Source organism: Coccinella septempunctata, chromosome 8 (genome assembly GCF_907165205.1).
Source record: "Coccinella septempunctata chromosome 8, icCocSept1.1, whole genome shotgun sequence".
NCBI classification, from domain to species: Eukaryota; Metazoa; Arthropoda; class Insecta; order Coleoptera; family Coccinellidae; genus Coccinella; species Coccinella septempunctata.
In genome coordinates this window covers 12267834-12339922 of record NC_058196.1, presented here as the reverse complement: position 1 = coordinate 12339922, position 72089 = coordinate 12267834, and the positions used below count along the sequence as shown (strand labels likewise).

The 72089-nt window shown below is 36.9% G+C and overlaps 1 protein-coding gene and 1 long non-coding RNA gene across 2 annotated transcripts; one reads left to right on the top strand and one right to left on the bottom strand.

Moving 5' to 3' along the window:
• The first annotated feature begins 22039 nt into the window (after positions 1–22039).
• LOC123319435 lies at positions 22040–22764 on the top strand. The gene is made up of 2 exons (XR_006538483.1): positions 22040–22423; positions 22724–22764. It is a non-coding gene; the product is annotated as an uncharacterized LOC123319435 (long non-coding RNA).
• Positions 22765–25262: 2498 nt separating this feature from the next.
• On the bottom strand, positions 25263–56741 carry LOC123318299 (uncharacterized protein K02A2.6-like). Its single transcript, XM_044904918.1, has 4 exons — positions 56712–56741; positions 55451–55579; positions 53593–54810; positions 25263–25691 (listed from the first exon to the last, which is right to left on the bottom strand). The coding sequence occupies exons 1-4, from the start codon at positions 56739–56741 to the stop codon at positions 25263–25265; spliced, it is 1806 nt and encodes a 601-aa protein (XP_044760853.1).
• Positions 56742–72089: the final 15348 nt, after the last annotated feature.

Sequence of the window (72089 nt, the reverse complement as noted above, 5' to 3'; positions counted from 1 at the left end):
TGGAGCCCACGTGTCCTGTCAGACGATCTTCATCGACTTATGTGGCGGAGCGGAGTTGGATAAACGATGAAGTGAGGCGAGCTAGCCATGACTTAAAAAACCTCCACTGGATATTCAAAAATTTGAAATCTGAAAAATCTAGACACAATTATTTAGTGGCTATAAAAAATTATTGCGGACCACCAGATATGACTTCTATAATAGTATTATTAATCAATCGAATAACAAAAACAAAACTTTGTGAAATTCAGTCAGAGAGAGAACAGTTGATCCTAACTCGAAGCGAATATTTTCCATCAATGCAAATGGAAGAGCTGTCTCGGACAGACGTAAATTGGCGGTTATGTTCGGGGAGTATTTTTCAAGTATAGGCTCGGTGGCTATTGATGAGCATTTCGGTGAGCATTGGTCCTGTTGCTGCACAGCCCAGTCAATAACAGATAATAATTTCTTCTTCTTCCCGGTTGTTGCTGAAGAAGTGGGCAGTATAATAAAGAATTTCAAAAATAATAACTCCAGTGGTTGGGATATGATTTCAATCAAAGTCTTGAAGGCTTTTTCTTCCCATATTTCTGAACATTTGGCCTACATCATTAACATGTCTATTTCCTCTAGTAGATTTCAGACTATTCTGAAGATTGCGAAGGTAATACCGGTGCACTAAAAAAATGAAAGGGAAAACATTGAGAACTATCAGCCAATATCCCCGCTAAGTTCGCTATCAAAAATAATAGAGAAGCTTGTTCATAGTAGGATGATAAATTTTCTAAACAAATCTTCGGCTATCACTAATTCTCAGCATGGCTTTCGAATGGGCAGGTCAACTGAAACCGCAACATGTGAAATGATTAACTTCGTGCATGGGTGCTTGGACGATGGAATCTGTGTTGCTGGTTTGCTCTTTGATGAATCTCGGGCATTTGATTTCCTCGAGTTTGATTTTATTATTGATAAGTTGTAGAGTCTTGGTTTCAGGGGTATGTTTCTGGAGTGGGTCCATAGTTTCCTTAACGGTCGATGCCTTTATGCAAGTGTGGATCAACATGATTCCAATAAATATCCTATAGTAATGGGCGTACCTCAGGGGTCTGTTCTTGGGCCCTTGTTATTTATTATTTTTGGGAGTGATCTACCCAATTATATAAATAAGTATTTTCCATCATTATATACTTTTATTAAAATTTTGCTCTTTGCGGATGACAACTAATTTCTCATCACAGCACTGAATCTGACGGAACTCAACATGTGGCGTAAGCTGTTGGTAAAAATCTTTTCTGATTGGTGCAACAGAAACTCTCTCATATTGAATGTTGAAAAGATGGACTTTATTTCACCAGAGATTAAGTGAACTGAATACAATAGATCACTCAGCTTGGAAAATGCAAAAACGCTTACGACGAGAACGGACAGTTATACCTCCAATGCATGGAGCAAACGGAATGGTATATACGAGACTTGAAAAAGCCTACTCAATTGAGAGAGAAGCCAGAATAAACTACAGAAATGATGATGACAATGAATATCTAGAGGAAGAAGTGGAGGCAAACGAAGAACTGATGATGGAACCACCGGAAACCGAAATCATTCCAAAACCTGCTTCACCAACAGAGATCAAAGAGATCATAATGAAATTGAAAAACAGGAAAGCACCGGGAGAAGATAGGATAACGAATTATATGTTGAAGAAATTGCCTAGAAAAGGAATAGCAGCCTTGACGAATATTACAAACGGAGTGATGAGGACAGAATACTACCCAAAGAGATGGAAAACTGCACAAATGATAGTTTTCAACAAGCCTGGAAAGGAACGGAAATTTCCTCAAAATTATAGACCAATCAGCCTACTATCAGCACTAGGGAAAATCGTCGAGAGGGTTATCGCTAAAAGGCTGAATGAGGAAACAGAAATGTTGAAGATAATTCCACCCGAACAATTTGGATTTCGACGAGAACATTCGACTGAACTCCAATTGCTACGGGTCATAGAATACGTCACCGAAGGAATGTAGACCAAACAGGCCACAGGATTAGTTCTGATGGATATCGAGAGAGCTTTTGATAGAGTATGGCACGAAGGCCTAATCTATAAGATGAAAAAAGCAGGATATTCGACCAAGCTATGCAAGATTATAAGGAACTATCTGAGGAATAGAAACTTTTATGTGAAGATAGGATCGGTACTTGGACCTCTGCTTTACGTAATATACGTTTATGATATCCCGAAGAATGCTAGAAATATGCTCACCTTGTACGCAGATGACACGGAAATAGCGTTCAGACATCGACGCCCAGAGATCATACACCAGACTGCAGGAAGCCATAGGCAGAAAAAGTCATATGAATAAGAACATCAAGTTGACGATGATTAAAACTATCGCGCGGCACACTTATGGATCGGCGGCATGGGGCTTCGCAGCCAACACCCACATCAAGAGAATACAGGCCACTGAGAATAAACTCCTTAGAATGGCGATGGATGTACCCTGGTTTGGAACAAACAAATCTACAAGGACTTGGAATGGGAACCAGTTACAGAATTTATGAAGAGAAAGGCGGAAAGGATATTCGACAAAGCCAAACAACATCTAAATGAGGAACTACAAAGATTAGTCGACTACGATCCAACGGAAGAAGCTAGAAGGTCAAGAACCTACCACCGAAGACCGAGAGATCAGTTAAGGATTTAAATGTCACCAAAGAAGAGCTTAACCTATAAATGCTATGGGCAGCATACAAATATCAACACGACCATGATCTTGTGAGAGTCCAGAAACCATAAGGGTCAAGAGCTCAGAGACTGAGAATCCCCACACTGTTCCCCCTCAGGAAAGGGTGTGTTCGTCTGTCTTGCAGATTTTCCCCCTGCTACACCAACAACAACAAAAAATGACTTGATTTATTTTCAAACTCTCAATTCGGGAAGTTGATTGATTTTGAATATTCCTTCTGGTGACTTGAAATCATCGTTGTGTAATTTCTTGGCCTGCACGTCGATAGCACACTGAATTGGAAGAATCATGTTGATCATGTTTGCAGAAAATTATTTAGTTCCTATTATGCCATCAGAATCTTAAAAGATATATTGCCATTGAATTCCTTGTTGCGAGTGTACTATTCCCTAGTGTACTCTCACTTGAATTACAATGTGATTCTGTGGGGTGAATCACCTGATATCAATGCCGTGTTTGTGGCTAAGAAAAAAATAATTAGACTTATTTTCAATCTTGAACCAAGGGAGTCCTGTAGACCCGTATTCATGAATTATAAAATTCCTACTGTTCCCTGCATACATATCTTCAATTCACTGTTGTATATAAACAAAAATTATAATAACATGTTAAGATGTTCTGAATATCACGAATACCATACTAGGCATAAAGAAACTCTCTGTTATCCAAAACACCGCACAAGTAAGTTCCAGCAGTCTCCATCATACAGCGGAGCAAAATTGTTCAATCACCTTCCTGTTAGGCTGACGGCTTTGGATCATAGGAGTTTCAAAAAACAAGTAAAATCTCTCCTAGTTGAAGGGTGTTTTCATAATAGGAATGAATATTTCAGTTCAAAAATTGTTTGATTCGGTTTTTCATTTGGGTAATGTCTTTTTTTAAGCTCAAGATCTTTACTGTTTTCGTTCTGACATTGATGTGTCCTATAAAAACTTGATTTGCCTAAAGGGATTGATGAATTATTATGACTTTAGCCTTGCGGCTTTCACACTCCTCTCCAGAGGAAAATTCACTTATCCCAGATATCTCATATATCAAAAGGATTTAGCTCTGTTGGAGCCCTTTCCAGGTTTTCGGGCTCGTGGTGGTGGTCGGGTCCGGGTCGCTCCTCGGCTCCCTGCTGTAGGTTGGATTCCTGCTCCACTCGCACTTCCTGTCGGCGCAGATGGTGTTGCTCTGCATTCCCCATGTACTTTCGTACAGTTCTTGCCGTTCCGAGCAGTACCGCCTTCTGCATGACTCTATAGATAGTTTCGTCCAACTGAAGTTTCCTCAAGTTCTCCAGTAGTTTCTTCGGTATCAGGCCTGTAGATGAAATGACAATAGGGATGGTCTTGATATCTTTCAGCTTTCACTGTCTTCTGGTTTGTTCCTCGAGATCTCTGTATTTTGAAATTTTTTCAGTGTGCCTATCTAGAAGATTGTTATTATTTGGAATCGCCACATCGATGAATGATTATTATTATTATTATTATCATACTCAACATGCTTGGACCACTAAAGATCCTCTGTCACTATCACTCCCAAGTCATTATGGCTGTCTGTTGTTCTCAAAACAATATTCTCCAGAGTATAGGTATGTCTTGGGATATTTTTGCCGACATGCAAGACTACGCATTTTTTAACATTCAGGGGGAGCAACCATTCAATACACCATTGCAAAATCGTCTCGAGATCTTTCTGTAGGATGTCATGATGAAGAAGCGGATTGGCATACAATTTAAGATCGTCAGCATATTGGGAGCATATTGAAGTCAGAAGAGAAGGTAAGTCGGATACATATAAGAGAAAAAGTAGAGGCCCCAAGACAGATCCCTGCGGCACACCACTATTGATACATCTGTAAAAGTACAACTGACCACGAATACGAACCTGAAATTCTCTGTCACCAAGGAACGACACAATAAAATGCAAAAAATCACCACGTACACCAAAGTGTTCAAGTTTGTGAGTGAGACGTGAGAAGTGGTACTCTATCCTCCTCCCTGATATGGATCTTCTGGGTTTCTACCGTGATAGTGAAAATCGTGTGAATAATGATGACTTCAGCTTTACAACTGAAGACGAGATGGAGGTGCTTTCGATAATAAGATCTATAAAGAGTAAAGCAGTGGGTAATGATGGTATCAATATACTAACTCTACACTTGTGTGTTCCTCATATTCTTCCTCACATTACTCATATAGTGAACACCTGTATAAAAAATTCAATTTTTCCAAATCAATGGAAAAGAGCTCTTGTCCATCCAGTCCCGAAAAATACGAATCCGAAGGGCTTTAATGATTTGCGACCTATCAGCATATTACCTACTCTATCTGAGATTTTAGAGAGGATAATGAGTAGACAGCTATGGGTACATTTAACAGGAACAGTATTATTCCATCAGTCCAGTCCGGATATAGAGAGAATCACAGTTGTGTTACTGCTCTCTTGCACATCACTGATGATATAATAAGAGCGACAGATCAGGGTAAACTCACTATTTTAACATTATTGGATTACTCTAAGGCTTTTGATAGTCTTAATCACGAAATTTTTGATGCTGTTTCATATCACATTGGACTCTCACCTGATGCAGTACTGTTTCTCCACTCTTTTCTCGCTGAACGTTTTCAGGCAGTTTGTTATGGCCATAAATTGTCCACATTTTTGGAGGTTCTGAGGGGTGTGCCACAGGGTTCGATTTTGGGACCAGTTTTGTTCATTGTTTTCATCTCCCAGTTCACGAAGTACCTTGTTTCCTGCTCGTCACACTACTATGCAGATGACGGCAAGCTCTATTTGTCTTTCTATCCTGATGAGGCCGCTCAGGCCGTTGCTGCGTTGAACTTCGATTTGAGTATAATACTCGAAATCTCTAGAAGGCACTGTCTGCATCTCAATGCGACTAAAACGGTAGCAATACTGTTCGGAAGGAGTAATGATAGACTGCGGTTTGAGGCTGTTGGCGATTCGGTGGTGATGGACGGAGAGAATATAAGCTTGTCACCGAGAGTCAAGAGTTTGGGAGTTTGGATAGATCAAGACCTGAGATTTACTGATCATGTTTCTGCCTGCTTGCAGAAAGCGTATGGGATGTTAAGGTTGGTTTATCAGAATCGAGAATTTTTGAACACGAAATTGAGAAGATTAGTTTGTGACTCAGTTGTCCTCTCACATTTGAATTATGCAGATGTCGTCTACAATCCCTGCTTGAGCGCCTTAGATAAAAATAGAATACAAAAGCTACAGAATTCTTGCCTACGACTCATTTTCGGGATAAGGAAATATGAAAGAATCAGTCACACTCTTGGTGTTGTCAACTGGCTGAATATGAGTAATAGAAGACATCTCCATTCCACAATCTTATTCATGAAAATAATCAACACTAGAACCCCTCCATACCTGTACAATAAGATTACTTTTCGTTCTGATGTCCATAATTTGAACATTCGTTTTAAGGGCACCTTGACGCCACCTGTTTTCTCTACTGAGTTCGTTTTCCTATAGAGTGGCGCAAGTTGTTAACGGTCTGCCTGTGAACATCAGAACTATAACCAACGATAATCGCTTTAAGATCTCACTTTTCAGGAAACTATTTGATGAACAATCAGGAATATTGAAATAGTAAATATATGTAGGGTTAGATTTATGGATTTTTAGATTTAGAGGAAGAAGTAAATATTTTTGTTGTTGTATATTTGTTATTGCTTGCACATATGATTTTTTTTTATAACGGCTCTTGTACGAATCTAAGGTTAGATAGAACAGTGCACTTATTGAGTTCACTGAATCTCGCCTTTACCTTCTTTTTAGATTTAATGTATTTTCCTGTGTATGGATTTATTTTGAAGGAATAAAGACCTTTATTATTATTATTATTATTATTATCGAAGGCTCTAGAGAAATCAAGATAGATTATGTCAATTGGTACACCAGAATCGACAGGTTTACTCCATCGACGCACTTCATTAGTCATGTCAACATGGATCTTCACGGTAAAAACCGATCCTGACAGGGAGGAAAAATGTTGTTAGTAAGGAGAAAATTCTGCAGTTGATCTACCACCATTCTGTCACACACCTTGAAGGCAACTCATGTCAGACTAATAGGACGGTAATTACTTGCAGAAAACTTGTCACCCTTCTTGAAGATTGTTGTGATTATTGCCTTTGCCATGCAGTAGATACTCTCCTCGATTCGAGAGAACGCGTGTAAATAATACTCAATATGTTTAAAGGGTGGGGGGGGTCTACTGAGCCTCTTGAAGCTCTCATCGACAACATCAACAGGAAAAGAAACGCCGCTGAGTGAAACAGATCGCCTGGCTATTGCAGGTCTTAGCTAGAGGGATAGATCAGATGATCTTTCCCTCTCATCAAGTAATATTCTAGTAGTTGGTGATTTTAATTTACCCCATTCACCCTGGCCTCACATATTTGGACAGCAAGCTGGATCCTCAAATTGCATTATTTCCAGTTAGTTGATAAGCCGACGAGATACCGCTCAGATCAAACTCCATCATTACTGGATTTAATAATGGTAAATTATCGCGATCATTTAACTGATATTGAATATCTTCCACCGTTTTGGAAATCTGACCACGTGACGCTTCGATCTTCTATTCAGTTTCATTCTCAAATACCTAAAGTAACTCGAAAAAAATATGTTACTGTGACTGATGAAGTTACTCTCAATGAAGATCTGGCTGCTCAGGACTGGAATCATCTCTTGCAGGATTTGAATATTCACGAGATGTGGAATAGGTTTGTCGATGTTCTCAACGAGTATATTTCATCCAACTCTATTCGTAGAGAAGTTCTCAATATCGCTTCTAAACCATGGATCACTCGACATATTTTCACCATGATTCGTCAAAGGAGGAGCCGCTGGAGGAGGTATAAGGCCAGTCGTAGATAGGAAGATTATATAGTCCACCGCAAGTTCTCCATCATGCTTTCTACTACCATTGATGACGCTAAGAAACGACACGAGCTCAATATTGCATCGTCTAATGACCCAAAAAAAAATTTATAAGTATACTCCATTCACATTTATTTTAGCAGTCGGTTGGCCATGAAATAATTTTCTCAAGTTTTTGTAACTAGAACGGAGTAAGATTGGCACTCATGAAATGTCGTTAATGTCATAATGCCGTTGCCACAACTAATATCAATTTTTATAACGAAAACGCCGAAAGTGATTGAAAAAAGAGACAGGTTTTCAGGAAGTGCTATTTGGAATTCAGGTCCGCTCATTTAAATAGTTATACCCTGATATTCTAAAATCCACAATACGTCAGACGGTAGCGAACATTCAATGTAAGAGAATTTATATAATGTTTCATCTGAATCTAAACGACTTATATTTCAGCTGAATTTTTCCACAATCAGAAAAATTGTGAATGAAGAGGATGACAAGAATTTCCTTCTATTGGGAGACCCAAAAAAGTGGTGGCATTTGAGAATTCTATGTTTCAGTGAATTAATACGAAAAATTTACTACAGGATTTACGATGAATGTCATCGTAGAATAAGTTCCCGAAAATTGATTTTTCTATTTTTCATTTGACTTGTCCTATACATTGTAAATAGATAGATAAACACTATAGATGGAAAACTCTTGGATAAAATTTTGTTACGAAGAACAGCGCCATCTCTTAAAAGTCAGCAAATTTAATCTCGATTAATTTGTCGAGAGCGGTCTTGACGCTTTGATGGTAATTTTATATCATTTTATTCGGAGACCACTATGTTACAAATAATACTCTGAGTTCATACATACAATTTATTAGATGAAATGTTTACATATTATGATAATCGAGAAACAATAGAATATATGATTGACAAACAAACAAAAATCTGTGAAATGAAACTTATCCATCTTTTATGAGCTGAAATACCTGAAGCTTGGAAAAGCTTTCGAGCACCTCATGAGAAAATCATCCCTCTTCTTTGGTATTACATCCTACGTGATCAGAAAGGATTTATTCTTCGAATTCCTAATAGTCCGGTTTCTGAAGAATTATGCCAACCATAACTCTATAAGGAACCATAAGAACGTGCTATTTTTTCTCCCTTCTTTCACTTTTTTTCGTTGCTCTTGAATTTAGATACACAACAATATTTCCTCACAACGAAAACTTATAATAAAATGAACAAACAAATTTGGAATCGAATGTTGATCATTTGACATAGAAATTTCACACGCAAGCGCAGAATCAAAGATTAACTTAGTCTATGCTACAAAGTCACTCTAGTTTATGCGCAGAATTATCAGCGTAGGAAACTAACATTTTTCATATTAATTTGCTCGCCTTTCATAGATGGCAGCAGTTCACTCGGTTCACGTTATTACTGAGGGAGTTTCACCCCCCTGATTGTAAGTGTCTTAAGGTACCCATAAAAACCTTATTATTATTAGTATATCGATGTATTAAGATGAACAGCCACAAATACGCCCTAATTGTCCTGTTAATTGTTTATTGTTATATCTCTGTCGATATACTTTACTTGATTTATATAAGTTGATATAAATCTGCTTCATTCAATTTAGGATAAACGCAATGATACACATTTGAACTTAACTCGTTTATTTCTTAATTTCAACTGATTGACCCGACGCACATCTGTACAATACCTGCGCAACTACCGTTGCTATGGATACAATATGTAACATTTCCCCACAGAAAATTTCAAATATAATGGTACACAATCAACCTTTATATACATTTTTTTTTAGATAAGCTCACAAATTCCAATATACATAATATATAGACGTGGAAAATATTTACACTCCCAATCTTTCAGGAGGTTTAACAATTCCTTTAGGTTTCCTAACAACGTGTTTTTTCAGTACACTGTTTCTACTCGGAACCCATACTTCAAAAACTGATTTACCGATTCTTCTTTTAATTGTACCTTTTTCCCAATATTCTTCATTAACACAAAATTGTCTGACAAGAACTCTCTCCCCTGGGACAAAAGATACCATTCTTTTTCTCTTAAAATGTTTTTTTTGTTTGAACTGTGAAGTTTGAACTTTTCCTTTCACTGTAGGCGAACAAGGTGGTAGTATTAAACTGAATTCGCTTCGAATTTTGTGTCGAAACATCAATTCTGAAGGTGTAACTCCAGTTGTGGAATGAACCGAATTGCGGTAATCAAACAAAAATCCAGATAGAGCATAGTCTGCGTCATTGAAATTATTTTGAAGTAATTTTTTTAAGGCATTTTTGACAATTTTAACTAAGGACTCTGCTTGACCATTTGACTGGGCATGCCAAGCAGGGCCGTCGATATAAGCAATACCGTTTCTTGCCAAATATGTCTGGAATTGATTGGATTTGAATTGAGTACCCTGATCAGAGACAAGAACTTCCGGCAACCCGAATCTGGCAAAAGTTTCTCTCAAAACTTTGATAGTCATCTCTGAAGTGGTACTTTTCATAGCGAAAACTTCCAACCATTTTGAATGAGCATCCACATTAATTAAATACATTGTATTCCTGAGTGGTCCTGCGAAATCTGAATGAATGGTTGCCAGGGTTTTTCTGGCCACGGCCATGGACGAAATATTGATTTCGGTGGATTAGGTTGACTCATTTTACAAGATTCGCAAGTTTTGATGAAATTTTCAATGTCCCTATCAATTTTTGGCCACCAAAAATAGGACCTCGCGATTGATTTTATTTTAACTACCCCTAAGTGACTTTCATGTAACTCATTTAACAATTTTGACCTCAGTTTTGTAGGAACAACAACCCTATGATTCCATAAAAGAGCATTACTTTCAATCGATAATTCAAATCGCTTAGAAACAAAATATTTGAAATCGTATTCCTTATACGTGTAACTTGGCCACCGACCGTTTTTCACAAAATTCTATATTTTTGACGAAATTTTATCATGCTTGGTTGCCTGAAGGATATCTGAAAATTCAATTCTTTCCTCGAAAAAAGAAAAATAATAAATGTAGTTCGGATCGACATCCGTCCAATTTTCATCAGGGTTATCGGCGGGTAGTCTAGACAAAGGATCAGCTTTATTCAAAGATGACTTAACATAAGAGATTTGATAATTATAGTTAGCAAGTATAGTAGCCCATCGTCTAACTCTGTTTGCTGAAAACTCTGGAATACCCTTAGAAGGGTTGAATACATAAGTTAAGGCTTTATTATCAGTTTCTAAGTAAAAATGATTTTTCTACAAGCGTGCGCGTTCAACCTTTTTCCCGCACGCATTCCAAGTTGCAAAGAGTCACTTTCCCAAAGAGTGCGGGAAAAACGCCTGCTATTTCTTTCCCGCACGCATCTGCGTGCGGGAATGGATTAGCAGGGGTTTTTCCCGCACGCAAATATTATAGAGTAAATTAAATTCTATCATGTTTCTATGCATAGAACGTCAACGATGAGAAACCCATAGTAATGACATGCAGAATTACGTCTGTCATTATATATGAATTAATCAAATGAGTTATGATCTGTTTCGTGAAATGGATATATTTATATATTTCAAGCGCTTGTAGAAAAAATATTGTTTCTAACTCTTGCGTAAAGTGTCTTGCCCGCACTCAACTGCTTACCCGAACTCTGCTTCGCATCGTTCGGGCAACGGCAGTTTCGTGCGGGCAAGTATCATTTTCCGCACTTGATAGGAAAATAACTATTCCATACAAATATTGATTGAATTTACTCAATCCAAAGATTATGGCCAAACCTTCTCTTTCGATTTGAGCATAACCCTTTTCTGCCACCTTCAGAACTCTAGAAGCATAAGCTAAAGGCCTGTCTGATCCATCATGCATTATGTGGCTCAATCAATAATCAGATGCATCAACGGTTAATTTTAAAGGTAAATTAGGATCAAACGACACGAGAAGCTTATTACTGGTTGAACTCTTTTTGACTTGCTCAAAGGAATTCTCGCATTCATTGGACCAATTCCATCGCCTTCCCTTCTGTAATAGATCATACAGGGGGTAAAGAGATGGTGACAAATTTTTAATAAATTTACCATAATAATTGATTAAACCAAGAAATGATTGTAACTGTTTAACATTAGTTGGTCTGGGAGCTCTCAAAATGGCATCAATTTTGCTTTCACAGGGATGAATTCCCTCTGAATCAATTTTATAACCTAAATATTTAATAGATTTTTAGAAAAAGAGACATTTTTCCGATGAAATCTTCAAACCTGAACTTTCAAGAAGTTTTAAAACTTTTTTTAACCGAGATAAATGTTCAACGCGATTTCTACCCGTGACACAAATGTCATCGATAAAAACTACAACACCTTCTAGGCCTGCTAATAATTTTTCCATAAATTTTTGAAAAATGAAAGGAGCACTGTTAACACCAAATGGTAATCTTTTATATTTGAATAAGCCTAGGTGAGTGGAGATAACTTAAAATTTTTCAGAATTTGCTGGTAAGCATTGGTCAAAGCTATTTTTGAAAACTCAACTCCACCACCTAACTTATCAAATAATTCTTGTGCTTTGGGGAGAGGGTGTTTGTCAAGTAAAAGATGCTGGTTGATTGTGACCTTAAAATCTCCGCACAATCTGATATCCCCATTTTTCTTAATGACCGGTACCACCGGAGTACCCCATTCAGCATAATCAATTGGAGAAATAATATTCAATTTCAGCAATCTATCAATTTCTTTTTCTACCTTACCTAGTAAAGCATAAGGCACTGTGCGAGCCTTGAAGAATTTTGGCTGTACTGAATCTGGGTTCTTGAGTAATAGTTTTGCTTTACCCTTATTGAAGGTTCCCAAGCCAGAAGAAAATAATGCTGGAAATTCAACAAAAAGCTGTGCAACTTCTAGAGCAGGTTCAGTGCTGCAATGAAATAAATCATCAAATACTATATCAAATGCATTCAAGAAATTCCTTCCTAAAATTGGTGGGCCACCATACTTAATCATATAAATTTTCATTTTAGAATGTACTCCTCTAAAGTTTACAGAAAGAATGGTGAAGCCCATAGGCTTGAATTTTTGACCATTATAAAGAGAAAGAATAGTATTCGTTTCAGTAAATTCAAAATTACGAAAATTTTCAAAATAAAATTTGTCAGAAACTGCGGAAATGGCAGCTCCAGTATAATAATAATAATAATAATAATTTATTCACCCAAGCATACAATACAATTCAGAATTTGAGAGAGCTAAGAAAAGTCATCTAAGGCTTGTGTATGAACTCTCTCCAATCAGAGTAGTGAATTAGTAGCATCTCTTCATAAACTTTTTAGGGTTTTCTCTCCCAATCTCTGAAACAAAATCAATTAAAAATGAAGTTTATGAAGAGATGCAAAATCCTCCCAAAATAAATTTCAATCGATATCTAATTAGTAGCATGACTATGAAATTACAAACACAATGCAAATAATATAATTAACCATCAGAAAAGTTCTTGAACGTTTTGTCTCGAGAAACAGCCAAGTAACCAGCTATTTGTTCTACGCTTCAGAGAATGGTAACTTTGTGGGCTTTTCAGATAGGTGGGAACAATATTGTAGATCTGTGGCAATCTATAAAGAGCAGAAGATCTGATCTTCTCCCTGGTAACCCTGAATCCTTTAACCATCACATTTTGTGTCTGCCTTGTGTTATAAGTAGAACACAAGAGATCCAACTCGTGACGTTTTTTGGGAATCGATAATACCAAACTTTTTATGTATAGCTGCCTCGGGTCCATCATTCTCAATTCCTTATACAATTTGTCACTAGAGTACAGCCGAGGTTTCTTGAATAGGATTTTTATAAGTCGCTTCTGTGCTCTCTCTACAGTGTTATAATATTTTTTCCTCAAACCGCCCCAAGCACGAATTCCATACTGTAAAACCGACTGCACCAATGCGAAGTAAACAGTGAAACATAAATCCCTAGGTAGAAAATTCCTGGCCAAACGAATTCTGTAAGTTATTTTTCTCAATCTCTTATGTAATTCCATGCTGTGCACTATGGAGAGTAGAGAGAAGGAGAACGATCGCTGCTTTGAGACCACAGATTTTTTGTCCCCTAAAATATGTACCAATAGTAGTAGTTCATGTTTTTGCCAACAGTCGCGCTGGCCATCACGAGAGTGCGAAATTTTGTTTACACAAATCAAATTGTAGTTGGCTCGTTGGCTGAGTGAACTGTTTCCCTGGTGACAGATGATAGGAATATTATTATTGTCGATTTTTGATAAGAGAACAACATATGACCATGGTGAAATGTTGAAGCGTGCGCTAGTATAAGAGTGTTTTGGCATCGGAAAGAAAAGGAGAAGAGATAAAATTTCCGAGAGCATTTTTGAGAGAAAATTGGAAAAAACCTTATCTCAAGAATCAACTCCCAATCAATTTGTGTGTCAAGAGCACTTTTGCGATGAAGATATCAAAAAGATGATGGATTCATTATAAACGAAATCGAAATTGTCATCCCTCGTGAGAAGTTGACTCTTCTGAATAAGAATATTTAACCAATAAAACTACATGGTTCAGAAGTAAATATTCTTGAAGAATTTTGTTGGCATAACATAATATATGGTTTATATCGGTTCTCAGCTGAGTATTGGCAAAAGAATCTACTCTAATACCTAAGTGATAAATCTGAGACTGCTACCTTTTGTTGTCTTGATGTGTACTGCTCCTCACTACGGATTTATATAATTTTGAAGATTAGTAAACCAACTAACATAGCTGCTTTCAATAAACAATGATAAACAAAAGTAGGTACAATTTTTTTGATCAGTGATTTCTTTTGAATTTCATTGATTTCGACTTGCATTTTATTGCATATAATTCAGAGAACTCATATTCAATATAGATTTGAAGAAAGGTATTTGAAAAATCATCAGAAAAACCACGATGACAAATAACCTTAAATAAAATGAAGGCTGTTCATTTCAAATTGACGCTTGAATCCCCACTCCTTATCGATACCCGCTGTAATCGCAGCGACACCTATTTTCCCCGTTTTTGGAGACACATTTTTAGTACGGCGATCGTTCTCCTTCTCTCTACTCTCCATACTGTGCACATCCCATCTCAGATGACGATCAATATAAACTCCTAAGTATTTGACAGATCTCACTGCTTTTATTACTATATTGTCGAAAAGGGGCGCTTCAAAGTTCGGCTGTTGTGAACTATTTGATGAAATCGGCAGGAAGTGTGATTTGGATTCGTTGACTGAGAGTAGATTTAGATCAAACCACTTCTTTACAATCTTCAGCTCAGCTTGCGCCAATTCTCCAACCTCCATCCAAGAGTTTTGCTCAAAGAGAATACATGTGTCATCAGCATAAGAAATTATTTTGCCCTTCATACTTAACTTCAGCAGATCATTCATATATATAAGGAACAATAGTGGACCCAAAACAGTTCCTTGGGGAACGCCACAACGAATAACCTCCGGTTCACTCACAACATCATAGATCTTAGTTCTTTGGGTTCTATTATCCAGATAACTCTTAAGCAAGTCAAAAGCACTACCTCTCACTCCAATATGAAACAACTTTTTAAGCAGGATCTCATGATTGACGGTGTCGAACGCCTTCGATAAGTCGACAAACACACAGAGAACTTTCCTATTTATGTTAATTGCCTTGTAAATATTTTCCATCAAAGCATCCAAGGCATCTGAGGTTGACCTACCTTGTCTAAAACCAAATTGACTCTCAGAAATGATCTTGAATTTAGCTAGGTATTTGGTCAATCTGATGAAGATGACCTTTTCAAATATTTTTGCAAAGACAGTAATGACTGACAGGGGTCTGTAATTGCCAATTGAAATGAAAATTTTGTGAATCCATCAAATCGTATTGTGTCGCTGTAAGTTGCTGTCACATTGCCGTCACCAGTGGCGACGATAATTGTATAATTTATACTCATTGCAGGCACGTAGGAGCTGCTGTAAAAAATCGTTGCTACGGACAATGAAAAATTTTTTAGTAAACGACGCATTAAAAAAAACCCATTGTCAAATTTTCTGAGTGCAATGTCGCGATTTGGAAACGCTTCTGCTGTAGATATTGATAAGAATATAGACAATCTTACGCCAAAGAATACAAAAAAGTCAAAAACGTCAGTATGGAGACAATTGTCTCCATACATACAAGAGTTTTGTGGCGAAAGAAATCACTTATTAAAACGAGGAACTTCGGTGGAAGAAATTGCCTTCATTCTAAAGGACTGGGCAAGCAACATGCGCAAGAAGGATGGATCCTTTTATAAAGAAAGTGTGGTGAAAATAATGTGGAACGTGACAGCAAAACTTGTTCAGGAAAAATATTGTGAAGATTTCGGCATTGCAATGGATCCATTTAATGATGTAAGATTTAAATCGGCTAGGGGTGCACGAGATGCTGCGCGCGAAATATTACAAATTAACACGGAAAAGAGAAAAGAAAGCTCATCGGCTTTTACTTAAAAAGAATTGCTGCAAATTTCGAAGCTTTACGATGAAAACAAACCGAGGGTCTGCAGAAAAAAAAATTTTCATCTCATATCTTATGAGCTAGCATTTCGAGGAGGTGAGGCAGCCAACTGTTTGACGGATTTCTTTCAAGAAGAGAAGTTTAATGAGGGAACTAGCACAAATAGAATAGAATATAATCCAGATTAACAGACAGTGAATGGTTAATCAAAAACACTACTAATGAAGACATGTGCCCCGTTAGGTAGGTCAAATTAACAGTTTCTTATTTAATTTTTCCTATCAAAGCTTTTTTTTTAAGATTATACAAAAAACTTTTGTCAAAACGAGGATCTAACGTGAAGACGAACCGTCTGTTTCTCACACCGAATCGAGAATGGCAAAATAATAATATATGGTTCAAGAATATCCCAGTTGGCAGAAACGAGATCGCAAAATGAACAAAGCTGTCTGTCCAAAAAGCAGGTCTCGATAGCGAAAAGTTCAAATTTACAAACTATTCTCCCGAGCAACTGCCGTAAGCCATCTAGCCAAGGTTGGGGTAAACGAAAACCAGCTAACAAAAAAAACAGGACATGGAAATGTCAGTTCAATAAAACCTTATTTACAACTCGATAAAGAGTTTCACGAGGAAATAATAAGGAAAATGAGAAACAGTGAAAACAACGACTTTAGTGTTTCTTCAGTTTCAACTTCTGCTTCAAGTAACGTTGTTTCTGACCAACAACAAGCTTCGTCTGGTTAAATCATAAATTTCAATAATTGCGTTTTTAATTGTAAAAATTTCAATAACTAGGTTCAACAGTTTTCATGTTATTCTAATAAGAAATAAACGTTTATAATTACGTCTGCATTTATTTCAAAGGACCTGATAATTTTGCACAAGTGCAAATTATCGATAATTTGCACTAATGCAAAATTATCGCCTTATTGTATGCTCATTGGCTAACAAAACAATCAAAAATTAGTCGGAACATTGTTGTCTGTCAAATTTGACAGATGAATAAAATTTCCTTATTAAATTTAACCTAATCTATGATGGTTCACTTCCTTCAGGTATTATAACTACTATTGGTTAACAGGAACTAGGAATTCGTGGGTTGATTAACAAACCATAGCTAAGTGCCAACGTTTCGCAAAGTATATTTGCTTCTTCAGGGCTATAAAAAGATCGAAAAAACTTAATTAGAACACAAACAAATTGACAAGAGCTTTACAAACAACAACATGATCACAAACACGATGTAAAAGGCAAAAGACATAAATTTCTTCAATAATCTATCAATGACTCAGGTATTCATTACTTTCGGTCAATTTTCATTAAGTACAAACATTCTTCTTCATTCTCTTCTTTTATATGTTGATTTTGAAATTCGAGAAACGTCAAGAAACAATAACAAAAAAGTATCAGTTATCATGATGGTACAGTGAACAGAGCGCAATATAACAAAGAAACCTACCAGAGCCATAATCATGTTTTCCACAAGATATTGATATTTTTCACGAACAGCCAGTGATGCATTGGAAATTCGAGAGTTCAGCTCAGACAATTCTTAGATTGAAGACACCTTGTTTCACATATTATGACGACCTCGGAATGAAAATAAATTTCCACATGGGACCAGCGCAAGAACTATGACAACCTGTCGTAGATAAACGGATTACAAAATATCGTCAGGTAATCACGACATTAGTCGACACAACAGATGGAGCACTCAAAAAATATATAAAGTTCCCCTGTTTGCCCGGTCTCAACAAAAAGATTTCTGGAGCTATGTGAAGCTAGCACCCCCAAATGCGAATTTTGAAACAAAAATTTCAGGGTCGTTTGTCCATCGTAGGTCCACGTTTGTCCACCCTTTTTTTTCATTTGTCCAAGCACCGTTTGGGAGATATGGGAAAAAAACTTTTTTCGGTGCATTTTCTGAGCAGCACCCCCAAATTGCAAAAACAAGTTTTTGATGGTATAGATCGTTTGTCCAACGAAAGTCCACTTTTGTCCACCCAATTTTTTCATTTGTCCACCCTCAGAACCGTAGAAATCCACCTTTTAAAATTTTGGAAAGTGTGAAGTTAGCACCCCCAAATGAAAATTTTTGAACCAAAATTTCAGAATCGTTTGTCCACCGTAGGTCCATGTTTGTCCACCTTTTTTTTTTCATTTGTCCAGGCACCGTTTGAGAGATATGGAAAAAAACTTTTTTCGGTGCATTTTCTGAGCAGCACCCGCAAATTGCAAAAACGTTTTTTAGATGGTACAGATCGTTCGTCCAACGTAAGTCCACTTTTGTCCACCCAATTTTTTCATTTGTCCACCCACAGAACCGTAGAAATCAACCTTTTAAAATTTTGGAAAAGGTGAAGTTGGCACCCCCAAATGAAAATTTTTGAACCAAAATTTCAGGGTCGTTTGTCCATCGTAGGTCCATGTTTGTCCACCCAATTTTTTCATTTGTCCACCCACAGAACCGTAGAAATAAACCTTTTAAAATTTGGGAAAGTGTGAAGTTGGCACCCCCAAATGAAAATTTTTGAACCAAAATTTCAGGGTCGTTTGTCCATCGTAGGTCCATGTTTATCCACCCAATTTTTTCATTTGTCCACCCACAGAACCGTAGAAATAAACCTTTTAAAATTTCGGAAAGTGTGAAGTTGGCACCCCCAAATGAAAATTTTTGAACCAAAATTTCAGGATCGTTTGTCCATGTTTGTCCACCTCTTTTTTCATTTGTCCAGGCACCGTTTGAGAGATATGGAAAAAGAAGTTGTTGCGGTGCAATTTCTGAGCAGCTCACCCAAATTGCGAAAACGTGTTTTTTATGGTAGGGATCGTTTGTCCAACGTTAGTCCACTTTTGTCTGCCAAATTTTTCCATTTGTCCGCCCACAAACCATAGAAATCAATCTTTGAAAATTTTGGAAAGTGTGAAGTTGGCACCCTCAAATGGAATTTTTGAACCAAAATTTCAGGGTCGTTTGTCCATCGTAGGTCCATGTTTGTCCAATTTTTTCTTCATTTGTCCAGGCACCGTTTGAGAGATATGGAAAAAGAAGTTGTTGCGGCGCATTTTCTGAGCAGCTCACCCAAATTGCGAAAACGTGTTTTTTATGGTAGGGATCGTTTGTCCAACGTTAGTCCACTTTTGTCTGCCAAATTTTTCCATTTGTCCGCCCACAAACCATAGAAATCAATCTTTGAAAATTTTGGAAAGTGTGAAGTTGGCACCCTCAAATGAAATTTTTGAACCAAAATTTCAAGGTCGTTTGTCCATCGTAGGTACATGTTTATCCACTTTTTTTTTCATTTGTCCAGGCACCGTTTGAGAGATATGGAAAAAAAAGTTGTTGCGGCGCATTTTCTGAGCAGCTCACCCAAATTGCGAAAACCTGTTTTTTATGTTAAAGATCTTTTGTCCAACGTTATTCCACTTTTGTCCACCAAATTTTGTCATTTGTCCACCCAGAGAACCATAGAAATCAATCTTTGAAACTTTTGATTGAAAGTGTGAAGCTGAAACCTCAAATGCGAATTTTGAAACCAAAATTTTAGGGTTTTTTGTCCATCGTACGTCTGTTTGTCCACATTTTTTTCATTCATCCAGGGAGCGTATGAGAGATATAAAAAAGTGAATTTTTCCATTGCATTTTCTGAGCAGTTCCACCCTATTGAGGGAAAGCGTTTTCCGCAATTCCACTACAATCTAGGCAATTATTTGATTCGTTCACTCGCAGAACCATAAAAAACAATTTAAAAAAAGTGTTATATTGGCATCACAAAATGCAAATAAGGATTTCTTCATAAACTTTTTAGGGTTTTCACTCCCAATCTCTGAAACAAAATCAATTAAAAATGAAATAAATTTCAATCGATATCTGAAATAAGGATTTGTTGATGTTCTTCAATTTATGGGGAATATATGGGTAAATAATTTGATCATCTGTTTTCCTTTCTATTATTTATTTGAAACGAAAAATATAGAAAAAGACTTCGAGTACCTACATTAATTTATCAGTTTCCTCATTTGATGTAAATGGCGATGACTGGCTATACAAAAATATTGTCCTTGACTGATTGCACTTTTCGTGACATATCATCGCATTTTGTCCTGTTTCCGTCTTGTAAATGCGACAAAGTGTTGGGGATAATGGACAATCACCCCGCCACCCCGCCTAGCATATATTTTTCATGTATTACCTCAATATCCACAGGAATTTCGTTCAATTTTATTCCATCAGGAAATAGATCTTTCTCAATTTCAAATACAAGATCCAAATCGAAACATAATAAATCCGAACACACTTTGGCGAGTTTAGATTCAGAACTGCAGGTTCTTTTTCCATATCTTTCAAACGGTGCCTGGACAAATGAAAAAAAAGTGGACAAACATGAACCTACGATGGACAAACGACCTTGAAATTTTGGTTCAAAAATTTCATTTGAGGGTGCCAACTTCACACTTTCCAAAATTTTCAAATATTGATTTCTATGGTTTGTGGGTGGACAAATGAAAAAATTTGGTGGACAAAAGTGGACTAACGTTGGACAAACGATCTCTACCATAAAAAAACACGTTTTCGCAATTTGGGTGAGCTGCTCAAAAAATTCACCGCAACAACTTCTTTTTCCATATCTCTCAAACGGTGCCTGGACAAATGAAAAAAAAAAAAGGTGGACAAACATGGACCTACGATGGACAAACGACCCTGAAATTTTGATTCAAAAATTTTCATTTGGGGGTGCCAACTTCACACTTTCCCAAATTTTAAAAGGTTTATTTCTACGGTTCTGTGGGTGGACAAATGAAAAAATTGGGTGGACAAACATGGACCTACGATGGACAAACGACCCTGAAATTTTGGTTCAAAAATTTTCATTTGGGGGTGCCAACTTCACACTTTCCAAAATTTTAAAACGTTGATTTTTACGGTTCTGTTGGTGGACAAATGAAAAAATTGGGTGGACAAAAGTGGACCTACGTTGAACAAACGATCTATACCATGAAAAAAATGTTTTTGCAATTTAGGGGTGCTGCTCAGAAAATGCACCGAAAAAAGTTTTTTTCCCATATCTCTCAAACGGTGCTTGGACAAATGAAAAAAAAGGGTGGACAAACGTGGACCTACGATGGACAAACGACCCTGAAATTTTTGTTTCAAAATTCGCATTTGGGGGTGCCAGCTTCACATAGCTGATTTCTGGACTTGTTAGACAGTGTGCGGAGGATGTCAGACTGGTTTTCTACAGTTTGTTTTCCTGTAAGTCTCTTTTCACCAAGTTAAAGTGTAAGGAATCAATTTTACAGAGCAGCAACCTCGTATATAAGGGTACGTTCATACCGAAGATGCATGGATGTGCGCGGTGGAGGTCGCGGTCGCGGTCGAGGTTTACATCGATGCCTGGCCGTACATGTCGAAGATGCTTTCCTTTCAGTCAAAGCTCATAAACGAACTGAAAAATAAATACGTTACCCTGGTGAATGTCACGTGATTTGAAGAGCGCCAATAAGCGTGCAAGGTACCTCGCGGCAATAGCTCGATCGCCATATAAAATCAAACTATTTTGTTCTGCGATCGACATCGCTGTAAACCGCGATGATAAGCGGCGAGGGTGAACGGGTGAAACATCCTTGGTATGTACGGTCTCATTAGAATATGAAGGTTTGTTTTGATATCGATGTAAAGATCGCGACCGCGACCTCCACCGCGCTCATCCAGGCTTCTTCGGTATGAACGTACCCTAAGATCCCATGCATTGATTGCCCAAAGTGCTATGTGGGCCAGACGAGACAACTCTTGGAGAAAATGATAAAACAGCACAAATACAATTGTAATGGTAATTTTAAATTTGATGACAACAAGACAGCCCTGGCACATCATCACTTTCAAAGTGATCATAATTTCGATTTTGACAATGTGTCCGTCCTAGATTATAAATGTAATCAACTCAAAAGAAATATCAGCGAAATGATATATATAAAATTGAATAATACAGTGAACAATAGGACGGACACACAAAATTTGAGTTTGGTTTATAATAATATTTTAGAACTTTATAAAACCGTGATTACCTGACGATATTTTGTAATCCGTTTATCTACGACAGGTTGTCATAGTTCTTGCGCTGGTCCCATGTGGAAATTTATTTTCATTCCGAGGTCGTCATAATATGTGAAACAAGGTGTCTTCAATCTAAGAATTGTCTGAGCTGAACTCTCGAATTTCCAATGCATCACTGGCTGTTCGTGAAAAATATCAATATCTTGTGGAAAACATGATTATGGCTCTGGTAGGTTTCTTTGTTATATTTCGCTCTGTTCACTGTACCATCATGATAACTGATACTTTTTTGTTATTGTTTCTTGACGTTTCTCAAATTTCAAAATCAACATATAAAAGAAGAGAATGAAGAAGAATGTTTGCACTTAATGAAAATTGACCGAAAGTAATGAATACCTGAGTCATTGATAGATTATTGAAGAAATTTATGTCTTTTGCCTTTTACATCGTGTTTGTGATCATGTTGTTGTTTGTAAAGCTCTTGTCAATTTGTTTGTGTTCTAATTAAGTTTTTTCGATCTTTTTATAGCCCTGAAGAAGCAAATATATTTTGCGAAACGTTGGCACTTAGCTATGGTTTGTTAATCAACCCACGAATTCCTAGTTCCTGTTAACCAATAGTAATTAAATTTAACTCTTGCAATGAAAATGAATCGATAATTTTTGACAAATCTGCTCTCATGCAAGTTAAACTGTAAAAGGCACTCGAGCGCTTCGCGCACTCGTGCTCTTTTTCAACTCAACTTGCATTTGAGCATATTTCCCAAGAATTTTCGAAAATTTTCATTGCACTTGTTAAATTACAACTGAAAATGTTTTACCCAAAATTTGAAGCTGAACTGAAATAGGATTTGCCCTTTCATTTTCTTTAAAGTGATTCATGGAGTACAATTCCTCAGAATCAAATTTTTCAATGTAATTGTTACAGTTTTCAAATTTGTTTCCATTAATTTTTTTCTTATTTTTCCAAAAATTGGAATTAGCACTGGAAGAAAAATTGTTTTTCTTTTTAGAATAGCACATTGGTGCCAAGTGTCCTTTTTTACCACAGATATGGTACAAACACTCGCGAAATTGACATTTGTTTGTTTCGTGATTTTTGCGACCACAAACAGCGCAACTAACCGCACGTGACCCACTGGCTTCACCCTGATTTGCTGGCTTCACCTGACTGCGGCTGCGTACTTGATACAACTCCTAAGGTTCCTTTTTGGGCGAAAATGGCGGTGATTTTCCGAATTTTTCTACTGCCGCTTCTCTGCTTTCAGCTATCTTGACTGCTTCAGCGAATGTCAACGAATTATCTGCCTCGAACAGACGATCTCTAATCTGTCCACTAGGTAGGCCCGTTATAAATCGATCACGGAGACAGATTTGAAGTTCTTCTCCAAAATCACAATGGATGGCCAATGATCTAACTCTCGCTGCCCAATACTTAATAGTTTCTTGAGGTTCACTGTGTGCTTCATAAAAATTTCTTCTTTCGACGAATATACTTCGCTGCCCCCCGGAATGAACATTGAAAAGCTTCACTAGTTCTTCATATTCTAGTTTTTTCGGCGACTTCGGGATGCATAGGTTGAAGATTAATCTATAAGAATCCTCTGACAGGCATTTAAGAATATCGCTCTTCTTTTTGCACTGTCTTGAATATTATTAGCTTCGAAATAATTCGTCAATCTGGGACGGAAAATTGTCCAGTCGTTTGAATTAACATCAAACTCACGTAAATGTCCGACCACATGTTCCGATGATAACTTATCTGAAGTCGACATTCTTGATTAGTTTGTCGAGAATCTCGCCAAATTTTAATTTCCAAAATCCTCGTCGCCACTTTGTTATATCTCTGTCGATATACTTTACTTGATTTATATAATTTGATATAAATCTGCTTCATTCAATTTGGGATGAACGCAATGATACACATTTGAACTTAACTCGTTTATTTCTTAATTTCAACTGATTGACCCGACGCACATCTGTACAATACCTGCGCAACTACCGTTGCTATGGATACAATATGTAACATTCATTCATATGAAATTTTTGTTCAAAGGTGAAGTTCATCAAGACTTGAAAATTCCTTTAAGTTTTTTTTATTTATATTGATGCAAGATGATTCTGTTGAAGAATTGAACATTCTTGTAATTATCTGTTAATTCCTTCGGGAGATACCTATTTCCAACCACTGCATCATATGCAGTTATCTTCGGATTAATATTTTTGAAATCTACTGATATAATGTATTCAAACTTTAGCCAGAAAAGATAACGAACATAAACTCTCCTCGAGCTAGTGCATATTAAACTGATCTCTTGTATTTTCCATGCAAATAACTTGATTTGGTATGACTTCGATCAATTTGTATAAACTTCAATTATGTTCACATATTTTCCGAAGAGATTCGACATTATGATAAAATACGTAATAACAGAAACTTTTACGTAGAACGGGCAACATAGCGTTGATTTAAAACCCAAAAATGTTTTGACAAGCGTCATAGCCCCACATTTTCGTAGTATACAGAGTGAAATTTGTCAAATTTCCATGGCCAACCGACTGCTAAAATAAAAGTGAATGGAGTATATATAATATTTGCGTGCGGGAAAAACCCCTGTGCGTTTTTCCCGCACCTTTTGGGAAAGTGAATCTTTGCGACTTGAAATGCGTGCGGGAAAAAGGTTGAAATCGCACGCTTGTAGAAAATATTATCTATACCTATACCTTTGCATCAACCTGATCGGACACGCAAGTAGATCTATCCGAGATGTCAAGTCTAATGTACACACAAACACCACCATAGCCTTTCGTAGTTATACTATCCTCCCTAAATAATTGGTAATTCGGAATGTGGATCGAAGAATCAGAAATATCAGTTTACAACCAAGATTCAGGAATGAAAATAAGCGATGGATTATGTACTCCAGCAAATGAGAGGAACACAGCATATTTCGAATGGATGATCGTGTAACTAAAGCTCCATTCGTGAATGGTACCACTAAATTTTTTGGAATCTGGGTTACAATATTTGGCTTTTCCTAAATGTAATTTATTGTCAGGTCCCTCTTTCAGGACGTCTCGCGGTCCTTCACTTTAAGTTGGAGTTGACTCCGAGCTGACAACTGCTGAGGAGTCTTGTCGACCGAAACTAGTACGCTCCTAAAATCTCCAGAATTGAGAAGTTTCTTCTTATTCCTAAGTAACGTTTCGACTACTCCGTTGTTCCAAAAGGAAACCATAAGCAGACGTAGGTGGGGTGGATTACGCCTTTCTTTCTTTATTGACTTATCAATACACTCACTTTCCTCTGTGTCAGATTCAGATACATTTCTGAGCAATATGTTGTAAGAACGTTTGACTCGCTCAAAGATCTCAGCAGAATCCAGAGAATACGGAGATGGCGCACCATCAGGAGCAGCGAATAAAGTAGATTTAATTTGTACTATATCGTTCGTCCTCTCAGCAACTATCGAAACCACAGCGCGTGTGTGATGTCCCTATAAGAGACAATTTATTTTGACACTCGTCGATAATAGAGCTACGGATATTCAACTGCGAGGTATGTTTGTCGAGAGCTGATCTGATTTGATTGATTTCATGTTCTCCGATAATGAATTCATTTTGCTCATTAGGAGAGAAAAATGTTCGATTGTTACAGGCTGATCAGATTGAGAGTTACTGCGTAGCAATCGTTTGCTACCGTGGACAGTTCCATTTACCCTTCGACTCCTTCAAAAACTGGAAGTCGACGGGCGAAATATCAACACACGAAGAATGAAAAGTATGCGGCAGGAAGAGCACAGTAACATATTTTTATCAGACTCGCAAACTTTTTTAGAGCATTTAAAGCAATTCGAGGGCATGATTAGCAGAAAAATATTAGTTTTAATAGAAAAGGAAGGGTTAAAAAACTTTTCACTCTTGTGGGTGAGACTATTACAGAGAGGGAAGACCACGGAATGATAGGAAATGTTGATCAGGCCGCGAAATAATTCGCTACGATTATCGACTGCTTAATTTAAATATTATAATCCAGTGCGCTTTGTTCGATTACTATGACAGCAGTGAGAGCTGCAAAAATGAGATGCGTGAGGAACGCGTAGATTGTGAAATGTGGAGAATCGAAAACAGCAAACCAGTACAAGCGTTCCACGAGGAGGAGGATAGGAACGCCACTTTCAACAATTTTCTGCGCGGGTGGGATACGCCAATATAGACCTTTTAGAGATGAGAATATCTCTAAACGACGTCCCAAGATCGCATAAGACTACCATCCTCCGTTCGGAGGATTCAGTGCTATACCGTACTGACGAGGGAAAATGATCCCGAAACCGGTATACAGTTGCACTTGAATGTTTCGACTTCTCTGGGATCTCCTATGGTAGTTCATGACTAACTCGCATTATTGGAGCGAACAATTCCGAAGGAATTGTTGTTTCCAATTATATTTTATATTTAATTCTTCCTATGCGCCCGTTAGGCGCTTAAACCGAAGTGCTGTACACAGAGTACTCCTTCTTTTTGTTTTTGTTTTTAAATCAGACGAAGGTCAATTTCTGAAAATCTTTTGAATTGTAACTTTATTTATTTGATACTAATCGTCAATACAAGGAAACGTGGATTCATTTGAAAATACAGTATAGCTCTTTTTTCAGTAAATCAATCAAAATATGATATATTCTTATTGAACAATTGGCCAAATTATTATTTTGATCCAACAAAATACACCTGGACTCTGTTTCGTTTATAAGGATCCGGTTCTGTCATTTAAATTTTAGTGTTATTCCAATCCATCATGTGGTCTCCTGTATTGGAACAAATATGATCTGTGATCTGTAGTCTATTGATTTCTCTATTCTTAATATTATTTTTATCCTTGCGTTTTCTTATTTCTAGAGGTCTGGATGTTAAATCTACCACAAATACAGGGAATGTTGTGAATTTTAAATTTTTGTTTTTCATTGAAAGGTTTAGTTTTTGTTATTATATGTGAATATCAAATAATTCTGCGTTTTAAAAACATTGGAATTTGGAACCGATTCTCCTCATTTTTTCTGAAAGGCCATTAACATATAGTATCGAGTTCAATAAATTTCGTTTTTCTCTACTCATTATTATGATTTTGGTAAGACGTTTTACTTTTTAATATTTTTTTTTTTCAATAAAATTTAGTCTGAAACTAAATTAGCTCTATCATGAAGTGTTTCAATAATACCTCTTTTGGCACTTACATTCATTATTGAAGCATCCAGAAATGAAATCTTATTATACTGCTATTATTCCAGTTTGAATTTTTATTGTAGGATTTTTGATATTCATATGAGTTTTTCAGTTCGTTTTCACCATGTTGCCAAATAACAAAATTATCATCTACATATCGCCACCAAGTCCATAGTTTTAGTGAATATGTATCTATATATTTTTGTTTGAACGACTTCTTTCAGGTTTTCATGTTTTTTCATGCTTCCGTCTTTTTCAGTCCACCACCATGGCATTCAGTATTGCTGCCTGTATTGTTATAAGGATTTGTGGTGCCATATTAACTTATTGACTTTGATGAGCGTATAATACATAACAATAGCTGTATTCGATTTTCCAGCCAAATGAAACTCAATCACAATATTATGTTTGACATCAATTACAAATAACTTTTTTTTCGATTGGAGTGAACTGAAATCGTTTTTTTTTCGAGTGTGCGTGTTTCTTTTTTCCGCACGCATTTTGTGTCGCAATGAGGCACTATTCCGCATAACAAATTTTATAGAGTGATTTCAATTATGTCATGGGTCTATGCACCTAACGCCAACGATGAGAGAACCATTATATCATTACATCATTATATATGAATTAATCAAATCAATTTTGATCTGTTTCGTAACTGGATATATTTATACATTTCAAGAGCCTGTGAAAACTTTTGCTTCTAACTCTTGCGGAAAGTACTCAACTCCTTGCCCGAACGATGCGAAACAGTCTCGTGAGGCCAAGTACCACTTTCCGCACTTGTTAGGAAAATTACTTTTTTTATAAGGGTTCGGTGCGTGTTCTGCCCTTTTCCCGCCCAACATTTCAAGTTGCAAAGAGTCACTTTCCAAAAGTTGCGGGAAAAGCCTCTGCTTATTCTTAACCGCACTAACAACTGTCTGCCTGAACTATTCTAAACGTTCGGACAACGGCACTTTGGTGCGGGCAAGTACCACTTTCAGCACTTGTTAGGAAAATAACTATTAATATGATGAGTTGTCATTGTTTGGAATTTGACCAAGCTGCCAGGAGGCCTTCGACAGATATAGCAGTCTGAAGTTGGTAACACTTCTATATCTTGTCAATCAGATGAGGTCAGATGAGGTCAGCAGAGGTTACGGCATTACAACTATATAAAGATTACGAAAATTCAACGACGAACATAGTAGACGGAAAGCCAGAGCTAGAAAAAGTCTCTGAATTTCTTAAGCCTGGTTTTTTCTCAGGTGATTACAATCATAATATACAATAAAATGCTGCGGTCAGTCAAATGGATGTTAGAACATGTGCCTCTGGTGCGCGATCAAACATGTCGTGATCACCGACATAATAAAATCAATTTTTTAAGGCTGAAACTTTATTAACTTTTGTTTTTTGGTATGTAAATCAAAATTATGATAGTCAGTAAACGTCCAATCGGGACACAGCTGGTCAGTCAGCTTTAATGTGCGTACCGCGAAGCGTAGCGTCATTTATTAGGCGTGAAAAATTTTTGTAACTACTACTGACTATATTATCAATGAATAAAAGGGTCAGTCAGCCATTCCGTAGAACAACGCCCGTCAGTCAGTGGATAAAAAATTAATTTTTTTTCGCTCTCTATAGATATTACATGATAATCATTCAAAGTAACACATTTATTTTAATAAAGCACTTCCATGTCGCAATTGTGCCTTAAAATCTCAGAAATAAAATTCGTTCGAAATCAACAGTGTACTCAACTAACGCAGGTATACGCACAGGTAAGAACTCCTTGATTTTCAAACATTTTTAACTAATATTTATTTCATTCATTAGGGATAACGAGCTATAAAAAATAATCATCACATAATTCATCATCTGAATCTTTCATATCATTATTCTCACTATCGTGATCTGACACGTCAAGATCAGGTGTTGCAGAATCTAAAAAATAAATAAATTTGTGATTGTTCAATTCAGATAAAGATATTTCTATACCTGTATTTTCTTGTAAAGGTTGAATAATATCATCCTGTACAAGTTCTGGTAATTGATCGCCTTTGAACCAAGCACACTCATATTTCTCATCCACCAATTTCCAGCCGTAGTCAGTAGGAGATAGCTCCGTTGGAATTTGACGGTGAGCATTACGGCAAATATTTGTAATGAATTTCGTTCTTAAGAACTGCTGCATCAATTCTGATTGGCATGGTGGCATACTCGACCCATCTACATTGATTTTATTTTAATTTTAAAATGATCGTTTGTGGTATTAAGGCCCGGTACTTTCACCTTCGAATAAATTTTATTCAACCAATAATGACGTACCGTCATTCGATCTATGACAAATAAACTCTTCCAATTAAGTTTCAATGACAGATTTATTCGATGAATAACACTATCTGAAAGTGAAAAGACTGCATTTTTACTAATCTTACGAATAAGACTTAATAAATGCGAATAAATTTATTTATTCGCACGTGAAAGTACCGGGCCTAAGACATTTATACGTCTTCGAAAATAAAACAAATCTTGCCTCGTCAATTGATTTAATTTTTTTTCAAGACATAAATGGGAAACAAATCCTTGAACCCTATTGAACATATTATTCTGGTTGCGTTGCTTTCATCTGCAAGTCCAAGGTCAGCGAATGTTTTTTGAAAATCTTTCCTCTGCTTCATTATCTGCAGAGGTTTTTTTTTGCCTTTCTCATAAAAATCTGGGTTAAAATCACTTCCAATTAGAGCATGCAGTCCAGGAAGAGCATTGCAAACAGAATTTCACAATTTTTGATGCATTCTAAGGACATTAATCATCCTTTGATGATACCTATCTACGCGCATTGATGCTGACTGACCAGCTGTGTCCCGATTGGACGTTGACTGACTATCATAATTTTAATTTAGATACCAAAATACAACAGTTTATAAGTTTCAGCCTTAAGAAATTGATTTTATTATGTCGGTAATCACGACATGTTTGACCGCGCACCAGAGGCACATGTTCTAACATCCACTTGACTGAACGCAGCATTTTATTGTATATTATGATTGTAATCACCTGAGAAAAAACCAGGTTTAAGAAATTCAGAGACTTTTTTTGGCTCTGGCTCTTGGACTATAGGGATTGCCATCGATAAGAAAACATATCCTACTTGAAACATGAATCATTCAAGCAGTTCTTCACAAAGTTGATAACGATAATAATAATACTCATTACACTAGGGACTGTTGCTACAAATCCTAAGAGTATGTTGACAATAGCAATGAAATAGTTCCCCTCTACCAAAACGTGAACAACTCGCTCTATTGTAATTTCCAGTTTTCTCAACCCAGATATGAATCTATTAGGGGGGTGAGAATGGGGATCAGTCATAATTTCAATTTAATTGGTGCATAATCCTGGAATACATAACTTCTAGGATCCTGGGGGTTGTAGGAAATCCGCAGTGATTCGGATAATATTCGGAAGCTCTTAAAACCCTCCGAATCGCATAATGAAATTGGATAGTTCAGGATCATTAGCTTATCAATTGTTGAATTATTCATTAATCGTACGCCACTGAAATATAGAGATTCAACGAAGCGAAATATCTTCGTCACTAGCTGCCATTCGCGACTTCATTCGGCAGAAATTGGCTCGCCATAGTCGCAATGGCCAAAAAACGTTCTTCTTACTATATATTTACTGGGTTGCTCGACCCATTATCTGCAAAATCTCATCTTCGATAGGAATTTGACAGCATCATTATGAGCTCAACTCGGCGGAAAACTGCGGCAATAAATGTATTGTTCGAAGAAAATCGCATAGATTTTGCCACAGTTCATCGATAAAGCAACAAAAATTATATTTTCATATTGCATCACCTACTAGTGAATACCGAATTAAATATTCCAAAGACAAAAACAGTTATGTCACGGAAGAGAAATTTTGAATGAATGCAAGAAAAATAAATTTATTTCGACCTTTCGACCGATATCACAATGGTCTTTTTCAGTACGTTTTCACATCTTCTTCATTATCTAGTAAATGTGAACTTTTCACTATAAGTCAATGGGGAATGCGAAATGCGAAAAAATGCGAACAATGCGAAGTTTAATTGAAGCTGCGGGTTCTTGATGCGAATTGATTACTATGTGTGAATATATTCCGTGCCGCTACTTTTTATAAGCCGAAAAGTGGTTGTCGTTGTTATCACATATGAGGGCGCATTTGCAAATTTCAGGAAGACCTCTAAACTTCAGTAACACACATTACAGGTATCCGCAAATGCGTGCTGCGGACACAAGGTCCTCCGGGAGCCAAAGTGGAAAATTGAAATGAAAGTAAATGAACAAGAAAAGGAACGAAAATAACGAAAAACAAAATTATGATTGCTTACTTCATAAATTATACACATATAGACCTCTGAGATGGCAGAGGACATAATTTGACTAAACACTATCTGTGCCAGGGTGGAATGCAATATTTCTGCCATAGAGCAACGGCAAGGAAGGATATTATCAACTTTAATTAGCTACTTTTTTTTTAGTATAGCAGGGGGAAAATCTGCAAATCAGACGAACCACTCTCTCCTGAGGGGAAACAAGTGTGGAGTTTCTCACTCTCCTGAGCTCGAGACCCACAACAAACCCTTGACTGCTTCTTGAATATTGGTTCCGGGCATTTGCCTATAAACCGTTCATCTCTTAGTCGGTTTTCTTCTCGCACACTATCGTGCTGGGATTTATGTGTTTATCCATTAACGGATAAATTGATCTCTTGGTCTCCTTCGGTAAATTTGCATTCTCCTCTTGTCTTCCTCTGGGTCGTAGTCCACTAGTCTCCTGAGTTCTTGATTCGGATGGTTTTTCGCTGTTTCGAATAATTTCTCTGCTTTACTGTTCATGAATTCCGTTATGGTTTCCCATTTTAGGTCCCTATAAATCTTTCTATTCCTGACAAACCAAGGTGCATCTATTGTGCAGTATTTCAGTATTTCACATACCAGATGGTATGTGAAATTTTCCTTTTCAAGTTGGTCGAAGAATTTAGTTATTTTTCTGTAATCATCTACAGTTGTGACTATAATCTTGATTCCGTCTTTCACTACAGTAGCTCGGTTATAGCTGAATTTCTTGGTATAGAAAGCTTTTGAGATCTCTACCCAGTCTGATGTACCCATCATCGTGATGGGTGGGATTTTATCCCTTTCAGGCACTTCCGTTGTCTTCTTGACGGTCTCCTCATCAGAAGAGGAGCTCTCTTTTCGCGCGCGTTCAGTTGGCGCCTTCGCAACCAACGTTGTATCATTTCTCCTTGTTTCGGGTTGTGAAACAATTCCTTTAAGGGAATTATTTTTGGAACCCGCTACTGGTTTTGTAATTGTGGCGTAAGTGGGGGATTTTGGCATATTATTTCGGGTCATTTCCTCTCTGAAGAGGCGCATCTCACCGACCAACTGTGACACAGTTTGGGTCAGTTTGACAATTTGAGCTTTCAACTGCCCATTATCTTCTCTGAGCTTCACAAGCTCCTCGTGTTCGCCGTCGCTGAATCCTTCAGAATCGGTCGCTTCCATACAGAAACCCTCATTATCTGAGGTTCTCGACATGGTTTTATACTCAGATTTCTCAAAATATCAAAAAATTTGAAAATAATAAAATATTCAGGAATCTTCACCGAAATAGTTTGATATCAAACTATAGTATGAAGCTAAAAGTTTACTACGCTATGAGAAAAATCAGAAAAAAGATACGGAAAATAAGCTCACCTGATGTTTTCTGCAGTACCAACGATTCAAGATCTGGACACTGATAGATGAACACCAACTTTGAAAATTTTAACGAATTAAAATTCCGATAACAAATATAGAACCTACACAAACTTCACATACGGAATCAAATATTCCGTAGCTTCGCTAGTGTACACTTTCACTTCGACTTTCTCTTCCACTTTCTCTTTTACAACACGTCCGCTCTTGTGGAGTTCTCACACAACAATGTTTTAATTAGCAGTGGTATCTCCACTTCTAGAGGAGCAGTAGAATTCAACCACTTGTAACGCTGTTGCGAAATATGAAGGTATTCCTTGCACCAACGAGTCCAAAAACTTTGGTGCAGCCTCTGTAATAATTTCCAACTACTTAAGCGATCTATTGGCAAATCCGTTAGGTCAGGTACGTATTTAGAACATAAATACTTGGAATGAACATTGACGTGCTGTGAATGTATTTGTTGTGGTACAAACATTCAGCTTCAACTAGCTCAATTGTGATTGGCGATACTAATCAAATATCTCACTCCACTCTTTAGACAACAACAAATGTTTATTTTCCATTCTTTGTATCTATGTTCTAAGAGTACGGACAGACCGGAGAGGCTCCAGCGTAAGGAAATGTCCTGGCGCAAAGAGTTCACATCTTCAGGATCAGATGAGAGTGAACCTAGATTGCGACTCGAAACAACCATGACTGTGGCTTCCTTCCTTCAATCCACTGACATAGAAATCTTCATTCAAGATGTCGAACAAACAAAGCGTATTGCGAAGGAGCTCAATCTTGCTGCAACTCAATCTAAATTATCTTCGATATAATTTGCAGTATTTCCAATAACCTGCGGTAACACTTGATCGATAGAAATCTCCAAAAAGTCCAAATACGTACATATCTCTTTTCGGAGATTTCTATCGATCAAGTGTTACCGCATGTTATTGGGAATACTGCAAATTATATCGAAGAAAATTTAGATTGAGTTTCAGCAAGATTGAGCTCCTTCGCAATACGCTTTGTTTGTTCGACATCTTGATTAAAGATTTCTATGTCAGTGGATTGAAGAAAGGAAGCCACAGTCATGGTTGTTTTGAAGCTCGAAATGTCGATTTTTCACAAAAAAACACTACACGTGCCATGAAAACACCACTTCATTTTCAAATACTTGGTTGAAAATATTTCGAGAACTAATGCATAAAATGAAAAAACATTTACTGTGCTGAAATAAGTATAAAAATACCTTCCAAATGAGGTATCACTCACCCCATCTTCCCTATTCAAAAATTGGGGGTGAGGGTTGTAGTAGCAAGAGTTGAAGCGCTATGCGTCCGTAACCTACATCTTAAGTTGTCCCCCTCGAAACAGAAATTGACCTGTCCGAGCATTTCTATCGAAAAAATTTATTTCGTCTGTAATCTCGTCTGTTTCGTTTTCAAATGGCCACCCTGTATAATATCAATTTATAGATCATCTCACCCGACAAGATCCGACCTGGAAGTGTTTTTTGAGGAGTTCACAATTTTACTACAGAAGTTGACCGACATGAATGCTTTTTATTTCATTGCAGGCGACTTTAACATTCATCTAGAGTCCACCAATAACGATCGTAATAAACAAAAGTTTCTTAATATCATCAGCTCTTTTGCTGCAAAATTGGTGATTACTGAGCACACAAGAATTGATTCGTAACAAATTATGAGACATTCACTGCACATAATGAACAACCTCATCTTTCAGATCATTCAGCCCAGATTCCCGAGTGCAGTTGTTTTTCCTCACAGGGGAAGAGTTTAACATTTGAAACACGTATGATTTGTGAAACGAATATGAATAAGTTCGCTGACATTCTGTCCAGACAAGATGGGAGTTTCATTTATGAGGTTCCTTCGAGCGACGTCAATGAACAAATGTCCTTGTTTCATGATAAATTCAAGAGTATTTACGATAAATGCTTCCCTATCAAAAAGATTAAAAAAACACCAGGCAAATTTAAATCTAGTTTCAAACATCCTAATGATAGTATTGCTCATATCAAAAAATTGCTTGAAATTCTGTATAAAATTTCATCAAAAAACTCAGAATTAAAACCAGTTTATTCTCAGGATAACACATTGTATGATAACCATTTGAGAAAAGAAAAGAAAAAATTAAACATGAACAGATTTGATAGTTTTACCAATAAGTCAAAAACCTTATGGTCAATCGCTAACGAAAATATTGTTAAAATAAAAATCAATCAGACATTCGCATGAAGGAATCTCCTGATACCATAGTTGAGAATTTTAGTCGTTATTTTTCTACCTGTAACGAATGTTCTCTTCCTTCTACGATACAAAACAAATGCCTTGGTTCTAGAAGTTTCTTTTCTTTCGATGTAGATGAGTTTGAAATTCTGAAAGTTGTTGAAAGCTTACCTAGGAAGAAAAGTACTGGCATTGATGATATATAGACATAAATGTGATAAAAGAATCAATTCATTTCATAGTTGAACCTCTCAAATTCATAATTAACAACAGTTTCAGAGAAGGCATTTTTCCTGATTTGTTAAAAACTGCAATAATCAAACCACTGTATAAGAAGGACGATCCTAGCGAACTGAAAAACTACCGTCCAATAAGCATTTTAACAAATTTCCTTAAGATCTTCGAAAAAATTCTATGTGGCAGATTATTGGATTTCTTCAAAAAATTCAAAGTGATCGATGAAAGACAACACGGTTACATCAAGGGCAAAAGCACGGAGACTGCAGTGTTTGAGCTTCTTGAGAATATCATCAGCTCCTTTGAAGATGAGTCTATGCCATTGGGCATATTGTTAGATTTTACAAAAGCTTTTGATTCTGTTGTACATGAAGTTTAACTGAGTAAGTTAGAACATTACGGTGTTAGAGATAAACAGCTTGATCTCCTCAGAAGCTATTTGAGGGATCGACCACAGATTGTTTCGGTAACTATTGATGGAAAAACATACCGCTCATCAAGCGTCATCATAAATCAGGGTGTTCCGCAGGGAAGTATTCTTGGACCCCTTTTGTTTTTTATATATGTTAATGATTTGCCTAATACCATACCCATGTGAAAAGAATTCTTCACCAATTTTGCAGACGACACTAATGTCCTGATAAAAGCCAAATCTTCACTTTCATTGAAAACCCTTGCACATGATATAATTTTTTCAATAGATGAGTGGTGTCTAGCCCATAATTTGCGAATCAATTTATCAAGGACCAATCGCTTTTTTTTTCTCATTGCCGTTCCCGATCAGTCGATATGTCTGCTTTCCTCCCTGAGGAACTCACTAGACAGACCAAGTTTATGGGTCTTACTCTCGACTCACAGCTCAGTTGGCAGCATCATACAAAGAATGTAATTGCCAGACTTAGATCGATGATCTATGCTCTAAGAGTATTGAGATCTGACTCTTCTGACTCTTTTCTGATGGGTGTTTATTATGCGAATTTTCAGTCCATCCTGTCTTACGGATTGATTTTCTGGGGTGGCAGTGTGCATGAGGAATCAGTTTTCAAATTGCAGAAAATGGCGGTTCCGACAATATTCGGATTAGCTTATAGACAATTCTGTAGAGGCATCTTCAAAAAAAATGGTCTACTTACACTGTCTGGTCTGTACATGTACAAGTTGATGCAATTTTTCTACAAAAATCCCCAATATTTTCGGAGCTTCATACGCCCTAATCTTTATCCTACCCGTCATAATATGTTGGTGTATCCAGTTCATAGAATATCTTCTACCGAAAGGGGATGCTCATACATGGCAGTGAAACTATATAACAGCCTTCCTAATAATATTCGCGAGATAAAAGATTCCAAAACCTTCAAAAGGAAAATATTAATTTTTTTAATGGATTCGGAACCATAATCTGTGACCGAATTTTTGTTGATTGGGAGCAGTTTGTAGGGTTTCCATTCTGTTTTCATTGCCATTTATGTATATATTTTTTTTTTGGTGTAGCAGGGGAAAAATCTGCAAATCAGCAGGGGGAAAATCTGCAACCTCTCCTGAGGGCGAACAAGTGTGGGGTGTCTCACTCTTCTGAGCTCGAGACCCACCAAAAACCCTTAACTGCTTCTTGAGTTTTGGTTCCGGGCATTTGCCTATAAACCGTTCATCTCTTAGTCGGTTTTCTTCTCGCACACTATCGTGCTGGGATTTATGTGTTTATCCTCTATTGAATTAACAAATTATTGAATTTTTCAATGAATTTCTGTTGTTAGTTTAATCTCTTTTTAATTGATCTCTTGGTCTCCTTCGGTAAATTTGCATTCTCCTCTTGTCTTCCTCTGGGTCGTAGTCCACTAGTCTCCTGAATTCTTGATTCGGATGGTTTTTCGCTGTTCCGAATAATTTCTCTGCTTTTCTGTTCAAGAATTCCGTTATGGTTTCCCATTTTAGGTCCCTATAAATCTGTCTATTCCTGACAAACCAATGTGCATCTATTGCACATCGTAGCAGCTTGTTTTCAGTGGCCTGAATTCTTTTGATGTGGCTCTTTGCCGCGAAGCCCCAAGCAACTGCTACATAAGTCAGTTGAGGCCTAGAAACGGCTTTGATTATCTTCAATTTTGTCTCTTTCGCCTTGTGGCTTCTTCTTCCTATTAAAGGGTAGAGTCTATTCATCGCTGCTTTCGTTTTGTCGATTGCTTGTTTGATATGACTTTTCTAAGTAAGTCCTTTGTCAAGCGTTTTTCCTGAATATTTGGCTTCATTTTTCCAGTCGATTTCTTCGCCGTCAACTTCTAGATTAATTGTGGGTCGCAGTTTTCTCTTCTGTAATAATATTGCTTGGCTCTTTTGTCCATTGAGCTTGATTTTCCACTTTATGCACCAGTCATTTGTTTCGTCAATCGTTTCTTGTAGAACTCGTACAATAACTTCTGGGTTTCGGTGTCGAGTTGCTATGCCTGTATCGTCAGCGTATAACGTTAGCATAGTTCTTGGATTCTTCGGAATATCGTGGATGTATATGTTGTACAGAAGTGGCCCAAGCACTGACCCTTGGGGTACTCTAGCCTCTAAATCTCTTATTGTGGAGAATTCTCCTTCCACTTTCACGTAAAATCTTCTATTTTTGGGATAATCAACTTGCATATTTTGATCGAATATCCAGCACTTCTCATCTTATATATTAATCCTTCATGCCATACTCTGTCGAAAGCTCTGGCGACGCCTAGTAAAACAAGACCTGTGGCTTGTTTTTTTTTGGAATCCCTCTGTAATGTACTGTGTGAGGCTTAATAATTGTTGCTCTGTTGAATGCTCTCTTCTGAATCCGAACTGTTCTGGTGGTATCAGTTTCAGATTTTCGGTTTCCTCATTAAGCCTCGTGGCGATAATCCTTTCTACTACTTTTCCTAACGCCGACAGTAGACTTATCGGTCTGTAGTTTTGTGGGAAATTCTTCTAATCAAATGGTTTTTTATTTATTTTTTATTTATTTATTTATTCACATAACTGGAACCCCAACAGGATAAACCCAATAACAGGGATTCACTACAAATTTAACTTACATAAAATTAACAATATCGTGAAACATGGTAATATAAATATGAAATGAACATCTATACTAGCACAATATATAATAAATTTAATTACCTAATTTTAATATTTTGACAAATACTGCATCAGTCTCCGCTTGAATTCGGACAAGGACAAATTAAACAAATTAATTTCGCCAACATGCCAATTGTAAAAACGAGTTATTCTCAAATAAATGGAGTTATAATAAAGAGAGGTCCTAGCCTGTGGTACAAAAAATAAGTGTCTTCGACGACCACTGAAAGAGCGTGCATTAAAATGAATATTCTCTATCAACGGGAAATCAAAACAATCATTCAAAATACGATACAAAAATATTTGATCGAACATTACTCTTCTATTTTCCAGGCTCATCATTTTATACAATTGAAGTCTATATTCATAAGCGTAGTCTTGTCTACTACCATAACGGTAAAGCAAACTTTTTGTGAATTTACTTTGTACTTTTTCCAATTCATCGATATATTTATGATAGAAGGGACTCCAAATCGGTGTTACATATTCCAAATTGTTACGTACGTAGCTGAAATATAGAGTCTTGACTGTTTCCACATTTTTGAACGCCTTAGAAATCCTCAAAACGAAACCTAGCATCTTAAAACTCTTAGAGACTACTCTGTCTATGTGAAACTCAAATGACAGCTTCGAATCAAGAAACACTCCGAGGTCCCTCACACATCTCACCTCCTCCACAATTACTCCATCAATGTGTAGGGGAAATGCCATAACGTTAGTATTTTTAGTAAATCTTATATGCTTACATTTCGCAATATTGAGTGTTGAATATCGTTTCGAGCAGAATACAGAAAACCTGTCAAGATCCTCACGAAATCCAGTGACATCATCCAAACTTAGAATCGACTTATACATTTTGAGATCGTCAGCATAGATTTCGAAATAAACATGTAAAAAACAAGTTGACACATCGTCGATAAAAACATTGAAAAGAAGTGGACCCAAATGCGATCCTTGTACCACTCCTGATGTGACCTCGTGAACTGTGGACGAGAATGCGTCCACAACAACATACTGACATCTATCCGACAAGTAAGATTCAATCCACAGCAATAGATTCCCTGAAACTCCAAAATCTGCTAATATGCATAACAATGTTCCGTGATGAACCTTATCGAAGGCCTTGGCGAAGTCCGTATACGCAGCATCCAACTGAGTACCTTGATCCAGATTTTTTGAGATGAAATCAACATATGGGGCCAAGTTAGTAAGAACTGACCTTCCCTTGAAAAATCCATGCTGCTTCACGCTGAGCTTCCCTCCTAGTGATCGAAAAAGAAAGTCTGCTATGATTGACTCGAATATTTTCCCAAAACGACTCAGAACAGAGACCGGTCGGTAATTGGACACAATATCTTTTCTACCACCTTTATGAACAGGAGTAATTTTAGCAATTTTCCATTTACTGGGAAAAATTCCGGTGAGAATAGACTGATTGAAAATCATCTGTAGCGGCAAGTCTAGAAAATTGGCACAAGATTTTATAAATACAGGATGAATTGAATCCGGTCCAGGTCCCTTATTGAGTTTTAGCTTATCTTTTTCAATATAACCTCCCTCTGAATAAAATCAATGTTGATATTATCGAAATTATTCGTGTTTTTGTTATTTTTATATGTAAATGATCGGTTTATTGGGATCATCAAAAACACCTGCGAAGTATTCACCGAACGCATTAACAACATCTTGGCCGTTATCATATAGCTTATCTTCATGAGTCATCGAACTAGGAATCCGCCCGTCTCTTCTACTCTCCGCAACATATGACCAGAAGAAATCTTTGGATTTTTAGATATATTACTAGCTGACCCGGCAAACGTTGTTTTGCCATATAAATAATTTCCTTTTGTATGTTGTATTATGTTTGTATCATAAAAAAATAGAAATTAAAATTTTGTCTAAAAAATAAAAAAAAATTTAGGGGTGGACTACCCCTAACATTTAGGGGGATGAAAAATAGATGTTGGCCGATTCTCATAGATACCGGATAAGCACAAAAAATTTCATCAAAATCGGTCAAGCCGTTTCGGAGGAGTATGGCAACGAAAACTGTGACACGAGAATTTTATATATTAGAAGATTTTCGATGTGTGCTATATAATCAGAGTAATCTCTTTCAATCAGTTTCTTACATTGTTTACGAAGAACAGAAAAATAATAATAATAATATAATAATAAGCATAGTCATCAGTTTTACGGAATTTTTTAAACTTTTTAGGAGCTTCAATTTTTTCTTTTGTTAACTTAATTGATGCAGTGGAAAACCAACAGGGAAAACCCCCGGGTCTCATAGATCTCCTCGAGAAATACTTCTCTATCACATGACTGAGAATACTATAAAAAGTAGCAACATTAGTATTTACATTTTCACTGTTCATAATTTCTTCCAATCTACGGTTGAAAGTTCATTGTTTATTTCGGAATAATTAGCATTAAAGAATTTGAACGTTGACATAAAGTTTTTCGGTTTATGCTTATTTATGCTAAGGTTAACACTTATACAGGGTGTGGCGTAATGAATGGATAATATTGAGCCTGGGGGCAGAGGACTCTATGGCGGTTCAGAAAAATATATTTTACGTTTAGTAAAAGTGCCTTGGTTTTCGAGATATTGGAGATTTTCGAAAATTCAAGCGAATTACACCCTTCGCCACTCGTTTTGCAGGCAAGACTCCAAGTGAAGGAATTTTTTCAAACTGTTTTTTGGATAGTATTCCTGGATAGATGATCTATCGAATGTAATTTATTATTTTTTAGGCGCATGAATGGTTCTTCATGAAAAAAAGATCTAACTCAACTTTTCCTTTCTGCTAATTTTTTTTCATGAGTTCAACCTAGCGCGGTGTAAAAAAAAATATGGTTACCTGAGAGCCAATGCAAGAAAAAACGTGCCAGTTTCATTGAGATTCCGAAATGGTATAACTCTCTGAATTCTCAGCATTTAATACAAAATAAATTTCTATTGCAATCAGTTGAGGCCTAGTTTAATGTAAACAGTGTTTCTAAAATTTTTATCAGCTAAAATGAGAAATGCAAGCAGAATGAAACAATCTTCCATGAGAAGGTATAGAGCATTTACTGAAGCTCATGGTGGCCTCTTACAGAATCTTTTGTAATATTTAATTCAATGAAACGATACTCATTTTAAAATGATATCTATGCAATGAAGCTATGATTTATTAGAAAGTGCAGACTATAGAGCATGTATCAGAACTCATGGTGGCCAATTTAAGCATCATTTGTGATTTGTGAAACTTTATTCAATGAAACGATATTTTAAAATCGATATTTTTTCTCGTTTTCTTTTATTATTGAACCCCAACGTTGTGAAATCAATATTTTCAAGTTAATTTCAAGTTATGCATTGAATTTCAGGATTTTTGTAACAAGGGTCTGGACTCAATGTAATAAAAATTACCTAATTTTCAGCTTTTTTTCTTAATTAACAAAAGTGCTTAAATTCCCTTCGTTACTTGAAATTCGCTTAACAACTATTAACTTTATAACTATAGGGCTTAATAATGAAAGAATACGGGGGAAAAAACCAATTTTAAATTATTTTTTAATTGAATCGAGTTTTACAAAAAGTGTTCGAAGTGTGCATCAGGAGCTGTACTAGATGCTCTACAACTTCTTATGAATAATTGCTTCATTCTGCTTGCAAGTCTCTTTTAGTTGCTAAAAATTAAAGAAAAAGGCTTACGTCAAACTCTGCCTTGACTCATTGTAATAGAAATTTATTTTGTATTTAATGCTGAAAATAGAGTGAGTTATACCATTTCAGAATCTCAGTAAAACAGGCATGTTTTCTCTTGCTTTGGCACTCAGGTAACCGTATTATTTTTCACACCACGCTGGGTTGAACTTGGGAAAAAAAAATAAGCAAAACGGAAAATTTGAGTTAATTCTTTTATTCATGAAAAACTATTTATGCGCCTCAAAAATAATAATTTACATTCGATAGCCCATCTATCCAGGAATACTATCCAAAAAACAGTTTGAAAAAATTCCTTCATTTGGAGTCTTGCCTGCAAAAAGAGTGGCGAAGGGTGTGATGCTCTTGAATTTTCGAAAATCTCGAATATCTCGAAAACCAAGGCACTTTTACCAAACGTAAAATATATTTTTCTGAACCGCCATAGAGTCCTCTACCTGCAGGCTTCATATTATCCATTCATTACGCCACACCCTGTATATAAGGCAGGATGATGTGGGCCTTCACTCACGAGTGGCGATTTATGATGGCGATGAAGAAGGCGATTTATGGATGTCAATATTAGGAGCCAAAATCAAGTCCAATATTCTCCCATTTTTATTGAGATTACCGTTAAACTGTACTAACGAGTTGTACGCTGTGAAGTTCCGGAAGGAGGTGTACGAGTCTCTCTGCACATCATCACAAACAAGCTCCCCATTCAAATCCGCATGCCAGGAAAAAAGTGGCAGGTTGAAGTCACCAATGAGGAGGAAAATGTCATCGGCATGATTCTCCACGAAGATAGTCACAGCGTTAAAGTAGCCCGCATAATCTTGAGAAGTTGTATCTGGAGGGATGTAACATACGCCAATAAATAAATAGGCTTCTATTTCCACCGAGCCTAATCTTGACCCAAACGTCCTCAACCATGGTTTATTGAATACTATGACTTCCGCTGTTTTCCATTTTTCTGGGTAGTGTTCTGTCCTCATGATTCCATTCGCGAGATTTGTAAGAGCGGCTTTACCTTTTCTAGGTAATTTCTTAATTGCCCTAGCTTTCCGTCATTCTGATTTTAGATGCATAGAAAATAATTTATCTACGGATTTAGAAATTTTGAGGAATTACTTTTTCGAGTGGCGTTTGTGTCCTAACCCAAATAAAACCGAGGTTTCGTGTTTCCATTTGAATAATCATCAAAAATATAGAAAATTGAGTGTAGTTTTCGGTAATTCTTTTTTGGAACATAACTTCAATCCGAAATATCTAGGTGTTAAGCTGGATTCCTCGCTGAATTTCAAAGCCCATTTGGAAAGTCTGCGTCTAAAGTTAAAAACCAGGAATAATATTCTCCATAAACTAGCTGGCACTTCATGGGGTGCTGATGCAGCCACTCTTCGAACGGCAGCCCTAGCTTTAGTTTTTTCGGCTGCTGAATATTGTTGCCCCGTTTGGATTAATAGTGCTCATGTGCAGAAAATTGATGCACAACTGAATCTTTCCATGAGAACCATAACTGGAACTATTAGATCTTCACCTATTCAATGGTTACCAGTTCTTTCAAACATTATACCGCCTCATATTCGTAGACAGACTGCGGTTATGAATTCCTGGAAAAAATTCCAATCCTATCCAGACTCGTTCCCAATTCTATCCTATATTCCCGAAAATACCATTCCAAGACTGAAGTCGCGTAAACCTATATGGTCCAACTCTTTTCTTAATTCGAATATAAGGGACAAAGACCTTTGGCAGTCTGAATGGAATAGATGCACTATTTTCAACAAAGAATTAGTAACTGATCCTTCGAATAGAGTTCCTGGTTTTGATCTTCCCAGGAAAATATGGTGTATTCTGAATCGTATAAGAACAGGTCACGGACGTTGCAATAGCATGCTTTTCAGGTGGAATTCAGTTGAAAGCCCTAGTTGTGAATGCGGGAAACCAGAAGAAACCATAAATCATCTAGTTAATCATTGTCCAATTTATGAATTTCAGGGTGGTTTTAAAGCTATACATGCAGTTTCCGAATCTTTTTTGAATTGGGTTGTCAATTTTAGGTCAATCTGACATATTGAATCTAATTTTATTATTTTACGTTTTTCTGCTTTTGTTTTCTCTTTATTTCAGATAAAAGTTTCTGGTTTCTTGGAGAAGACTTTCTGGATTTTCCTTTTTGTTGGAGAAAGAATCAATTTTTGCAGTGCGAGATGCCCTTCAATATGGAATATTTCAGCTTATTTCGTAAACAATTACAATCCACTACACACACGGGGAGAAAGGGTTTTTTTACTGAGGTTTTTCCCTAAGCTCTTGTATCATACACCAATTTGTATGGTACCCCGTTACGCTAACCTCTGCTAAAACTGTAACTCATACACATGCTATAATTATTGTTTGCTGTTCAAGATTGTAATGCTCTATATCAAAAGAATATATATATATATATATATATATATATATATTTGGCGATGTTGGCTTGTCTATTTCAGCAGCCGCTGGTAATTCATCCATTTCTTCATCATTTTCTTCAACCAGTTCTTCCAAATCTTCATTATCGTCGTCTATCCTCTAATTTATTCTCGATTCTCTTTCGATCGAGTCCGTCAATGCATCTGCTTTATCAGTATTGGTATACGCCATTTCCCTTTCTCCGTGTAGGGGTGGAATTTTATTTTTTTCTCCTCGTAGTCTTTTTTGCATTCTTCATGCATAATGATCGATTGTATACAGTTCTGGAACCCTTTTGTTCCATCTGCTTGTTCTTAGATCTTTCAGGGCATTTTTCAGAACTTGGCTATGTCGGCTTAGGTTCCTTCTATTCAGATCATTTTTATTCATCCGATATATTCTTCTGAGTCTTCGATTTCCTCGTATTAGATCTTTTACTTCTTTAGGCGTATCGCCATGTGGATGACTTGGTGCTGGTCTCTTCACTCTTCTCGTCCTTTTTCGTAAGCTTTCAATATAATCTCTTCCAGTTTATCAACCGCACATTCCAGATCCTCTGGAGTGCTTATTGTTGGAATTTCTGTTATTTCCGATTTTATTAAATGGCTGTATTTAGCCCAATTAGTATATGCTCTCATTTCCATCAGTTTTTCTCTTTGTTCTTCTCCCATTGTCAATTCGACGGGATTGTGGTTTGAGGTTCCATCTTCCAAAGTTTCAATAGAGAATTCTTGAGTTATATTTTTCAATATCGCGATATCTATTACATCTGGTATTCCTATACCAAAAGCAAGATATGTCGGTAATTCTGGTCCAATCACTATGGCATTTTGTTTTTCGGCGAAATCCTTGAGTTTTTTGCCATTTCTATTCTCTGCTCTGCTGTTCCATAATGGGGATTTACAGTTGAAATCTCCGATGCAGATTTTCGGGTTTGTCCCTTCCAACATGTTGTTTATCTCCTCTTTCAATAAATTGTTTGGTGGTCGCTTATATGCCGAGGTAATTTCGACCCTTTGACGATTCAATTCGTCAACAAACGTTACTGTTTCTCCTTGTGTTTCGTCGGATCTGCTTTTGAAGTAGTGTTTCAGATCTGTTCTCACCAATATTGCACTCCTCTTCCGGTGTTTGTAATTCTGTCACATAATATACGTTTCATAATTCATGAAATTCAGTCGTCTGTTCCGGTTTATTCTTGTTTCCTGTAGTGCTATAATATCAGGTTGTCTCACTGATATTATTTCTTCTATCTCGGCGTTCCGGGTGTTGATTCCGTTTATGTTCCACGAGATTATCTTGAGGGATTTCTTCCTTATATCCGTAAGGTCCCTTTATTCAGTTTACTAAATAATGCTTGGAGTTTTTTCTCCATTCTCCTCTCAAGTTTCAACATTATCTTGTTGAAAATTTTTTCCGTGAAGATATCTAAGTCAACGGCTGATTCAGATATCTTTTTCTTCTCCTGTTGTCTGTTCACAGCCTGTTCCATTGTAAGCTTCTTCTGTCCTTCTTTTTTCTGAACAGGTTTTGGAATCTCCCTCTTCTTTTCCTGCTCTGTAGGTTGGGTCTTCGCTACTTCCTGAATTTTTTGTTCAGAAGTTGTTGTTTTTGTTACCTTCTTTTTCTGTTCAGCTGATTTTCGGGAATTCTTCTTTCTGGTCACCAACTTGAACTCTCTATATCCTTTATAGCTAGCTGAATGGCCCTCTCCTCCACATAAGACGCATGTGGCATTTCTCTCTTCACCTTTTCTGGTGATTGTGCAGTCATTGCTGCTATGACTTCCTGAGCACTTCACGCATCTCCACGGGAAGGAGCATTTGTTCTGTACATGTCTGTACCTTTGGCACCTAAAGCACAGGCTTGGACTTTCAGGCCTCTTTTTGTGTTCAACCACAATACAGAGGTTTTAGAGTCCCTTCACTTCGAAGATTTCCTTTTTCTGGGTTCTAACCAGGTAGAGAGGTATGGGCTCCTTCGTCTTGTTCGATGTCATTCTGGACACCTCAGCTTCTGATATTCCCTGGAATATCAGGTCGTCCTTAATCAACGCAAGATCAGCGTCGATTGGTTAGTGCCTAATGATGGCATATATCTTCTTCTCCTCCTCCATTTGTTAGGTAAAAAATTCTTCACAATGCTGCTCGAAAAATTTTGTGGTTTCTCTAAATTCATCTACGGTTGACGCGATGATTTTTATTCCGTCCTTAACTACAGTTGCGCGGTTGTAGTTTATCTTTTTTGTGTAGAGAGCTTTAGATATCTCTACCCAATCTGAGGTGCCCATCATCGTGATGGGTGGAATTTTATCTCTTTTAGGCACTCCCGTTGCCTTCTTGACAGTCTCCTCATCAGAAGAGGAGCTTTCTTTTCGCGCGCGTTTAGTTGTGGGCGCGTTTTGGGCCTTTGCAACCTACGTTGATTCATTTTTCCTTGTTTCGGGTTGTGAAACAATTCCTTCAAGGGAATTATTTTTGAAACCCGCTACCGGTTTTGTGATTGCGGCGTAAGTGGGAGATTTCGACATATTATTGCGGGTCATTTCCTCCCTCAAGAGGCGCATCTCACCGACCAACAGTTTCAGTCAGTTTGACTATTTGAACTTTCAACTGCCTATTTTCTTCTCTGAGCTTTACAAGCTCCTCGTGTTCGCCTTCGCTGAATTCTTCAGCATCGGTCGCTTCCATGTAGGAACCCTCATTATCTGAGGTTTCCGACATGGGTTTTATACTCAAAAATCTCAAAATATCAAAGGATTTGAAAATAATAAAATATTCAGGAATATTCGCTGAAATAGTCTAATAAAACTATGGTATAAAGCCTAAAGTTTTCTACGCTATGAGAAAAATCAGGGAAGAAAAGATACGAAAAATAAGCTCACCTGATGCTTTCTGCAGAACCAACGATCTGGACCGATCTGGACTCTGAAGATGAACACCAACTTCGAAAATTTTAACGAATTAAAATTTAGATAACACACACACGTATACAACCTACACAAACTTCACAGACGGAATCAAAAATTCCGTAGCTTCGCTAGTGTAAACTTTCACTTCGACTTTCTCTTCCACTTTTTTTTTGAGAGATGACGTATCGCACTGGTATCGTTCAACACGTCTATTCGCTTCAACGTCTCGAGGTGAACTGTTTGTGTTTCATTCTTGTAATGATTGAACAAAATGAATAAATTATTGTTATACTCCGCCTCTGCCGTTGAAGTTGCTACCAGTCTCTGCTTCTGAGAGTAACAGGCAATTCCCCCACGTTACACAACTAGTTAAGTGACCAGTAGAAGTGTCGCCACCATAGTCAGAATCAGTATCGGCGATTACGTTGTCATCCCCATTGAAGTTGACTCCAAAATTTATCGTTCCATACAAGTAAGCAAAAACTCTCTTGTTCATTTTTCAGTGGCTCTCCATTGGCTTACTGTTGAATCTGCTTAGATAATTCACAACAAAATTTATATCGGGACTTGATACTGTGGCTAGATAAAGCAGACTTCCAACAACTTTCCTGTAGGGAACTTTGCTATTTAGTGGTTTGTCATCCACAGAATTTTTTTCTTCAGTCAGCATTCCACGTTCCATTGGAGTGAAGGTTGGATTCAGGGAATCAAATCGAAAACGTTATAGTATCTTTCTCGTATGGTTTGGTTGACTCACAAAAATTCCTTCTTGACTTACTTCGATTTCCATCCCAAGATAATTTGTCTTGCAATCTCCTTTCATAGGTGATTTCAAATTTCTTATTCAGCTTTGTCAATACTTCAAACATTTTCATCACATTATTTCCAACTATAAGACCATCGTCAACAAATAGAACAATGATAACAATCATCATAAAATTGTAGAAGATACAAGGGTCATCATCTGTTCACTTGAATTTCAATTTAATCAAAAATTATGAAAAGGTTCCATTTCAGTCTCTCGGTGCTTGTTTGTGTCCATAGAGACTCTTCCTTAGCATTCATACTCGACCAGTTTCATCATCAAAACCTTCAGGTTGATACATATATATTGTTTTGTTCAATTTTCCATGAAGAGAGGCTGTTTCGACATCAAATGTTATTAGTGACATATAGTTGTAGGCTGCAAAACTCCAAATCAGACGAATCGCACTGTAACGTGCAACTGAACTATAGATTTCTGAATAATCTATACCTTCCTTCTACCCTTTACAACCAATCTGTCTTTAAATTTTCCATTCTGTTTTTCACGCAAAACCAAGTGACAGACTTTTTCACAAGATCCCATGTATGCATCTTCAAAAGTGAGTCGTATTCTTCAGTTATAGCTTCAAAGCTATATCAGCTATATCCTTCAATGCTTGCGAAATAGGAATATCGACAACTCCACCTATCATGGCAAAATTTCTATTCTCTCCTTCATCCACAATAAAATCAGTATATCTATATGCCATTATCAGATTTCGGCGGTCACGGAAATTTCTTCTAGTGTTCAAGACATCCCCTTCTTCCTCAGTGTTAGATGCTTCAGAATGCTCTGAATTGTTAGCATTAATCAATTGCCGATTTTCTTCAGGTGTATTTTCCTTTTCCATGGATTCTTCCAATTCTCTTTTAGAACAAAATCCAATTTCAGTGTACCCTTCTTCAATTCCAATGCTTTCTTCAAAGATGACATTTCCAGAACTAACTACTTCATTTCCTTCTGGAGGAAAGACTTGGTGAATCTAGGTCATAACCAACAAGAACTCCTTTCTTAGACTTTTTATCAACTTTACCACGTTTGTTGTCCTGGACATAGATGTAGCACTCGCAATCATAGCTCTTAAGTTTTTCTATTTTCACTTATCATCCGAACCATAATTCAGCTGGACTGTTTCATTTAACTGAGCTTTTTTTAGCTTGATTTATAGTGAATATACAGCATAGTTGACAGCTTCACCCCAAAAATTCTCACTCATATTCTTTGCATGTATGACTGACCGTGCTGCTTCAACAATTGTGCGTATTTCTTGTTCAATCCTACCCTTTTGGTGAGGTGTATAAGGATTTGATTTACAATGAAATACTCCAAAATTTTCTAAGAGTTCCTTGACATTATTGCTTATCACCTCTGTACTATTGTCAGATCTGATACTTCTTATTTTCCTTCCAAATCTTAACAAATTTCTCCAGCATATTCAGCGTTTCATCCTTCCTTCTTAGAAAATAAACAGTACGAAAATGTGAATAATCATCCTTCAGCAGAAGGAAGTATTTAGCTCCTCCTAAAGAACGTATGTCCATCTCACATAAATAATGCGCTTGTAATTCATGCCATATTTTGAGAGATTTCGTCAACAGACATCTGTTAACTTCCATGTGAAATAACATCTTGTACAGTCTCTCTTCACGATTTGCAATTGCCACTACTTCTTTGCTGTCAGCAGTTCTGAAGATCGATTGATCTGCTCTCGCACTTTGTACATACCCTCTGTCCAGCATCTGGCTTACTTAAAATAAGTTAAAAGTTAAGTCAGGTACAAATAGCACATTCTTCAATATTATTTTATTCCATTTTTCCCGATTGAAAGCTTCCATTTCAACATCTCCTTCTCCTATTCCATTCAATTCAGAGGCATCTCCAATGAGAATCTTCGTTGGCTCATCAAATGAGTTTATCAGCCACTGTCTTTCAAATGCCATGTGCTGAATTGCTCCACAATCTTGGTACCAGTTTGTCTTGCTTTCGAACTTCATGTCGTTCATACATGAAGTTGACAGTCCCACGCTTATGAATGCACGTCTGCTAGAATTTCTAGGTTCACTCGTATCCATGGCTTCTTCTGAAATTTTGTTTGCTTTGGGACATTCCATTGCGAAATGACTCTTCGGCTTGCATATATTGCATCCATATTAGCTTTTGCAATATTCAATATTCTTTGCACACGGTTTTCCTATACAATATTTCATCACATGGCTTGACTTTCCACATTTGTGACTTTCATAAGTACTCTTTTCTTGGGAATTTTTCCTTTCTTGCCTTTGTCTTGATTGACTTTTGTCAAATTCTTTAGGGAGAAAAGCATTTTGTCCCTTCGATTAATCTGTCTTCTTCTAGACGTAAACGTTCCACTAGTAATTTCAAATTTCTTACTGTTGGATAGATATATCCCATTATGTCCTGACGTGATGGAGGCTAGGAGGTAACATTCCAAAAATTCGTGTCATAATCCAATTTTCCTTAACTGCTTCACCTTCAGCATCCAATTCTTCGGCATACTGCATTACAGTCAAACAGTTTTCGGCAGCTGACTTGTTTGTATCATAATTGTAACTCAAAAAACGCCTTTGTAATCCGTCAACAATTAGATCGGATTTTTTACTATATAATGTTTCAAGTTTGTTCAACATAAAATAAGCTGACCTTACAATTTGCGATTTTTCTTGCAATTTCACTACTTACATTAACGCCAATAAAAGTTTGCGCTTCAAGTTCTTTTTTAACCCAAAGTTTAACTTCCTCAGATTCCTCAGAACCATCTGTGCCTTCAGGTTTCAAAATTATTACAGTAGCTACATCAAACAAATCCTCAGATTTCATGGTAAGATTCAATTTAAATCTCCAAGAAACATAATTTGACTTTCCTTGACAATTTAAAGTTAATGTTTCTGACTGTGTTTTATTGTAATCCTTAATTAGAAAAAAATGGTAAACAGTTCAATATAAATTCTTAGATAACAACAAAACAATGTCAATAATAGTCCCAAGTTGACGATAAATTTCAGGGATTGACTTTCAATTTTAATTTGCAGTTTGTTTACTCACTGACAACTATAACCGTCAAAATACAGATCGAACTCACCAATAGTCGTTCAAAATCACTAAGGCCCGTATTAATAGTCAGATCTCAAGTATTGAGAATGTCTCAAGTAGCGTCTTGAGACATCAGTCTGATTAATAAATTTGACTTGAGACTCTGTCAAGAAGACGTCTCAATCTGCGAACTCACTTGAGTAGGCGCTTATTAATAAATGTGACTCAAGTACTCGAAAGATCTCAAGATTGGTTTTGGGAACGTCAAATTTTTAGTATGGTCGAACCCTGACTCAAGATGATCTCGAAATGAAAGTTGGGTTAGTTTGCTTTGTGAACTGACAGTAATTTAATTGTCTTTTGTGCTTCCAAAAATCGGCATTATTAAAGTCAATATGGAATCCATGGGAGATGTGGTCAACTACTACGACGAAATCGATTTCATGAAGTTTATCGCAACAGAAAATCAGATTTTTCAAATAATGTCCAAGCAATTGTTGGGCCTAATACAGAATTTTTGGGTATTGTAACAAGATGGGCAGGAAGCATGCACGACTCCAGGATCTTTCAAATGTCCAGAGGAGTTCACTTGAGGTACACACAACGTGTACTGGATGGGCGATCGAAAATCCTGCTTCGTCACATTTTATTGTGAGTCACAGTATTGAAAAATATCAAGCAAAAATAAAAATACCATTACTCAAGACATTCATAAGTTGAGTTTCAAGTCTCGTTTCTTGAGATAGTATCAAACTGACAATGACTTGATATGCGTTTATTAATAAGCAGTCATCTTGAGATGCTGTCACTATCTTGAGAAAGTATCAACTGAGATAGGTCTTGAGACCCGTTTTGAGAACTGACTATTAATACGGGCATAAAACCTAAATGACATCACATTCAGACCCAGAATAAAGTGAAATAACTTGACAGGAAAATTGACAGCTGACGTACTGAAGACGATCCCTCTGCCGGTGGTTGCCGGCATCTTCTTTCCTTCTTGGTTGGTTGCTGTCGTTACCGACTTGTTCGACCTTGGCTTGTGTCCTCTCCTCTTGTAAATGGCGAAAATTACAATTTGCAATATGGCTGACAAACTGACCTCGTGACTTTCTGGATTCTTCTGGCTGGCGACAGTCAGTTTTCTCCATGAATCAAAAATTTATCTATCGGTGCAAGGTCCTGGGTCCATAACCTGATGTCGAATATTCAGGTTGGTAGTTGATCCAAGGAAAAACATACTTTTACCCAAATATTTAATGAAATGAAATATCAACAAAGAAGTTTCCAACTGATAAGACACTATTTATTCTACTCTCTACTATTCTACTTTCTACTGACACTGTTCAGAAGATAACTTACACACTTATATTTTATAAGTAGATTTATAGATTTAACATTTATATACATACAAACATTTACTTAGCTCGGCTTACATATAATTGAGGTTACCCGAATGTCATCTGGCCTATATCTTATTCTATGGTCATGACATGTCATAGATTTATAATCTTCATCTTCTCATATTCAAACACCTTCCCCCTAAGTATTATAGCTGGAGGGTTTCTTAATTGGACGTCCAGATCTTGATCGACCGGTATTGTCTTTTGAGGGCTTGAGATTGTCAACTCTATTTTCGGGTGCTTTGGACCTTACAGTTATTCCACATTTTGGACCATTATCGTGATGTTGCTCAATACTTATATCCACGAAAGTGGAACTATTACAATGGTTTCTACTTATTACAGTGCTATCATTTTTACAATTTACAGAAGTGGATATGTTATTATGGTTATTATTTTTTACAATGTTTTTATCTTTACAATTTTCATGGTCGGAATACAAATCTGGATACAATTCTGGGTCTAATATGTATTCACTAATGTCAGTTTTGGTTAACGATAATTTCATTTGGTTTGTATTACGTCTAACTATTTTATTATTGCTTTCTTTTCTTACCCAGTACGACTTGGGTTCAGTAGCTTTCTCAATAACAATGGCTTTGTGCCAAATGGGATCTTTACTGGTTTTGATAACGACTCTATCCCCTTTTTGAAAAGTGGCAGGCTTTTTGTGAGCTCGTTTATCATAATTTGCCTTGACCTTTTTTTGTTGTTGACCCAGAGTTTCAAAAATGTGATTTTGGATTCTGGGTTCCAAACTACTGCTTGATGTTGGTAGTTGATCACGCAGTGTTCTGCTTTGGAGTATTTCCGCAGGAGATGATTTGAGGCTTGTAATTTCTGAGTTGTTATATTCGAAAAGAAAATCGCGAAAGTCAACCTTTTCCTCTGTTGCTTTTCTCAAAATTTGTTTTGCTGTATATACAGCTTTCTCGGCAAGCCCGTTGCTTTGATGCCATTCTGGAGTACACGTTGATACTGTGATGTCTTTCTCTCTGTAGTAGTTTAGACATCTTTGGGAAATAAAGGGCAGGTTATCAGTGATTAAAAATTGTGGGTATCCAAACTTGGTGAAGAGATTCTGAAATGCATCAATTACTGCCCTTGAGGTTTTGTCCTGAAGAGGTACAAGATCCATCCAATGGGAAAAGTAGTCGACTGTGACTAAATAAGGTTTGCTGCCATATTCGAGACTGTCGCATGCTACTTTGTTAAACCTCAATTTGGGAATTGTGTGTGGCATCATAGGTTCTTTGCGGTTTCGTGGCATATATTTTTCACATACTCGACATTGTTTTATGTAGTTTGTGATGTCGGTGGTCATATTTATCCAATAAAAAAGTTTTCTTGCCTTGTTTATGGTCCTTCTGGTACCAAGATGGCCCTTGTTGTGCAGTGTTTCAATTATCTGTTTCTGCATTGATTTTGGTACAATGATTTTGTCCTCATAGAAAACTATACCTGCTTCAACGTAGATAGCGTCTTTCATCTTATAGAAGGGTTTACATTCATCTGGGATGTGTTTTTTTTTTGACCATCCATTGAAATAATAGTCAAACATTTTTCTTAGAGTTGAGTCGTTGCTAGTGGCTAATCGTAACTCAGTTTGTTTTTCGATACTCATGGGGAGATGTTTACTAACAGAATGTACCATCTCCAGCATTTCTGGGTCACTAGTCTCAATTTTTAGAGTGGACCGGGATAACATGTCTGCGAAGTGAATGTCTTTACCAGGGACATAGTAGACATTAAGAGAGTACTTCAGGAGTTTGATCTTTAAACGCTGGAGTCTAACTGATCCAATTTTATAATGGGTTTTTTCATTATGGCAATGATGGGCTTATGGTCGGTTTGTACATCTACCTCATCTCATAACTGTATATAAAATTGTGAAATTTCTGTGTACCATAATAAATAGCTAACAAGTCCTTTTCTGTCTGGCTGTAATTGACTTCATGATCGTTCATGTTTCGTGATGCACAAGCAACTAATTTTAGGGTATTGTTATGTTCCTGAAACATGCAACAACCAATACCATTTTTTGAAGCATCACACTGTAAAACCGTTTTCCTTTTAGGATCATATGCAATGAGTGCTGGTGACTTCGTGATTATTTTCTTTAATCTTTCAAAACATTGTTGGTGTTTAGGAAGCCACTGGAACTCAACACTTGATTTCAATAATTCAGTAAGTGGCTGAATGTAATTTGCCATGTTAGGGATGTACTTCCGAACATAGTTAAAACTTCCTAAAATTCTCTGTAGTTCGTTTTTATCATTAGGGCTTTTCAACTTTGTCAAGGATTCTATTCTGTCTAGGTCAATCTCCATCCCATCTGCAGAGAAAATCTGACCCATAAACTTTACCTTCTTTTTGCAATATTTTATTTTTTCTTTGTTAAATTTTGCACCTACCTCTTTAGCTCGCTTGAGCACTTGTTCAACTGTTCTATCATGTTCTTCTCTGTCTTTCCCCATAATTATCATGTCATCATGTAGAATTTGTATGTTTTCTATGTTGCCGAACTTATTTTCGACTTGTTTCTGGAATAGGTCTTGTGAATTTGAGAGACCATATGGCAACACGACGTATCTATAAATACCGAAGGGTGTGGAGAAACAACACTTCCAGGAAGAGTCATCATCCAATTCCAAGTGGTGGTATCCTTCAGCCAGATCAAACACCGAAAAAAACTTTTTATTTATCATTTTTGAAAAAATTTCTTCTATTTGTGGAACCAGCCTTGGTTTCCTTACAATTTGGCTGTTCAAATATTGTGGATCTAAACAAATTCTTAATTTATTGTTAGTTTTCTCGACAATCACCATACGATTTATGCTTGCACGGGGATCAATTTCGTCTACCTTCACAATGGCTTTGCGTTTAACTAATCTGTCTAACTCTTGTTTTAAATTATTCTTTATGGCAAATGGAATTTTTGAGGGTGAGTGACTAACAGTTTCAAAATTCTCTACGGTAGTGATCCTAAACTTTCCATTAAATGTTCCATAACCAGCAAAACTTTCAGAGTTTTCCCGAATAAACTCATCTCTTTCTATATTTTCATTTGAGAACTCGATGTCAACTTTATTTATTCTTTTTAAGAGGCCAAGGTCTACACATGCTTGACCGCCCAGCAATATCTTATCAACATTTTCAACTATCACGAAATCCTCAAACACATTTTTATCTTTGTACGAGCATAGCAAATTTACAACACAACACAACAAGTCCTCGCCTGAGTGCCCTCAAATCCCTTTATTATGAAATCATTTTTTCGAACTTTGAAATTCCTATTCATCATTGAAAAAATCTTATTAGGTTGTATTGATACATCGGCACCAGTGTCTAACTTAACCTTAAGTCTTTTGTTTTCAATGTTGACAATCTCATCCCAGCAATTTTTGGACTTATTTACTAAATTAACATTGCCAATTATTAAGCTATCAATAGAACTATCACTGTCAACATTTTGTCCGCAATCAACGTTTTTAATATTTTTACCCGACAGGCAACAGCAAAACGGTTCAATATTCCGCATTTGGTACAAGGTTTACCGTATGCTGGACACTCTTTGGAACCATGTATTGTTTGGCATCTTCAGCATTTAAACTTTTCCTTGTGCCCAGGCTTATCAGAATTTTTCTTCCTACCTTTGGGTTGATGTTTTCTCACCAGGTTCACCTCATTGTCGTCGTTGAACATTTTGCTCTAGTTCTTTGACATCTCGCTTGTTTTGCATACCTCTATGGCTTTGGACAGCTTCAATTTCTCGATCCTCAGCAGGGCCTCTCGAGTTGTGGGATCACGTATACCCATAACAATTCTGTCTCTCAGAGCTTTTTCTTCCATTGTTTGCTCTGAGTCCACCTCGTTATAATTGCAAGTTTTAACCATGTGTTTGATGTCCGTAAGGAAATGGTCGAAATTTTCCCCTTCCTTTTGGCATCTTCTTGAGAAGTTGTATCTTTCAAATACTTCGTTCACCCTCGGATTGACATACTCTTCGATCTGTTTTAGTGTAGATTCATAAGTATTTTCGGCACTTGATGGGGCATCAAACGTTGACATTATCCTGGCAGATTCAGTGCCTATTATATTTCTCAGAATTGATAGTTTTACACCATCAGCACTAGTGTTTTGACCTGTGGCTACCAGGTAATCGTTGAATGTGATCTTCCAAAATTTCCATTCTGTGCATGCGTTAGCACTTTGCAGATCAAAGTCGGGTGGTAGTTTTACTCGTCCATGTGACATTTTCGGTCGGGGTAAATTTCCTCTGTATGTAAAATCACGCTGCACGTGTTCTGGGTGTATTTTATACAGGCGAAACACAATAAACTTTGTGTTTTTCTCGTGAATTTTTATTGAAACGACTGCGCCATGTTCAGAAGATAACTTACACACTTATATTTTATAAGTAGATTTATTGATTTAACATTTACATACATACAAACATTTACTTAGCTCGGCTTACATATAATTGAGGTTACCCGAATGTCATCTGGCCTATATCTTATTCTATGGTCATGACATGTCATAGATTTATAATCTTCATCTTCTCATATTCAAACAGGCACTAGATTATTCGTGACTAACTACAACTACAAGTACAAGTACTCTACGTTTCTACGTGACTACCCCTACTACATTCTAAACTGGATTGGTCAGTATAGAACACATCACACTACATTATGACATTTGAGAAGTAAAATTCACCTACTCTAAAATCAGCGTTTGAACCTAATTACAAAAATCAAACCTGAGGATGGTGGATGCCAGCCGACTTAACATTTACAAAATTAAAATTACGTAATGAATATTAAGAAAAAGCTTAAAGTATTAAGAGATTTATTTTATAATAAAAAATAATTTATTCATCAAGTACAAATGTAATTAAATCTGAAGAATTTTTTTTCGTGTTTCATCAAAATCAGTCTCGTGAATCAAATTTTATTTTATATCAGTTTATTACATTTTCTAGTCCAAGTCCGATTCCTCGCTGCTTTCACAATCGTAGTTGTCACTATCGTCGTCGTTATCATCCGAAAATGTATTAGCTCAATTACATAATACATTTTCTACTTGTATCGGAGTTGAATTTCCCAGAAATCATGTTGGTTTCAGGGCACCATCCAGAAGAAGCCAACAATTTATTCTCCGCACTAAACTTCAAACAGTGGTACTTAGTAGCATTGAGCAATATAGAATTGACGAAAATCGTCCGTAGCACCTTTTGTTTTAATGACTTCCAAAACTATAAAATGTGGGTTGAAACAAACCCTTTGATTTTTTCAATGAATTTTTCATCATTCTCTTTTGCCGCATACATCTTGTTGAACATGATGAATCGTCCAGTGTCTTTGGAATGAACTTTGGCGAGACTTATCATCTTTTTAAAAAATTCCCCTTATGTTTCGATATTAATTTATTTGGACCTTATTCTTATTAGAATCTATTATAGGCATAGCGCCCGAACTCTCATGCAATATTCGTATAGCGCCCGACGAAGGGTGATTACATAAATAATCAACAGCGTTGTGTACAACGAGCTCCAACACGTGGTTATAATATACGAATAATTCGGATGCACTGTTGAGAACCCTAAGATTCCTTTCACACCAAGGGTTTTTACCGTCGGGTTTTTACCGGAAAACAACCGAATGAAAAATTATTCATCGGGTTTTATCCGTACGGTGGGCACATCAAGCTCTCGAATCTCGTGGCGATAAGCGCCGCCGACAATGCAATCTGGTTGTTTTCCAGTGCAAAACTAAACCGGAACATGTGTGAAAGATCCCATAATATCAGTAGATATGATTCGGAACATCGGGTAAGAACCCGATGGTGCGAAATGTGTCTAACTCTCTCTTACTTTATTTCGGATATCTCACTATTTTAACAGATGGCAGACCTAACTTGCGGCTATTTTTTCACAGGCAGCTATACATCATCCTATTCGAAAAAAAATTAGCTTTAATTTGATATCAAAAACATCCGTGTAGGTCATGAACGTAGAAATACATCGAAATGTTACCTGCTTACACCAGCTATGGATTTTAGTATTCTTTACATGCATTGCTATGATGTGGATGATATTTTATTTCAAAATGGAGAGAACGAAATTTTTCTTGGAATATTGATTAACATTAATTTAATTAAAATTACTTGCGGCCACTTTTCACAGGCTGCGGTGTTATCAGTGTATTCTCCTATCCATAAACGTATGTGAAAATGTGTGTTGTTTCAGTGTAGGAAGGGCCAACAAAGGAGCACTTGATATACCATAAGTTATCGTGCGCAGTCTAGAGTCTTGAATGTCTTCGTCAGAGGAAAACCTCAAAACCCGCTCAAAACAATGCGCTGGTAATCACGGTGCTAAGGGCTTACTCATATCATCCGATAAATTTGTTTGATATCCGCACTAATAATGTATTCTTGCACTCTGAAGCTCAAAAGTATAGAGAAGAGGTCTCTATGAAGTTGTACTGTTCCCTATCCCAGATTCAGAAAACGGGTAGCAACAGAGTTCCCAATATGGTCCCTGACTAGCTCATGACTGAATAATATTAATATAAGATAGAAGAGGGCACCATGACACCTTAGACACTAGTGAAACAACATTTCCTCACATTTGTTTATTCACAATTCACATTCATATATACCAAGTTCAAATAAAGTCTTCTGAAAGTTAACAATTCAAGCAATAAGCAACTACCTCCATTAAGATATGCCTGACAAGAAATGGTATCTCAAAGGCATACAAAAGCTTAGCTTAATGATAGTTCGGTTCGGTCCTTTCAAGGTTGGGCTTCTCGTTGTAGGTTCGGTCAATTTCTGGGTCTCTTCAGGTCGGAATCTTCAACAAACAATTAATCGGAGGGCTCTGCACCGGTTAGTGAGGCAGGTGTGATAATGAGATGAAAGGGTTAGTTCAACAGCCAACTATTCTACAGTTTTTCAAGGTATTCCCTCCAACGAGGTGCATATAAACGGTGCGAGTTATAGGTGTAAACTACAGGTGCATGGAAATAGTGATATGGAATGCTTTATATAGAATGAATTCACGGAGCGTTAATCTAAGAGTGCTCTAACAGATGTGTTATGTGATCATGCAAAAGAGGTTGAAGCAATATTCTTCGTTCCTTTACTTGTAGAGTTTGCTGAAAGTCAAGGGAGCAATTAAACAGCATTCCAAATGTAAGGTAGGCCCTTCTCAAGGTGTCCGAACACTTTTTAAACCAGTCACCCCATGGAACTACAATGAGGTTATTCAAATACTACAATTCACTAAATTAAAGGGAAAAATATGAAACGTTCTGATGAAATATTAATTCGGGAAAGCAACTGAAGGCAAACAAGTAGATAGATGGCTTTAAATTAGTGATCTAATCGCTACAAAAAGTAAATGAATTCGAGGTTGTCGCATATGCTTGAGAAAGTCGACTAGTTGAATCAGAGAACTTAACAAATTTAGGCTGAAAGAAACAGATCATTAGTGAAAAAACCAAAGAGAACACCATTAAGCAGTTTCATTATATAATTTGCAATAATTTACCGGATTTCAAACTCTGAGCAACAAATTTCATCACCATAACCCTTAACGAACGAGATTACGCAGGAAACTGAGGACATAGATATCGAGGTTACACGCAATAAGGGTTGTGCGTTCCGATTGGTCAATTCAAGGTAACAGACGCGAAAGCATAGAGTCGTACCAAGTTGTCACCATCGTTTCGAAATACTCACTGGGCAAATGAACTAAAGACAACAGTATCTACCAAGAGACCTTTACACCCCCTCTTCCACAAGAGCAAACGCCACCGAAGCGAAAGGAAATCAACAGATTCAACCCAAGGGGGATGATACTTGATATAAATTTCAGTAGTCAGATGTTCAGACTGGTCTAGAAAATGCGCCAAGAAGGATCAGTAGTTCAGGCCTCGTTCATCTAGATAACAAAAACAATGGCAACTCGTCAGCACTCCGAATCATCCACATAAACAAAAACTACACTCTACTTCCTCATGCACTACCAATCTCTAACACAATATGAATAGAGTATTCAGATGGTCGACAGTGATCTAGAAGTTGCGCCTAGAAAATAAGCTGTTCAAGGCCTCGTTCATCGAGGTAGGGTAATAGATAAAATACTTCTCTGGGTCCCTTACCAATGCTCTACCTGCATCATCCCAACCTTGCAACACTGTTCGCAATCCGACAAACTACCTAAACAATACCTACGTCGCGCGAAGAGAAGAATCAATAAGCGATTTGTATACCTTCCTCGACTCTAGAAAACTTGTCTCGGTGACACCACCGGTACCAGAGAGATCAGGGGAAGAAAACTTTACGAAATCGACCGTAGTCTCGAACGAGCGAGGTCATGCCCAGTCGTGAAACGAGTCTGACTCAAGTAAGGAACTCACCAACCACAAAAACCTCAGCTACATCAAATTCAAAGTAGTCTGAAACAAATTTGAGGTGAAACCGAGGGTGAAACCTTACAATGAACCCGAGGCCAATTCTCGACCAGAGTTGGGGGCATGGAGATTTTGTTTTGAGCCGACAAAATCGTACCCATAACAATGTATCCAAATTTGGTATTTATTGCATCAAGTCCATCAGTTTCTCCGTGAATTACCTCCCCTAGAACAGTTCTCGAGAAAGCATTAGCGACCAACAACAAATCAATATTCCCAGGTTCGTAAAAATGCAAATCGGCCAATTTCAAATGTGGTAAATGACGAAAAGCTGTCGAGCAAACTCTTGTCCACGGCAATTGATCACTTATTTTATCCAGAACAACGGCGTCAGTGAACAAAACAGGCTCACATTGATTGACAGGTCGTATAGAAAGAGTACTGCAACCATAATTAGAACTAGTCTCCAGATGATTCAAACCTTAAAAAAAAATTTAAGGTTTAAGGTGTGGAGGTAAACATAATATGTTCGACGCCCTCTTCGAAATAAACGACATCATGGAGCCACTATCAATTAACGCACGCATCACACGAAAACTTCTGAGATTATCTCATACCTCTACCAATGGTGTAGCCAACAATACAACGCTAGTCCTTCTAATAACACCTGTAGCAGAAATGATCGTATTGGGCGCAATATTGTCAGAACTTGTAGATGGGTCCGAACTAAGATTATTCGATGGATTGTTCGATTCAAGGTTTAAAAGCTCATAATGTCTCAGCTTGCACTCCCGGCAAGTAAAGAGATCTACAATGGCGCAAATTATGAACCGAGCTCAAACAATTAAAAGAGAGTAAAGTATTTTTTCAGAAAGTATGACGTTTTTTTGGGAATTTTTTCAAAAAGCTTGGACAGCCGAAAAGCTGGTGGGACTCTTAACCCAAACAACAAGTGTCAGCGGTCATTCTTTACGTTTGAAAAATGAGAATTTACTTTTCTTTTGCCGTGTGAATTTTTGGGAAGTGAATCCTTTGTAAACATCGGAAGGAGTCAAAGATTATAAAGATTCTAAAGTGCAACAATATTTATTCAAAAACTCCATTGAAGTAGAAAATTTTGGGATAGCAGAAGGACCATTATCAAGTTCGAACCTTATTATCAAGGAATTATCCATGCGCTTAGACAACATTTGAACCAAAATGAAATCCCATTCATCCACCGGAAATATCATGTGTTTTAATGCAGCCAAATGTTCGGTAAAGGTGTCAAGTAAATGGCGCAAAGTACTCGCATTGTTAGCATTAACTTTGGCTAAATTTTCCAACGTCTCCCAATGTTCTTGCGCCCTCAAGCGTTGATTAGAATACTAATAATAATAATAATAATGCATTTATTTTCCAAATTCTCATCAGAAGACAACAAAGAGAAAAACAAGTCAAAAAAAAATGAACTATAAAAAATCATAAACGTTCACAAGCATGAATAAATTCAAAAACAGAATAAGGTTCGGTATTCATGAGAAGGCAATGAAGAGATTTACGAAATGAATTATAATCTTTAATGTCCCTAAGATATTTAGGAAGAAGTTTGAACAGTCGTATTGCAGTGTACATAGGGTTGCGTTCAGTAACTGATAACTTGTGAGCGGGAAAGAAATATGCAATTTTTCTTTTGGTATTATTCATATTTTCATAATTCTGGAAGTAGCGTCTATTCTTGTGGAGAAAAAGCAGAGTCCTGTATAAAAATAGACCAGGAAGAGTAAGGATGTTCTGTGCTTTGAATACGGTCCTGCATGATGCCTTGTACTCCATTCGTAACATTGTCCGAAGAGCTTTCTTCTGTACAACAAATACCCGTACAGCCTTTGAACCACCTCCCCAGAAGACAAGCCCATAAGTTAACAAGGACTGGAAATTTGAAAAATATACAATTTTTAAGGTATTTACATCAACTTGATCTCTCATGACTTGAATGTATAAATTGAGTCTGGAAATCAAGCCATCACAGTGCAACCTCCAGCTCAAAACACGATCAATAATCATGCCTGGAAGTGTTATTACTGACCGGAACCTCCTCATCCACAAGAGTGATCTTTTCAGGGTACATCACATTAGATCTATTGCTGGAAAAGATCATTATGCTTGTTTTGCCTGCGTTGGGATTCAACTTGTTATCCATGCACCAATTTTTAATTCTTACCATCGTGTCTTTGATGTTGACTGAGAGGGACTCAACATTCTTACCAGTTAATATGACATTTGTATCATCGGCAAACAAAAAAGTGTCCAGATCTTCAGGTACATCAACCACAAGCTCCTCATCCAGAATTTCTGTGGGCAAATCATTTATATAGACAACAAACAGTATTGGCCCCAGAATTGTACCCTGGAAAATACCCTACAGAACAGAGGCCTCGAACGAGACACATCGTTCATCGTGCTGAGAGTCCACCACAACAACCTGTCTTCTGTTACTCAAGTAGGTCTCGAAGGGCTTAAGTGGTAATTCTCCAATTCCAAATCTCTCGAGTTTCATAAGCAGGCGCCTATGATCGACGCAACCGAAGGCTTTGGATAGGTCTACAAAATGTCCCGCCGGCATCTCCCCTCGTTCGTGAGTGAGTGTAATCTTCCACAGTACCTCAGAAATGGCCGTTTTGGTGCTACGTTCCGGAATGAAACCATATTGTTTCTTGGATAGAATTTCAAACTTCTGGAAAAATTTCAGAATCCGATTAGCAAGTATTTTTTCGAAAATTTTGGAAAATGATGTAGTGAGGCATATTGGTCTATAATTGGAAAACTCATTCATATCGCCTTTTTTGTAGCAGGGCTTAACCAGTGAGAGCTTGAAAGACTCGGGAAAAATGCCAGCCTTGAAAGAACAGTTGATAATATCACAAAGAGGTTTCAGAATGGTTGAAATGTGGCGTTTAATTAAAGTCATAGGGATACCATCGTGTCCAGAACTTTTCTTTCTCTTCATGTTGTTCACGACTGTCAATATCTCTAATTCAGAAACACCGAATAGATACAAGGATCTGGTAGTTCGTTCAGGAATCCTGTTGTTCACGTTGACCCTTGAGTGTCTTGGAGGGAGATTTGTGAAAAAAGTATTATAGGCATCTGCAACCTCAGCCACATTACCTCTTCGACCTATCATTGGGAGTTTTATATCAGGTATTTTCTTCTGGTTCCAAACAGCACTTGTTTTATTATTGGCTCCTTGGATATACTTTCTGTAATGAAATTTTTTACTAGAAATAATAGCTTTTTCATAGTTACGTTTTGCGTATTTATAATTCTCCAGCATATCAGATCTATATCAGGAAACTACAAACAGAACATACACCAATTCCCTTCATGATTCAATCTCTGGAGATGTTTGGAGGTTGATTTTCTTACGTATGTTTACTGTCCTCGAAGGAAATGCGATGTTATAAATCGTGCCAAATATTCCAGAAAACGTATTCCACATTTCATCTACATCTGCTGAGGGGATATCATATATTCTAGACCAATCCGCATCCTTGAGTTGGTTTTCAAAATTTTGGTGTGTGTCGTCATTAAACAGTCTCACCTTTTTCTTAATGACTGATTTAGTGGATACTGGTCCCCTCTGAAAAATATACGTGAGTCCTGAGTGGTCAGCTAGGTGTTCCTCATAGATACTTGTTGTGCCTTCAAGATTTGAAATTAAATTATCAAAGCAGGTAGCAGAGCGCGATGTAACACGTGTAGGCCCATGGGTAGTCACTGTCAGATTACAAGATTCTGAAATTGACAGAAATATATTAGTCTCATCTGTGGATGACAATATATCAATATTGAAATCCCCCGCAATTATAAAAGACACATTCTCGATGAGACATTGATCAAGCAATTTAATAAATTTCTCAAAGAATACCTCAATGTCACTTTGTGGTAAGAGGGTAGGTCAATATATGCAGACTATCAATAATTTCTCAAGGCCTATTATCACCTGTGTGGCACAACACTCCAGAGAACCAGGAGCACTGGTGAATGATTTTGAGTCAATTCTCTCATTGAAAATGAAAAATCTTCTTTGACTAGGATAGCACAACCTCCATGATGACCCTTGTCCCTGCAATATTCTGATGTTAAGTTATATCCATCAGGAATATAGTTCACTATCTCCTCCCTGAATTGCAAATGTTCGGTAAGACACAAAAAATCAACGTCATGTTTCAATAGGATCTGTTCTAGCTTGAGGTATGAAGTACTAATGGCTCGGATGTTCTGGTGGATGAGAAAAAGCTATACATTTTCCTTTATTTTATTGTGATTGGATTCAATGGTTTTCGAAAAAAATATGAGAAGTTGAATTCTCTCAACGTAACACAATTAGGCCAGAAATTAGGATCGTTAAGTTTTTCATATAACTCACCAGTAGGCATTCCGATGCTGGAAGCAGAGTTAGTACCCTTTGAAGTTAACTTCTTTATTTCAATTGTTTTATGTGTAGGGAGATTTCAGAGAAAGCCCCTAACATCTCAAACTGTGACCTCTGTACCGGTAATTTTTACCACGTATATCCATTTTCTTCTTATGGCACCTCTAATCTTCTCATCTCCTTTGGTGGTACCAGTACACAAAATACTTTTCCTTGTTTTGTTTCCTCTGCATTGTCTGCTGAATTGAGTCAGATTCATTACTCTTTCTTGATGTTCTTCCTCTTTTCGTCACCGTTGACCATTTCGATGTTAAATTATCGCTTTCAGTATATTCTTTCTAATTTGAAATGTTTATAACTGGATTGTTTTTATTGCGGGCTAATGTAAACCTCGAGTTTTCCGTTTTAGCTGTCTTTATTATGTCAGTGTCTACAATCTGGCGATACATTCGCGGCTCAGTTCGTTTATCTTCTGCTTTAGTTAGAAATGACTCATTGACGGGACCCCCAGCAGGTGGGATATCCTGACTGTTCACATGATCAACTCTGATAACATTTTTGACATTTTCGAGATAATGGATTTCCTCTTTTAAATCGGCAATTTGTTTATCCTGCGATATAATCAAATCCTTCAGTTCCTTCAATTCATTTTTGAAGGATAAAGCAATCTCACCCACAATCTCCAATTTCAGAGTTAATAATTCTTCTTATCTGGAATCCAACAGAATCGGACGTATGCTTCATGATCCAAATTGTACTTGTTGATTGAGAGCAATTATTGCATTGTCAACTATAGAAACTTCCATCCTCACGGATTTGGCTGAATTCTCGAACAGATATCTGGACACACTTGATATGATAGCTATTTTCACAAGTTTTGCAAACAATTGAATCACTATATCTATCAATTCTATCGGAACATCGAGAGCAACAAACTCCACGTGCACTCGACATCGCATTTCGATAAAGAAAAGCCTGGCACGAGCGAATCATAAGCTGTTGAATAGTTTTTTCTTAACATGGGTAGAGTACGTACTAACGATAAAGGTTGGTCCTCCAGAAATGAAATTAAATAATCAAATTTTTTAATTTCCGATGAGTATTAATTATGATGCACAAGAGCATAAAAGAAATCCAAAAAGGTTCTTCGTGAAGTCACCATTAAACTTTCCAATTCTTATCTCTGGTAGTCTAATATTGGGCGAATGAGTTCGAGGAAACAAACTTGGCATTCTAGAACAAACATTCAACCCTATCCTCCTAAGCTCCGAAAAATAGTTTTCACAAGGAAGAAATCGTTTTGACACTGAGATCGTAATGGTTTCGTCGGCCGTCATGTCTGAATTATCGTCAGCCAGTAATCTGGTTATAATATTGTGATGCTTTTTGTTGGAGTTCTACCTGAGATCATCTCTTTATTCGAAACGAATTTTGAAAAGCGTATGTTCAGTTTTATCTGATTAAGCCTCAATTGCTAAAGCAACGACCGGTTACAATTAACTATTTGCAAGAACAAAAATGCAGATCAAAATGCTGCGACAAAATCACGTGATTGAAAACTTGATTTGCGTGAGCGCGATGGACGGTGTACTCGCGCCTTGAATATTACCAGGAGATTCAAAAGAAATTAGCGAAATATGATCTTCGATGTTAAAAAAGTTTAAAAATCGGGATTTCTGAAAAGAAAAGCGCATGGAACAATGTATTCTAGGAACATTAATCGATTTGTTTTGCATTTTCCAAGTTGTTCTCTGACAAAGAAATCAAGAAACAAATCAAACACCTTTCCGGCCGTGAACAAAAATTCAATAGCAAAAAAATGCTGATAAATGAAATCTTCAACCAAAAAGTCAAAAAATTCAAAAAAAATCTGAAGGAGGCCCGAAAGGATGAAGAAATGTGGCGCATTTACCGTATTATAAGCGGTGAGCAAGTGTGGACTGTATGAACTTGATATAGAGAATGTTGCGACAAATTGCAGATCCAATTCACATAATTCCTGTCAGTAAGAAACTGAGTATAAAAATCTGACCTTTGCCATTTGCCGAAGATGTTGGCGGCTTTCCTTTTGTTGCAGGCCTGGAGGGATCCCTCGATGAAGGCACCCCAGTCGGGGGCACGTAACTGCCGATTCACTTAAAACTAACTCATCCTAAATCCTGTTTATATCAGTTATTGCAGCTTTCAATAGTTATTAAATGTGAACTAGCTGTCAATGAGGAATGCGAATTGCGAAAAAATGCGAACAATGCGAGGTATAATTAACGCTGCGGGTTCTCGATGCAGATTTATAACTATGTGTGAATATATCCTGTGCCAACACTTTTTATGAGCTGAAAAATTATCGTTCTTATCACACATGAGTGCGCATTTCCAAATATCAGAAATCCCGCATCGATTCGGTTTAAAAGATACAGGATATTGAAAAAATATAAAATAAAATAAATTTCGGTTTTATCTCACAAACGGATTCATCGAATGTAATGAATTTCGGAATATAGTTTCGAGTTTCGAGTTTTCGAGTTTCGAGTAATTTGTTGTTCAAAAATTAAAAAGTATCTGTGAAATTTGAAGAGTTGGTTACTTCGGCTGAATACAACTCTGTTTGAAATATCCACAGATTTAGCTAGTTAATTTGTTATTCTAAAAGCAATTTTGTTTTTTCCGAGGGTGACACGGTTCATTATGAAAACTCAAAATTGCTATATCTCTCTATCAGGGCCGCATCGGAAAAAATGATATGGAAAAAAAGTGTTTCTCTTGGCCTCAAGAATCTACTGAAAAAATATGTGTACGAGTCAAACACTCACCCTATATATATACATTGAATATATCATGTAGGTATATATGTCGATAGTTTTTTTCCATTTCTGACATCTCTACATGAAACTACATGCGGACATAAATCCTCTGCCGATCCGACTTTTTTTGATACACCCCATCTTGGTAGTTAACCCCAGTAACCGGAAAGATGGAAGCATATTCGATCAATCAGACTCCTAAAGCTGCTCTGTATTTGCATCCCAAACAGTAGCGCACTCTTTCCTCCAATGACTTATTGTCTGAACTATAAGGGAATCGTCAGATTTTAATAGGGCATTTGCATTTAAATGAAACCATTTTCCCTGCACCTCTTTTATCGTTGGCATAAAGCATCTAGGACGGGCCCGAAGCGTGGAAGCCCCGCTTTATGGGGCACGGAACCCTTTTAACTGCGATGGAGTAAAATCGCAAATATATGGCCGAGCTTGGAGAGCATGGGAAATAGGAAATACTTCCTCTTGGTTCACCTCTTCGAATCGGCGAAGAGAGAGGGAAATGATGAATTTCGAGTGGAGGAGGAAATGAAGGTTTAGGTGGAATACAATTTTCGTGGAAATAAAGTCAAACTGAAAAAATGAATACTCTGAAAAGTGGGACAAGCTCAAAAGATTTGTTTAGTTAACTTCTCAACGAATTTTTTTATCTGTATAATAATGTTAGATTTTATCTTGATTTTTGGAACGGTTACTCATGAAATAGATTCACGATGCAAAAGTTCCGTTACACAATCATATAGTATAGCGCATATCGAACTGTCAATAAAAATCGATAGATTAATCCACTTCAACATTGCCTCAACGAGTTGTGCAACCTGGAATGAATATCCAACAAAAATCTGAGTGCAAAGTTAACCGAGACAACATTTTCGAGGCTGAATGAGCCCGAATGAATGCAGAAAACCACAATCAAATACTTGATCTTGAACTATACTTCGGCACAATCTAACGACTTAAGTCGATGACAGAAACATCGTCTATTTCATAAATATTTTTGAGATATTTCGCAAACTGTGACGACATAACCACTAACAATTCACGAATGAGAAACGATACACATGTTGTAGGCTTCTATAAAATATGGTTTTTGCATGTCGGTCGGTCGGTGAAGACCATTGTGTTAATTTGCTTATAATTTTGATGAAACGATAATTTCTTACGCTAATTCGACAGTTAACTTGAAAAATAGTAACGCAAGAGCTGAGAAGTACGTCTACTTGGCGATGAATTTTTTTTGAGCGCACTGTATATGTTAATATATCATCTTCCTAATCGGAGAAAAATAAGCATTTTTATTGAAAATATAATGAGACCTAGACCGAATAAGAAAAATGCATGATATTCTTGTATATAACCATGTATAAATAAATTATATGTATAATTGAGTTGAGGATGTGAAGATGTTATCACGTCGCGCATGTATTTTATTGTTTCATATTGAAATGTTAAGTCACTTAAATACATGCATTAAAAGCAAACAGTTGTTTCGAAATTATATTTGAAAAGAATTATTTTGTCTTGTATGAATAATTTTTTATTACCTTTTGATTAGTAATGTTGTTATTGTTCAACATGAGAATTTTTTTTTCCAAGTTGAAGGTTTATAAAATGTTGATTTTTTCTTGTAATTGGTCTTGTTCTGTTGAAGATAAACTATCTATTCATTTACTCATTTATAAAAATACTTCTGATTTATTACAGTATGCAATCGGTCTTTATTACAGTATGCAATCGGTCTATGAATTCGAATGAAATCCTTTCATAGTGAATTGAAAATACAAAATTTTTGAATTATTTCTTTGTTCTCATATATGCTTCAGTTTTTGAAAGATATGAAGAATAATTAAATTTTTTGTGAAATTCTATAAATTTCTTTTCCACTTGCTTCCATTTTTTTTTTCGGAACTGGTTATCAAAGATGGTCCAAACTATTGGGTAACTTTGACAGAACTCAAGTGCTAGGAAGTGTAAAGGGACAAAGTCTATTTTTGATTCTGGTGGTAATGGTGGAAGTATTGTTGAAAAATTTTACGCTGAAAATAAGGAATATTGAAGTTTTGAATGTCATGACTCCGTCAATATTTGTACAATTGATTGAAAATAAAGCTAAATTAAAAGCTCATTTCGAGTATTTCAAAAGAAGGTCCCATAAATATTTTCCGAATTTGTCCTTGTTTTTCTCTATCTTGATGTTGACGTTTAAAATTCAGTAGTTTTTGAATTCATACTCAATAGAAATGAGTCATATCTTCGTTAACATATTAGATATAAGATAAGATAAGATATATTTCTCATAACTTACTTCAATTACAATATTGGTACTGAATATATTAGGTGGACAATCTTCAAGGCTAGAATCAATGAGGAATACATCAGAAGACTTACAAAGGTAACACCTGTGGTGAGTACTATTATATACCTCGGTTACCTGCTTACCTGCTTTCTGTTGGTTAGATAGCTCTCAAACAAACTGAAACTTGACCCAGTCACGCCAATTTCAGCCAGACGTTCCAAGAGGATTCCGTGATCCACTGAATCAAAAGCTTTCGCCAAATCAAGAAATATACATAGGGAGGCATTGTTTTCATCAAGTGTTTCATAAATGGCTCGTGATAGATATACCAAGGCTCCTTGCGTTGATTTGCACTCCCTAAATCCGAACTGACCACTTGACAGAAATCCATTTTCTTCTAGGTAAGATGTGAGACTAGTTTTGATGACTTTTTCTATTACTTTAGAAACAGTCGATATTAACGAAATAGGTCTATAATTAGAACACAGCTTCCTATCTCCTCCCTTTTGGAGGGGTACCACAACAGCCGTTTTAAGGATATCCGGAAATTCATCATCCATCATATATAACGGTGACAACTACTCAGTTCTCGTTGGGGACCTCAACGTGGATATATTGGGCGCTTCTGATTGCAGCAGTGAATATTTGAACATTCTCAATGGGTTCGGTTATATGTCTGTGATAAACGGGATTACCAGGGTGCAGGGGAGTGGGGGAACATGTCCTGACCATATTTTCCTCAGATCAAGGCGACACATTGCTGATCGCATTATCCCTCTGATAGTTCGGACTAATATTACTGACCACTTCACTACCGTGCTTCAGATTATTTTCGATTCCGATAAAATAAGGTCACACAAAAATCGAACAAGGATACACCTCGACCATGACAGGTTGATAAGCACGATTAGGGATGTTTCATGGCACTCTGTTACTTCACTGTGCGATCCGGACGATGCAGCTAATGAGTTCGTGAATGTTCTCATGTGCGCTGTTAAGGACTGTTCTTGTACTCTTCGGGTCAGGAGGAGGGATACAAAGATAGCACCGTGGTTGACTCGAGGTCTGGTGAAGTCCATACATATCAAGAACCGTCTATTC

Bases quoted from the DNA above. Each gene is read 5' to 3' on its own strand.
- LOC123318299 (XM_044904918.1), bottom strand. From the start codon at position 56,741: ATGTTCAACGACGACAATGAGGTGAACCTG. The intron at 55,580-56,711 runs GTGAGAAAACAT...GACCTATTCCAG, and splicing joins ACGACAATGAGGTGAACCTG to AAACAAGTCGAAAATAAGTT. The intron at 25,692-53,592 runs GTAAGAAAAGAA...TGTCTCTTATAG, and splicing joins CTGAACCCAAGTCGTACTGG to GGACATCACACACGCGCTGT.